The following is a 61,801-nucleotide window of genomic DNA, read 5'->3' on the forward strand; positions in this document are numbered from 1 at the left end:
TTAGTTTTTTCGGTTATTTTTTTTCCAGTTTTCTCAGTTTAATTGTTTTTTCAATTTTTTTCTCACCTCTAATTTTGAGTTTGGACTTTAAAAAAAAAAAATTAATATTGGTGTCCAAGTTAGTTTATGCGCACCTCAACTAATTTCATGAGCCCTAAAGTTAACAACCATATAAACCTCTAGTGGCCTTGAGGTTTGTGAAATTTAAACTGGTGATCTTTGAATAACAAATCTAGAATCTGACCAATTGATCTACACCGATTAATTTCGATTCTTTTTACTTACTCAAAGATTAGTGTCTCTCTCTCTCTCTCATACACTTGTTATATAAAAAGATGCAATCTTTTCTTAACTCCCTGGCTGGGTTTTGATTTTTTTCTTTGTTGTGTTTGTTTACTTTGTTGAACTTTTGAAGATGGATTGAGGAAGTGGAAGAAGCTGAAATGCTTTTCAAATCCTTTTGTCTGAAATGCAGCACATTTGACTGTCAAGTTATTGCTTGGGTAATAAATTTTGTTTCTTTTAGTGATCTTGAACTGATAAATTTGGGACCTTGGTCAAGTTATGGAGGCACTAGTTCAACCAAATTGGTCTCACAGTTCCTTGATTGAACAATTTTTCTTGGAGACCAGGATGGAAAGAAAACCATGAAGACATTGTCTGGCCAGGAGGTGCCTTCTCTGTATCCATTTTATGGTTGCTCCATTTCGCCTCTTCCTTGTTGAGAGATTTTTCTGACCATCTAGTTTTCTTGTTGAAGATAGGACTCGAATCGACCACTCGGGCCTCCTCCATTTGCTACGCACAATCTTGTTGGAGACCATATTCTTAATTAAGGATCGCTTGTTCTGTGTTTCAAGAATATTTATCTTCTTGATTGGCATCCTAGTCTAATTAAGTACTTATTTTTCCCTATCCTCACACTGCTAAATCTCCCTCCCTTGATCTCCATGAGCTCAAGTAGTCTGAATAATGTTGCAAGCAATAAGTATGCTATGCGAGTGTGAGGCATTGTTTTGATTCTTCTATGCTTTTGGGTTTTGACATCTCAATTTCTGATAGGTTCATGACGGCAAGCGCCTCTGGCGAACAAGTTCATTCAAACAGAAATTATAGGTGTTTGCTAGCTGAAACTTTTGATGGACAAGAAATAGCAGATGATGAACTATCTGATAATTTGGATGGAAATGATGACATAATTCAGCAATCTATTCAAGACTTTCCACTTAGCTTGGAGCCATTTGAACCATTTATCGGGATGGAGTTTGAATCAGCAGAGGATGCTGGAGAATTTTATGAGTTGTACGGCGGGCGAATGGGCTTTACCATATGCAGCAACCGTGCTCGTCTGTCAATTGAAGATAACTCAATAATTGTTTGCTCAAAGGAAGGCTTTCGTGGAGGAAGATGTCCAAAGGGAGAAGGAAGTTTTTCAATCACGGCGAATCACTATTGAGGGATGCATTGCAATGTTGAGAATAACTGCTAAGGATGGAGGAAAATGGATTATATATGGTTTCATAAATTAAGAACATAATCATGGCCTATAATTCCTAGCAAAATACCACCTCGCCACTCACACAGGATTGCATTTAATGAGGCATGTTTCCGGATTAATTTTGCATGGTATGGTTATTACATTTGCATTTCAATCTTAGAGCTTCATTAACGGAACTGTTTTTGTCATCTCTTGCAAAAGCTTGTATTTGATGATATGAACTTTCATCAGGATGGGAGGGATCTCAAAATCCGAGAGTTATCCTCAGAGCTGCATCGTGAGAAAAAGAAATCCGATGCTTGGAAGATGTAGTTGATGATATGAACTCACAATACAATTTATTCTTGGAATACAATAAGATTAAAAAAAAATATTTGAGAAAAACTCACAATACTGATAGCCCTGTTTTCTGTCAAAACAACTAGTTTCTACATAACCAATTTTCGATCCAACCGTCCAGAATAAAGAATAATATGTCTAGAAACTGATGTTAAAATCTCAGCTTCATCCAACAGTAAACGAGCTGGGAATCGAAGAAATGAGACATGCTGCTCTACTGCCTCTTCTTCCTTTTTTTTCTCCCTTTTTCTCTTCTCCTCTCTTCTGTTTTTCACTAATGTGTATACAGTAGCCGAACCATTTAATTTAAAAAGAGCCAGCTGCCTCTCTTCTTAATTAATTAATGTGATGGTCCATCATCTCATGGTACGGGATCACACATAACAGAATCTTCATCGGATTTTCTTTAAAATCCGATGAGTTATCCTCAGAGCTGCATCGTGAGAAAAAGAAATCCGATGCTTATGAACAGCATCTACAGATGGTTTTAACATGTATCGAGGAGAACACAACGTTTATATATCCCTTAAGGCTACAGCTGTGGCTAACAAGGTGAAAGAACTTGAGTCTAATGAGCCAGAAGATTCAGATTCTGATTGGGATTATTGCTGACAATTTCTGTTAGCATCTGAAGCCAACTGGTTCTGGTTCTGCTTGAAAAATTACAGATGGATAACCTCATTTTAGAACTTTGCTTTCGCGAAGATAACTGTTGCTAGCTACATACAAGATTGTTCATGCCATCCAAGCCTCTAGACCCAATTGTAATGTAAATTTGCTCTATTAATCTCTTCGACAGCAAGGTTCGATTGGATTCGTAAGAAAAGGCTGGTTTTCGAACTGCTGTACACTGAGATTACTAGCTGAAAGCATGACAAACTTTTAATAGCTGATAATGATTTAGGAAAACCATGCTTCTGGATTTTAAGCAGATCACTGATCGACAAATCAAGATTTAATTCTGGGCTACGAGTTTCCACTGAAATGAATTCCTCCCATTTAAAGTGCAGAAGGTGAAAGGGGAAACTAGGATATCGTTATACCTGAGCTTCTCGAACCCAGAGTCAACTAAACTTTCGACATTTGGCTTAGGATAGTTATCTTGGTTTCAAAAATTTTCTTAAATACACTACTTGTGCATGGAAGGTTTTATTTAAGGTATATTTGGAATTGTGATAGTGATGGTGGTTTAAAGTATTTTTTAAAAAATTATTTTTAATATCAGTATATCAAAATAATTTGGAAATATAAACAAAAATTAAATAAATTTTTTTTTTAATTTTTAGATACGCGGTGAAAGACTCCCTTAATACCTAAGACTATCTTGAATATCATTAGTTAGAATCGTGGGATGCCACGTGCTATTTTTTAAAAAACATATTTAGATATTATAAGCATGTTTTAAAGAAAAAAAAATAACCTGGATAGCAAATGAAATAAGCAAAATGAAAAAAGAAATATATATATATATATATATATACAGAAGATACGGATTCAAAAACAAGACCAGAAGATTAAATGTCCTCGGCTGGCTAGCTAACCAACTTCATTGAGTACAGCTGGGAATGTTCAACAGCACAGAGTACAGATTCATCAAAACTAAAAGGTTGAACTCACAGATTTAGAATCCAAGTCCATAATACAATAAGATTTGAAAAGAAAAAGAAAAGTGTTGAAGGTTCACCTTTCACCATAAAGCAATTCGCTAAGATCAGGTTGCGAGCAAGATTACTTTTCATTAGATACTTTGTATACTGATCCGAATGAACCGCTTCCAATAAGACCACCCTTTTCCCAATTTGTAATTGCAAGTCTTCGTCTACTAATCTGCCAAACATTTGGCAGAATCGTTATGCTTTTCACTTTGTCCATACCAATCCACAAGTGAACTGCAAATTCAGTGCATATCTGCTAATAAAAAAATGGAATAGAAAAACTAGACCAACAGCCGGTTACCTTCTGTGTAAGAGAACAAACATTGCTCATTGTCGTTTCCTGTAAACGCTGTAAAGGAGCTTCCTGAACTCTTGGATTGCTGAAAACATTATCTCCTTCTTGAATTGGATTGCTGGAAACATCAGCACCGTTTTGAACCCTTGGTTTACTGAAAAAATCATCACCTTCTCGACTTGGATTGCTGGAAACGTCAGCACCTTTTTGAACCCTTGGATTGCTGAAAAAATCATCACCTTCTTGACTTGGATTGCTGGAAACGTCAGCAACTTGTTGAAGAACCCTCGGATTGCTGTTAACATCAGCATCCTCTTGACTTGGATTGCCGCCAACATCATCACCTTGTTGAACCCTGGATTGTTATGAAGACATTAGACATGATATGAAATCAGCTCCAGAAATGAGTTCATTATAGTTAATTCAATGCAGTTGCATGTTATGTACTTATGCTATAGGTTTTCTATTGACATTTTCACTATTATTTTTTGTTTTGAGAAATTATCAGTATCTAATTTCATGTATCAAACCAATAAAATCGTTAACGCATCATTAAATTTGTCCACATTATCTTTAGATTGATGTATTTCTTATTATTTCATTCCATAATCATCATTAAGATATGAAATATGAAAGGATGTAACATCATTTTGTGATCGGTGTATTTTTTTTATTATTTCATTCTATAATTATAATTATGCTATTGAATCCTAAACATGAAGAGATTCGCATTCAAAACGTGACTCGTTAAATTGAAGATATGGACAAATCTAACGATTTGTAAATGTTTTATTAATCGTTTGCACGATCTTATGATAAACTAAATTCACCTAATAATTTGCCATTCATCTTTCAAACACTTCTTAATACACATTATATGAAATTAATATTGCAGCGTACATATGAGAAAAATAAGGATAAAACTGAATGTAAGATTACCCAATTTTCAGTCCAACATGTCCAGCAAAACGGGCGATCTTGACACCATAAGGCCCTCTCTTTTCGCGTACATGTGATGGACGACAGCCAGGCGAAAAAAAAAAATTCCTTCGACTTGGGAATCCTGGGAATGGGATGCTCTTCGAAGCACGATGTAGAGTCTGCAAAATTCGGTGAACTTACATTGCTAGCAGAACTAGAGTTTAAAAAGTCATCGAGTGACCATCTAGAAGAACCGGTAGCTTGTCTTCTCCGATAAGTCATTGGAGAAGACAAGGCAGGAGGACAAGAAGATCAAAAGAGAGAGAATAGGGAAGAGGAGAAAGGGTCAACTGAGGTGTGTCATGGGTGGGGGTTGAAAAGTGGTGGAGGTGGCAGGAAAGACGAGTGGAGTTTTCTTGAGGAGGAAGAAGAGATCAAGACAGCCATTTTCCGTTCTCAAGTCCAGTCTTCGTAGACTCTAAAGCAGGTTTTCGCATTTGTTTAAGTTGGTCCAAAAGTTATTAAATCTTGGGCTTAGTTCATTTTTTATTTTGTGAAAATATTCTTATTTGGTCCCTATGAAAAGAGATTTGGTGAATTAAATCCTATCTTCCCTAATTTAGTTCAATTAGATCCGATAGATAACTGCCATCCAATATCCGGGCATCATCGATGATGTTACGGTGGCGTTTTCTACGCCAATTCGAGACCCACCAAGGTCAGGTTCTATAATTATACTAAGTTTCTGTTAATTATCATTACTTTTGACAATAATTCAATTCATCTCTTTACAGCATTAACATTATTGCATAATAATGATTTCATTTACCACATCTGTTAGAAGTCCAAAGACTTAGACGCCACATGAATCACTTCCAATAAATATCTTTTAAAGGACAAAATTCGCTATGAATTTCGGATTATCAGATAGAACAATATTCTTTAAGGATCTATCATACAAGGGTATGGACACATATTATCACTAGTGTTGTCTATAAAAACACTAGTCATGTGGCACTACCTAAACTCCTTGTTTAGGAGGCTATGACGATGTTGTTATCCCTCATCAAAACAAGGGTTTTAGTCATTTATATATATAATGCAAGGATCACATCTCTTTCTAAGATATGCATTTTAAATGATAAAACTCACTAATGGCTAAATGGTTTTGGCTCGTCAGCTATAGTAATATATTTTGAGAGGCCTATCATGTGCGAGTATGGACACTGATCGCCAACTATGAAACCATCAACCATGTTGTGCTACTCGAGCCCCTTGTTTAGAGAGATATGATGATGTTATTATCGCACATCAACTAGGAAATGAGGGTCTTTGTTGGCAAAATGGTCACCTTTCTCTCCAAAAGATGTTTTTCTAAGGACAACCTCCTTATGTGGCTATGTGGTTCTAGCCCATTAGCTAGGATAATAACTCTTGGGGAGCCTATCATGCGCAGCTAAGAGACAAGGGTCTTGATCGTTTATATAGCACAAGGTTCACCTCTTTTTCTAAAAGGCTTTTTTGAAAGACAAAACTCACCATGTGACTAGGTGTTCTCGGCCTGTCAATTCAAACAATCTCTCTTGAGAGACCTAATTCTGTATGGGTTCAATATCAATACTTAGAAAAAAAATTAAATTTTGACGAGTTTGAATGTTGTCTATCCTTAGCAGGTGGGACTCACCTCCTGCTTGGAACCGAAGGGTAAATCTAGATTGCAACGAAGGGTAAATCTAGATTGCAAGTATACACATATTTAGGAAATATTGTCCCTTTATTTGATCTATCAACGAGAGTATCCTTATCAAATTTGTGATATATTCTTAGGCATTGCTAGGAGTATATACCAGTTTAGGACTACACTCAAGAATAGAGGATCCGGGATCAATTTTTAATAAGTTAGTGAAATATACTAAAGTATCACCTAGAAAATATGTCAGTTCAAAATTGTATCAGAGAGTGGAAATAAATATATAAGATAACATATATTTCTAAAAAAAAATAACATTCTTATCTGTGATGTGTTTTGTGATGTATTTTGAGATGATTTGAGTGAGGGAGATTTTTTAACAACAGCTATGCATGATTCTCCAAGATCTCAAGGAACATGAAGAATTCATGTCTATAAGAGTTGAAGAAATAGTTAACACTTTGAAAGAAATTGAACTTGGTGATTTGTAGTTTGTGTAACACAGATAAATTGCAATTTTTCAGTGGATGCCAAACTAGAACATCGAGCTCACTCTTTTCTGGATTTCCTCTCGATCGAGGCTGACCATCTATATAATTGACATAAAACTTTTTTTCTGGAGAACACTGAAATAGAATGAATACAAGTCATGAACTTTTTTGGTGTATATACAATGCTTTTAGCTCATAGTCAAGTGGAGGAAGATGGCCATATCCTGTTCATTTTGGAAATTCCATCTGAGTTTTTCTCTGATCTGAACATCTCAACAGCTGGTGGACTTGCAAGGGAACCAAATGCTTCATTTCTCTCCCCTGCTCAGATTTTGTTTCAACCCTGCAAAATGCCTTCTGTTTCCGGTTGTAGCCGTTTGGGCACACAGTTGTAATCCCATCGTAGTGGTTGGGTTTTCTTTGGATTTTTTGTAGCTTCTTCTTCCTCATTTTACAGAAGTCAATGTTCAGTTGGTTTCTTCTTATAGTGGCAAATTTAGGTTAGCATTTTAGGGTTTGAATTGAACTGTTATTCAAGGCCCTGACTCTTGACTTGGACGAACTTTAATCTTCAGATGTACCAAATTGGAAGCAATCCAACAGCTCATTTTACTGCATCTCAACCTCAAGATGAGCAAACCCACTACTCCTTTTTATCTGTGTAGGACATTTCACTGCAAATTGAAGTTATTTTGCAAAAATCATGGATGTTCAGAAGAGCTCTTCATGAAAACTATATTCTAGTTTGCAAGAGACAGAGCAGTAGTGAAATAGCAGCATGCTACAAAAAATCACATAACATGAAAACAATGATAAATAATGGAGGATTTAGCCAAGAAGAACAACGAAACCACCCACCAAGCCAATCAAAAAGATTTCAAAAAACTAGTGAAACCCCAATACAAATTGCCTACTCTAGAGTTCCAAACCCCGTCAGGCTCAACTTTGATGGCTTTGATTCGCCTCATGCCAGCAAGTGTGATCAATGATCGACTGCTGTAGCCGTGTGCTATTGATTCGCAGCAGAAACGCTTTGTAAAGCTGATCCTGTTTGATGATCATCACTCTTTCTATCTTGATTTCCAAACTATTTACATCCATAATAAAGATTAGTGAAATATGAGCATATGATTAGCCCAAAGCACTAAATCCACCACCCTTCATCATCTTCTTAAACTCCTTGTAATCAACCATTCCGTCACCATCAACATCCACCTTCATTATCATCCTCTTACAGTCCTCTAAAGCCCTGCCTTGTTTAAGCCCAAGTGATTGCAAAACAGACCTGAGCTCATCAACGGTGATGAAACCATCCCCATTTTGATCAAAAACTTTAAAAGCCTCCCTCATATCTTCCTCCTCATCTTTCTCATCCATGAGTGATTGATACAATTCACCAAACTCATCAATATCCACACAACCATCACCATTGACATCAATCGTTTCAATCATCTGAGTCAACTCTTTATCAGGGATAAAGATGCCGAGATTCTCTAAAGAATCATTCAGCTCCTTCTTGGTGATCTTCCCATCTCCATTCCTATCAAACATTTGAAAAACTCTCTTTAACTCAGCTTGGTCCATTCTTGTCAAAACAAGAGATGGAGATGGCAGCAAAGAAGAGGGTTTCTTGGTATTTGTATTGGCTTGGTGGGGGTGGCACCAAGAAGTGTTGGTGTTGGCTTGGTGGTGGTGGTACCAAGAAGTTGGGAGGAGGAACCTAAGTTTCTTGGGGACCAAAGAGAGGAGGAAAGAGTTAAGCAGGTTGTAAAGAAGGAAAATCCTAAGCAAAATAGTTGGCATTGGAAAGCAGGAGTGCAGAGAAAATGTGAGTTGGGAGATGTTTTGCCTTGGTGTTTTTGCTGTGGTTTTGACAAGATTTCCAAGGCTAAATTTCGGTCCTTATATAAAGGAAATTAGGGCACAAATTGTTGGATTCATGATAGTATTTTTTTTATTAAAAAAAAAAAAAAAAAAAGTTGGTCACTTTAGAGCTGGCCTCATCTTCATCTTGTTCTACGCGTATAAACTATCTATAAGAATTAACCTTTTTGTCAAAGACGCGTTGCTATTCTTGTCGTTGTTGTTGGGTTTGTGTCACATGGTAGATTACTAACCTTACTTTCTTGTTTATTGCTATTTTAGTTGTGATATCGAAATTGGAGACTAGCTCAAAAAAATATCTCAATTATTGAGTCATTGGAGTTAAATCATAGGTTTAATTTATTTTTATTAAAATAATACTATTTTTTTTCTTCTTTTTCTATGTTAATTCAGCCAAATTTAATATATCTATTAAGTTTTACCGAGTTAATATCTTGTTCAATTTAATTAGAAATTTAGCATAAATTAGTGTTTAATCTTGGATTTTTCAAGTTAAGCTGTTGATTATACTGAGTGTAAGTTTATTTCATTAATTTATTAAGTTTTATATCATGTAATTTTATCTGCATGAATTATATAAAAATATTCATTCTGAAAATTATCTAAAAAAATCTACAAGATTAGATTTATATAAAGAATGGCTGAATTTTCTTTTTTTCTGTAAAGTATTTATTCATGTGATCAATCATAACACTAGATTTTTAATGCATTGAATTGTCCTATTTTATTGGAGGGTTAATTTGTACTTATTCACTTTATTTAAAAGTTCGTTGGAAAACATGACCGTTGATAACGGATCTAAAGATTAAAGAGAAGGCAAGGCTATAAAGACAGAGAGAGATTTAGGAAGGGAACGCGCCAACGGAAAAACTAGATGTGATAGTGACCCTTAGATTCTGTAGCAAATAAACGGCTATTAACGAGTGATTGGTGGGGGTGACACCTGGCAACTTTAAGGGACAAGCCCGGTTTGCCCCCATCTTTCTAGATTGCGTATGGCCTTGGTTTTTGGACTCTAACGGCTTTAAAAGAGACCATTAATCTCCTTGTGAAAATTATTTGCTGGAATCATAAAATTAAGACTAGAATGAAGACTTAACAAGTGATGTGAAATGGATTCGTTGTTCTTAATGAAAAATATTAGGAAAAAAAGAATATCCAGAACTATTAATCTCAATGTAAAATGTTAATCTTGAAATTTTTTCATCTAAATTTTTATATAACTCAAATTTAAAATTAAATTATATTTAAATTGTTCTAATATAATTAAGTCAATTTGATCGGTTTAAAGATAATCCGGTCAATTAGTAAATTAAAAAAGAAATTGATGAAATGACACACGAATTTTTATTCATTTTAAATTTAAAATTAAATGATATAAAAATTATCGATCAAATCAACTTAAATATATCTTGTATGAAAAATCGTATTATATGCAAGATTGTTCTTAAGCAGAGGAGGCGTTTTCTCTCTAAAAACAATATCACTGCATGCAACAATCTTAAATTTCTTCTAAACTCTTACTATTTTTATATTTACTTATAGTTTTTTATTTTTATTATTTACTTACTATTTTCATATTTTTATTCTTATTATTTATTTATAGTTGCTAATTTAAATACTGAGAAAAGAACAGAAATCATGATTCATTTATTTGTCTAATTCTTTCAAATATCTTTAATTTTCCTAACAAAGCATTACTCATAGATTAGGTATGCCATTAGTCATTTTGGGTAATAATAACTAGTAAAAATCCTAGCAGATTAGTCTTTTTTTTTTCCATGATTTGGTTACTAAACACCTATCAATCGTCACCTAATACAAGATTAGGTATGGCATTAAATGTCACGGAAAATAGCAGATCATTTTCGGGATAATTCTTTGCGAAATTCTCCTTGAGGGACAAGATCGAGCCGACGCGTTTGGACAGCTTCATCAGAAAGCATGGGCATCATTGCTGCGCAAGTTCTCTGCAATATAGAATTGAAAGCAAAGCATAATGATGGCCATTTCCTTGAAAATGCAGGATTTTAATGAACTTGCTTCTTTTAGAAGTTAGTTTTCGTCTAATTAAGATTCGAATATCATGGACAGCATGAATTTCTTTTTTAGCTTTGAGCTTTTTCTTTGATATTTCCTTTACATTCAACTGAGTCTTTTCAATCTTACATTTAATCTGTTTTTAGGTTAGCTGCACGAGTTGCTGTTTTTTTTTTTTTGAATTTTGAATTTTGCCATTGGATTAGTGTTTTTTTTTAATTTGTTCTATCATTTTTACTATATATTCTATTTGATATCTCGTCCATTTTTTTTAAATTATGAAACATGTCAAAAATATGTGTGATGATTGATAAGATCATTATTTGAGAAATAATAAAAAATATATATAGAAAATAAGAATATAAAGATAAAACATGTCATTAACCCTATCTTTTATAAATTGTTATCATAATGACCTAGGGTTTGATTTGTTCATTAGATTGTTGGGTCAACCCAAATCAAATATTTTTTTTCCAAGAAAATATCATTTTAGTTTTTTTAAAAAAAAATCTTGAGTTAACTTTGTCGGGGTCACCGGTTAATTCACTAAGCCATCTAAATTTGGTTGAGTCAATGTGTTTAAAGTGTAACCCAGTTTGGGTCAAGTTTCAAGTCATTATGTTGATTTACCATGTTAGGCTAGGTTTAATATGTATAATTATTATGGTGGTTGGGCCCTTATCTTATAATACATTTACTTATTTTAATAATTATTCAATTTAACTCAATTTGGTAGGTTGATGAGGAAAATACATGAATGAAAGCTAAGTCGAGTCTAGTTTTAATCCAAACTAAAAAAATGTTGATTCGATCAAATTCAATTAATTTGATCAGATCAACGCTAAGAAACACTTTTTTAAAAAGATAAACAAATTTATTTTGATAAAAAAAAAAAAAAACATTGACCCAATAATCCCTGAATTAACCCAATAACTTAATAACTAGAATCCTTTTTGGAATCAGACCTATATACGGCCATGTCTGTTAAAAAACAAAACCTTGCATCGACAAGATCTCCCAAGTCGTGTAAGAAAAGCATTCTATCGAGCAGTTTTAGGATAAGCATCGCTTATTTAATGTTTTATGCAAACAATAACTGGAAACATGGATCTAATTTACTCCATATGCTAAAGTAGAATTAAATTTCCCATACTCATCGTTTTCAAGATCTGAAAGGTGAAGAGTAGCAAAAGGGTTTACTTGTTTAGTTCACTGGATTAACTATAGATAATGTTAATTAGGAGTGGTTTGTCATGTGTACAGCCTGTAATTTATAATCTAAATATTTTTTTAGCACATAGTTGACTAAGCTACTAAGATGCTCCAGACAGAAGGGACAACATTAGCCATTGTAGGAATTTTAATTGCTAGCAGCCGAGGACATAGGAGACATGTCTGTCTCAGTCTCTTAATGAGCTGGCCGACTTCTCTGTCTCCCAATTGCATTGACGAAATCATAAGATGCTGTTGCTCTTCTTCAATCATGCTCCCACGCATCAAAGAAAAAAGAAGAGAGAAAAATGTCAACCTCCAGCTTTCATGTTTTCTGCCTGGTAAGGTTGCTAGGCACGTCCACACAACTGGAAAGGTATAGTTTCCTGCATAGTTTCAACTAGTTTGAGAGTGTTTGACAGTGTGGTAGTAGTTGTTTTTCAAATAATTTTTCGTACTAAAATTCATGTCAATAATATATTTTTTATTTTTTAAAAATTATTTTTAACATCAGCATATCAAAACGATCCAAAAAGTAAAAACCGTATTAAATTTTAGCAAAAAAAAAAAAACTTTTGAATTTTTTTAGGAACAACCGCGTTCCCAAACGCTACCTTTAATAACACCTTTCAACTGAGTCACCCAATTTTTGTAGGGATCATTACCTCGATTCCATATGTCTAGAGAAAAAGAGTCTCACTTATAAAGGTTTTTTGCGTTGTTCCATAGGCCTATAAGATCTTGTCCAGAAGTTCGACACATTTTTTCTTAGCCTTGTTAAAGAAACATTTTAATTTAAAAGCTTAAGCTGTTAGGTGAGGTCCCAAAATATGATTTATATTATTTTTGAACACATCCTCTTAAGTGAAAGCCCATTGAACTTGAAACTTGCATAGATTCATATTACCTTGTGCTTAATTTTTATCAAATAAATAGGGATGGTGAGATTCGAACTCGTGATCGCTTGGTTATCAAGACTCTAATACCATGTAAAAAACCATCTCACCTTAAAAATTTAAAATGTTAGGTAAGGTCTCAAAATATAATTTATATTATTTTTTAACAATTCCTTTTTATCTTCTTTTAGCCTGTTCAATAACAAATTATCGTTGAGCTTTGCTTATATGTTTGGATGTACTCTCTAGGATCATAAAAATCATTATAATTGTCCAGATTCATTTTTATAACGATAAAGTCTTCGGGGAGGTGTGTGTTTAGCACATTTTGGCATAATGGAGAGTCTCTGATATGCCATAGGTGATATTTCTGTCACTTATATCCTCTTCCCCGCATGCTATTTTAGGCTCCGGGCTACTAGAATAAGATTCTGATGGAGAACGAGATTGTTGTCGAGAGGTATGACCAGTAGCCTTGCCTATTGATCGGCGGCGGTCTTGATCTGGTGACCCTGTATAGGAGTAGTCCTCATGATAACGAGATCTGCTTTTAGAAACAGTGGGAGTGCTCTTCCATTTTGTTTTTCCCAGTTTCTTACGTGAAATGGAGCTGCTGGTGCACGGGAGGTGTTAGAGGAACATGCATGTTGTCGAAGAACTGGTGGTGGATGGATAGGAAAAGCTTTGATTTGTTGGGTAGCCAAAATAGCTTCTGTAAGTGCTCTGATTTGCTGAGCGAGTTGCTGAAAGTCGATTGGAGTTGATGGTGGTGGAATGGTGGAAGGTTTGTAACTCTTCCACCTGACATTTTCGTTGCCTGTAGCCAAAATAAAAAAAAATAAGAATATGGTGATGCTTATGCTTTTTTTTTTTATTATTTTTTTTGACACGAAAAATTATTTAAAAAACAATCACAATTGCCAAACAAGTTTTTTATCAAAAATGAAAAATTAGGACAAGAAACTAACCAAAACTTTTATTTACCTACCCAGTCGTCAGCTTTTTCTAGGGATCCTTTTTTATTAAGAGTTTTTTTTTTTGGAAAAAAAAAAAAAAAAAAAAAAAACCTTGTTACATAAAGAGGTAACCATTAGCGCAGAACAACTATTCATAACCCGTAATGTGGAAAGATTTTTGTAAAATAATAATAGATGAGTTTTATTAGTTTAAAAAACAATATTTAATTGGTCTAAGTTGTCAAATAAAATCACTTAAATTGAATTTATTGAATTGTATAATGAATTATGTGTCGGAGTAACGGACAATAATTTTATATAGTTGTGAAAATGTTAGCTGCAGTTGTGCTCGCCTGAGCCTGATCCAGGTGAGCAGCTTGTGGGCCAACAATAGGCTAAGAATTTGGCTCCTTGTTAACAAGATCATAAGATGTCTCCCATTGGCTAGTAAGATGTGATAGGCTATTGAATATTGATTGTCTGCTACTGAAAAAAAAAAAAAAACAATTAAAAATTGTCTTTTTCTTCTTTTATTTTTTTTCTCCTTGAGAAAACCATTATTTTCGAATTAATAGTACTTAAAGTTGGAAAAAACAACATTACTGAAATATATCAATTTTCTTTTAAGTTACTCCAATTTTATTTTAAAAAAGTATTTTTATTTGAAAATATATTAAAATAAATTTTTTTAATTTCTTTTTTAATTTTTAAAATCAGTACATCAAAATTATTGAAAAATATTAAATTAAAAAAAATTAATATTTTTCAAGAAAAATATATTTTTTAAAAAAAAATTTTAAAATAAAAATTATCTTACATCAACAGTACTTAATTGAAGATTAATTTTGACTCTTATCAAAATGCTAATAACTATTAAAGAATTAGATTGTATTCATATTAAATTTGATGCTAATTATCATTGCAAGATAAATCCACATTTATCATAAATCATGCAAGTCATGACTTAATGATGTATATTTGGAGAAACTAAATATGAAAAGATAAGTTTGTTAAGGAATATGGTTGCGGTTGTTTTTAAAAGTATTTTTCACTTAAAAATACATTAAAATAATATTTTTTTTATTTTTAAAAAATTATTTTTGATATCAACATATCAAAATGATATGAAAATACCTAAAAATATTAATTTGAAGTAAAAAAAAAAAAAATAAAATTTAAATTTTTCAAAAACACAAAAACATATAATATGGAACCATCTTATTAGAATATTTAAACCAAGTTAATTCATTTTTGTTCCTCTATCACATTTTTCTTAGTTAAGATTAGTATAATTAAGATCTTAATCAACACTTACAATCAAGATCCTACCTTGTGTAATTGAAATTGAAATCATGATTAAAATCATTTGTTTTTCACTTGTAATCATTAATGTTATATATAGCCCTGTTAACAAACAAACATGGTATAAAAATTACAAATATACCCTTAAAAGTACTAGTCATAATTTTTTTTGTGGTATAATTATGAAGAACAAAATTTTAGTTTAAAATTAAGCAATAATATTTGGATAGATAAAACACAAAAGTTTTTACTTATTTATTAAAAAAATGTCAAAATCCAAACTGCTAATTAGGGCATGAACAAGATCAAGAAATCCCATTAATGTCCAACAAAATAAGAAGTAAACAGCTTAAATAAGGGTTCTAAAAAGTATGCAAATAAAGCTCCATCACCATAGCTTTGTTCATCAACCAATCAACAATAAAATTTGATTTCTTATAGTCTAAAGCTGGCAGGTTACGGGTAGATTTTGTCAAACACGTGGAAGAATGTAACTTGCCAATTCATCCCTTAACATTCTGAGCAACGACCAATGGACGGGGGCGGAGCCAAGATTCAAAAATAAAGGGAGTAAAGTAAAGCTTTTCAAGAAAAGTGGGGGCAAACATCTAAGAAGTAGAGGATGAATTTGAAATGATAAAATTAAAGAGGACTAAAATGAAAGTATTGAAAATTTAAGGGGGTAAATGCATTTGTTCTTCTCCGTGGATGATGTAGCTCCGCCCATGCCAATAAAAGCGCGTTTATTTTCCTCTAACTTTCACGTTAGCGATGAAACATACATGATAATAAATTTGTAATAAATCAAGTTGTGTTTTATATTGTGGGATTCATTAAAAAATTGAGTTTGAAAACAAAGGTTTTATGAAGCAGTTTTTATATTTTTTTTAACTGAATTTCATGATTATGAGTGTTTGAGAGTGTGGTTGTAATTGGTTTTTTAAGTGCTTTTCACTTATAAATGTATTAAAATAATATATATTTTTTTATTTTTTAAAATCATTTTTGACATCACCATATCAAAATAATCTAAAAAATAAAAAAATATTAATTTGAAGCAAAAAAATTAATTATTTTTTTTTTTCAAAAACTCTTTTTAAACGCAAAAACAAATAGAGAAAACATTTTATTAAAATTTTTTATACATGTTTTTTTACTACACATAAACTTCAATACAGTTTTTATCAAACATGTATCTAAATCCAACTAACTACAACTAAAAGTATTTTTTCTAAACTTATTTTTTTCAAACTATAATTACAATAGCTACTTCAAAAAGAAACACCCACCAACACTAACTTCCGGCAATATTTTTATTATTATTTTAAAATGATATTTTTATAGATTTATTTTCAAATTATAATGTAAAATTCATAGAGAGATATGTAACATATAAAGGAATGTTGATGGGCCATGATTAATTTTTTTTTTTTTGTATGCTAATTGATAGTATGGACTATGGAGTACTAGTTAATAGATTAATTGTTAAGGCATCTCCATCCTGTTGAGAAGTCAAATTGAAAAATATATCATTCTATAGGCTCATCATGCACTCTAATATAATAGCCATATAAAATGCCATAATCTCATTTCTCCTAAAAAATAAAATAATTCCTACATATGTTGAAAAAAAGCCGAAACCCAACTGACCAAAAAAAAAAAAAAACAGAGCACAATATATTAAAATAACAGTATTTTCTTCTTCTTTTAGTACATTAAATGATAGTGTATATAAATAAATAAAAAATTATATTTACAATATTTAAAAATCTAGATTATCAAATTGACTTTTCTAAATAGCATTTTTTATGATTGGTAATTTATGAGTAAATAAAATATTTGAAATTGAAAATTCTCATAAAAAATAAACAAAAATGAATCAGAGAAGGAGACCCTCTAATTTGCTATAATAATTCCAGATATAAAATATTATTCTAAAAATATAGTAAGAGTTTTCAGGCATTATTTAGTTTATTTGTTCGTTTAATTTTCATCTTAAATATATCAATTTAAATATTAATTAAGTTTAATTTTTTAATGTAATTTAATTGTCCAGAGATATTTCAAATAGTATAATTAAATTTAATTTTGCAATTTAATAAGTTTATTTTAAACATAAAAATTATAATAAGTTATTAATTAAATTAAATTTTATATATGATTTGGTTGGAATAAACTCTCCATTATATTCCATTTATTCTCCCATCATTTCTTTTTTATATATATAATTTTAAAACTATCAGATACTTTAAGATCATGTGAGGAGGAGAATTTTTTATACACGAAAAGAGAAATTACATGAGTTACAAATGATAACTTAATAATTCTGTCAACCAAAACTATCAAAAGGATCCAATTAAAAACTTATTAATACATTAAGAATCTAATTGAAAAATAAAAAATGTGGGGACTGTCCTGAGATTTTCCAAAAAGTTAATATCCTCAATTTATTTATTTTTATTGAGAAGAAAAGGCAAGATTTTGAAAGATGAAACCCATAAAAACACGGCATTTGCCGACTCTCATCAGTCTTCTCTGCTAAGTAAACGCGAAGAATTTTCTCGCATTTTCCTGCACTTTCTCGCCATCTTTCCCGGAAAATATCCGATCAGGTACGCTAAACACCCAAACACTCTCCTTAGAGACTTGAGCTTGCACTGTATTCTCTTCATTTTCTTTTTGAATTAAAATTTCTGCACTTTAGCTCCTTAATTATGTCTTAATTTTTGCTAATTAATTGCTAATTGCAGATGCTAAATAAAGAGAGCGAGGACGGAAAGGAGTATTTTCGCAAACTTTCGAGAAAAGAACTTCAAAGTTTGTGTAAGCAATGTAGTTTGCCTGCTAGAAAATCAACTTCCGAAATGGTCGAATCGCTTGCGTTTTACTTTATGGTAATTATTTTATGAGGAATCTCAATTTCTGTTCTTAATTTGCTAAATTTGTAGTGTTGAGGACGTAAATTGGAAAATTAGGCAATTTTTTTATAAGTTTTTTGACTTAATTTTTGTTAATAGTTTTCCAAATTTGTAGTTTTGTTAATATTGTTTGGAATTATCTGTGTGTTTTATGAATATATGGTATGTAATTGATATGAGTTGTTTAGGAAGAAAGTTTTTGAAGTAAATGCTAGTTTTGGTTGGCATGGAAGCGTGTTTTGTTCAATAATGAGTCGCAGAATCGAGTTGGTTGAGCGCGGTTTTTTCCCGAAGAAGTATGATTTGGTTTCTTTAGTATGTTGTAGAAAATGTTTTTCGAGGTTTTTGAACTTATCGGCATGCTTTATATGCCAAATTCGTAGTTTTTGTTTTATTTGAAACCATCCGCGTGTTTTATGGATAGTTGATATGTTAATTTGCTATGAGCTTTTTGAGTAGAAACTTTGAAGTACTTACTAGCTTTTGTTAAATAATGAATTTTGGATATTCGATTGAGTGCAGTTCATTCTTGAAGAAGTTACCATTTTGTTTTTTAATATGTTTTAGAAATTGCTTTTTTGTTATTTTTGAACTTATTCATGAGTTTAATATGTATTTGAGGAGGTTGTTGTGAAAATTAGGCAAGTTTTAGTATTGTTTTGCATGGTATGCTAATGGCATGAGGGTTTGAAATTTTGTTCTTTTTTCCACGCGCAGACAGATTTTGAGTTCTGCATTTGTTTTGATATCAGTTAAAATGTTTTTGCTTGTTAGCAAGTACACTGAAACACTGATGCCTTGACATATTTGCAGAGGAAGGGTTTGAGTTTGGTATCATCTAGCACAACCATAGGTGGGGGTCAAAATGCTTTACTTCATACGTCTTCGATGCCACCATTGCAGCCTGCATTAAATTCTATACAAGGTTTGTGCCTTTGCAAACCACCAAACTCTGTGATTCTAATTTCATTGAATTTAGTATTATATTTCTGATTGTAAATTGAGTTTCTATCAAATTGATATAGATTTTTATGAAAACTGATCATTATTTCTGTTTCAGATGGTTTTGAACTCGGATCTTGTCCTGGAGAGGAGATTAACAAAGGGAATAGAAATTTCAAATACAATAAATTGGAAAGTTTTATTGGGCCTGGAGCTTATAATAAGGTTTGTTTATTTTTTTCTTTTTTTTTTTCTGGGTGAAAGTGTTTATTAAGATTTGAATGATTGAAATGCTTCCATATAGACCGTGCATGATGCATATTCCTCCTTTTTGATTGACTCAAGATGGGTCTTAAATTCCGCATGTGTTAATCAACATGGGAGATGTTAGAGGCCGGTATCAAAGGAATCTCTTGATTTTGAATACTTTTTATCTGCATTATAAGTGCTGCAAAATCTGATCTCCTGCTGATATCCACAGGAAATCTTTGGTGGCTTAATTAATGATTTTCGAGAGGTATCTCCATCTCAGTTTTTTTCTCAATATGCTGGGAGTCATGTCAACCATGATAAGCCCCAATTAAGCCTTGGTGGCAGGGTAGAAGATTCGCCCCCATTTCATGGTGCAGATGTAAATACTATAGCCAGTTCTGAAGAGAATGCCCAGCCTTCTATGATAACTACTGCAAATGTCCCAGCATCTTTTGAATTTCATGTCAGTTCGGAAGAGGGAATTAAGCTTTGTGTTGATCTGAATTCAAGCCCATCAGAGTGGATTAAGAAATATAAAAATCAAGTTTCTTTGTGCGACAATGTGGTTAATACCAAGTCTCGGAGTCTTTATCAAGAGCTTGGGTGTATTGGAGAGAGTAATAAGAAAATGAAAAGTTCTGTTCTTCAGAATATGGATTCTGACCAAATCGGGGATGACTCTGTGCAAACTGATCCTTCTCCAAGTTCAGTTGCAGGAAAAAATACTAGTGTGAGTAATGGTCATCCAGTTGGAGGTAATAATTCCCTAATCTCATCACCCATAATACCTTGTGGTGTAGTTGTAGATGTTACGCAATCCTTGGAGGCGGATCCAGGACTTGCCTCAGCTGAACCCAGTTCTGATGGGCAGAACCAGAAAACTTCGAACACTGAATCCTGTAGTAAAAAGGAGAGCATCGCTGCCCCTGATTCAGATATCACTGACACTACATTAGAAAAGACAGCCTGCAATTTTGCTGTAAACTCCATCTCCAACGGTTCTGTAGATTGTATTGCATTGGTGCATCAGAGTTCAAAGCGTGATGATGAAGTTTGTGAGAATTCAACCCAGCAGAACAGTTGTAATCTTGAGAATGCTAGTGCTGTGTTCCCTGGATGCTTTATGGAGATGCAGTTATCAGAAACTGGAAATTATCCTAAAGATGCATCATGTTTACCTCATAAAAATGGCAAATTCTTGGATCCATATAATTCAAAGCACAATAGAGGATCTGAGCAGGATGGATTAGCCAACTCAAGTGAGAACAATCATTGCGATAACCAGGTGCCCGCATGCTCCGAAGAGCAGGTTATACCTTTTCTTGTCTACTTTGGGTGAACATACTATGTTGCATTTTCATGGTTTTTCTTGATATCTACTATATCTAGATTTGAAAGTGTGGCATCTGGCTATGTCCTGTGTCCTAGATGTCTGGCCACTTTCTTCATATTAGAACTTGGAGATCAAGATAAATCACGAGGCAATGCTATGAAGCTTGAGCTATTTCAAATTATCAAATAGTTATGGATGGGAGTTTCATCTGCCTCACTGTCAAATATAAAATTATATTGTCACTGTAGAGACCCTTTGTTTCCTTTTGTTTTCCCTGCAGTAAGGTTAGTTCTTAGGAGAATTTGGAAGTGTGGGTGGATAGCAAAATGGTTTTCCAGCCTCTTTATCTACCAAAAGAAAAGAACATGGTTTTGCAATATCTCATCCTGTGGTTTTGATGATTGTAGATGATCCTTGGGTAAAGTTCTGACTAATTCAAATGTCAGTGAATTTTCCAATACTATTCTGTAAAATAGCTTTAGTTCTGACTATTGCTTGTGAGTTGTCCACATCCACTATTTTGTTGGACATTTCATTCATTGTAATCCTAATTGTGAGGTGCTCAATAGCAGCTAAATATTTTAAAGATTCCATGCTTCAGATGATATTATTGCTTGTCTCACTTAATTTTGCTGTAATCTTTTTTTCTGTTTGTTGCTGAAAGAAATGAGTTAAGAGTAGTTTTATGTGTTCTGCAATTAAAATTTCCCTCATTTGCTGACAGAACTGTAAAAGTTTTTGAACTGTCAGTTAGCAAATATTCTCTGATTTATATTGTAAGATTTACAAATTTAATCAGAAGACAGTTTTGTATATTGACTTCTCTAACTCTCTCATAGCTGGTCTCTTTTTGTAAATTGATTACTTGGGAAGAATCTTCTTGGCCCTATTATGCATTCCTCTTATGTGCTGGAGCAGCATGCAAAGCTGACTACTATTATGGAACCTTGTTGAAACAATATTTATTTATTAAAACGGAAAATTTTACTTCTTATCTGTAAGATATCTACATCTATTTTTGGTTTCTGCCAAGTATACCCAGTAAAGCTAATGAGTTAAAACCACATTCCACCTTTGCAGGAATGGAGCAATGCTATCAGTGGCAGGGAGAGTTCAGTGTAATTTATTTTTCCTGTAAAAGTCTCCTTTTCTACTGTTTTTTATTTATGCTGTTATCTGATTGTGTGCAAATCTGCCTCGTTCAGATGCTCGCAGGTTGATGACTCATTTGGTAAGACTTCTTTGAAGTCTGAAATTCTCATATCAAGTGAAGAACTCCTTAGAAAGAGGTCACATGTAGACAGGGCGAGTCAAAATGGCTGTGGTAAGCATGACACAATAATTTTAAGAAGCACAAGGCGCTCTGCTGGAAAGGTCCTTCCTAGAAGATCCATGAGGCTAGTCTCTAAGGTTCTCTCTTGATGCATTACTTTGGTCATACTACGAATTACCGCAAATGGACACCTCGTTTAAGTGGATAACTAATCATGACCTAGGCCATACATCTACCCAGTAGACCATGACCTATATTGGCATCAGAGCTGCTAGTTTTCATGTCTTATGTTCTAGGCTTCTAACTTTTTGCCATTGTATTTATCTTGAAATGTTAGTGATTCCCTGCTATTCTTGCTTTCTTTTGGTTCCAGTGAGTTCGGGTTCTACATGCTGCCTGCATCGCAACAATTGGATTGATATTATTATTTGGCTGTTTCCAAATTTAGGGTACAGTTTATGGTAAGCACAGCACTCATTTTACTCTTTACTTTCCTTGGATGTGAAACAAGCCAAATCTTCTCTATTGCGAAGCAGTCTGTATATAGAACATCTCGTTTAGAGTTGTTGAAAGGGAATCATGTTATTCTGTAACTACAGTAGATACGGTCTGCTCTTTAAACGGATCGGTTTCCGGAATCATGCATGCATTCATTTATTAATGTGCTTGCTCGCATACGTTCATTTTTAGTTAAACTGATTAATCTTCCAACTGAGGAAGTTCCACCTAAAATAACATAACACATGCTTAGACCTCCTGACACAGATAAAGGCCCACAAGTTTAAGAACAGAACACTCATCCATTTCACATACACATGGCTTAAATCGAGATTGCTGCTCTCTTACCACGAAGTGAATTATATATATGTGATGATGATGATGATTGGCGTCATTCATTCATTCAATACATATGTACATGCCGGCCATGCATGCAGATACATGTATATGTATGCATGGCGATAATTGACTTTAGATTTGTATTAATGGCCCATCTTACTTTCATTAAGTTGCAGATTCAACATTTTTTGGAGATCAGTTCACACAGGAAAGAAAACTACAGTCTTCAAGGTGGTTAAAGCCTTGTAATTTTTCTGCTGCCACAAGAGCAGTCACAAAAGCAATCTGAATACTGAAGTACAAGGTAAATATCAAATTGTTGTCTTTTTTGTAATAATTATCTGTACTGTATTTTTTTTCTCTTGTACCGATTGCCAGATTTGTATATCATCCGGATTTTGTAACCTCCGATTCTTTTATGAATTCGTAAAACAAGATTTCCTGGAGTTTTATTGATCTTTGCCTTGATTTTTCAAAATCTTATGGTATGTTTTATCAAGTGGAGAGAGGATAAAATGGAAGGACGTAGAAGGAAAAAGGATTAAAAATTACATGCCAAGAAGCATTAGAGAGGGGTTTCTCCTCTTTTTTGTTTTTGTTGGGCTTTTATCCTTCTAGTTGGTGAAGGCAGAAGAAAATATGAAGCTCAAAATCCAATGGGCTTTGCTATGGACAAAATATGAAGCTCAACATAGGTAAGGTTTGAGATTTTCCAAGTTGAAAGTTAGCTCCTTCAGCACTCGACTTTATCTCATTTAAACTTACTGTTTTGTTAGAGTCAGTTCCACCAGTGTTTTTAGATGCTCATTAAGTGTTGACAAAGATATATTAATCATAGTTTATTAAGAGAAAAAAAAAAGTATTCCATTTGGACTGCCTAAGGATCCAAACCCCCAAAAAATCATAGCTTATTAAAATATGATGTTTAAGGAGAATAAAAAAGAGAGGTGTGGGGCGAGACCAATAAGGTGTGTTTGAAAAGCTATGTTTTTCAAAAAAAATTTGGATTTTTTTATTATTTAAAATTAATTATTTTTTTACTATATTTTCATATTGTTTTGATGTAAAAAATAAAAAATATATTATTTTTATTTATGCCTGAATAAAAAATACTTTGAAATTATCTCATTTTTCAAAAACATTATAATCAGGTTTCAAATGGCTACCTAGTGAGGGACCTAATTAAATAAAATTTGAGTTTGAAGATCTAATTGAGGGTTGGAGGATACATTATGGGCTAATGTTTAGTTTCATCAACGTCTGAGTCTGTAGGAGATTCCTCGTCAATAAATTTCAGCATCTGCTCAGTCAGTTCACTTAAATATTTATTTATACATGGAGTTTATACCTTTCTAATTCCTTGCATATGAAATACACGTAAAACGGACATCTTATAATTGAAAATTTGAAAAAAATCACAACTCGTGAAGACTACCAGGGAGTGTTTGCACTGTATTTTAAAAAAAAAATTGATTTTCTTTTTTTTTATTTAAAATAAAATAAAAATTATATTTCACATCTTTTGTTGTTAAAATAATTTTTAAAATAAAAAATTTTATTTTAATATATTTATAAAAATATTTTAAATCGTTATAATTTCTATAATTTCAAAGAGACTCTACTCTAAATATAGATTAATGACCTTGAAGTTTCTACTAACTGCAACATAAAAAATCATAAATATTATAACAAATAATTAAAATTAATAAGAAAAAAAAACGTATAGCTTCCAAAACAAGTGAAGGCATAGTACCTAACATGATTATATCTCGGGCGCGCTGGATCAAAAATTAATCAAAACATTATTATTTTAACTTTTTAAATTTAAAATTATGGTATGTTTTTTTTTTAAAAAAAACCTGGGTTTTAACTAAATCAATTAATACAAGTTAATTAATTGATTAATTGAATCAATAAAGTTAAAATGGATCAATTCTCTAGCTAGATCCCAAAATGATCAGGTCTCTAATAGACTCGCAGCTGGGTTTAATAACAATGAAATCTATTTTAAAATTATAACCCTTGTGTTGTTTTCTGTTCCTTACTCTTTTCTTCTTCTTGGACGGTCGACTTTTTAATTTATATAGCTAACTGTGTGGCTCAAGGTTGGTCAATGTAACCGATTATTCAATTTAAAACTCTTCAATTTTTTACATTTTCATTCTAAGCACACGAATCTACTGGACTTTGTTTAGTGAGGTCATCGTGTAAACCGTGTTTTTAAAAAATTTAAAATTTATTTTATTAAAATTTAATATAATTTATATGTTTTAAATCGTTTTGATGTGTTGATGTTAAAAATAATTTTTTAAAAAATAAAAAAAAATATTATTAACATACATTTTGATATAAAATATTATTTAAAAAATAATTGCTATTACATTATAAACATACTCTAATTGTGGCCGCTTCAAAAGGCAGTTCTCTCACTTATTTACGCAGTCCAAATCTTTTTCTATGAAAAGATTTTTCCTCTAATGATTTACTAGATGTGTACCCTTGTGTGTAGCTCATAACATGGGCTCCAAAAAGCTTACTAGGTTTCTTTTGAATAATATTGATTTGATTTAGTGGTAATTATGGGTATTTCAAGTCGATTTATATGTTAATTAAGTTTAAATATATCTTTTTTAATCACATTGATATGATATATTTTTATGAATCTAACACATTATTATATTGGATGCTTATCTCAAAATTCATTGAATTTATTTTGCATTGTACCTTATAATAGGTTGCTGCGTTCTTGGCATCCATTCTTCTGTGGGGTGGTCAAGGAGAGATTTCTAGGTATCCTAGCCAGCTAGGGTTTGCTTGAAGCCTGCTAACCTTTCAGATTATGGTATTTGATCCTCCCAACAAGATTAAATATTCTATTAGAAGTAATATAAAATAATAGCCGTTTGAGAAAAATATCAAGGCACACAGAACTAGAGGAAGCAAGTAGACAAAATAAAACTATAGAAAAGTCTGCAGCTTAACCTTTATTTTTTGGACATTTACTTATTTGTTTGTTTTGTAAGCTATAAAACTTGGTTTGATCTGCTTTATTACCTGACTCTGAAGTTTGAGTAATAAGTTAAATGAATCAATTTAAATTGATTTAAGTCGATTTAAAACAATATTATTTCAAGTTTTTTTTTAATAAATAAATTAAAACCATATAGTATCAATTAAATTTTGATTAGATTGACCAAGTTTGAATATGACAACTTTTATTCTACTTAACATGATATTTAGTTTAGATCAAGTCATGAAGTGAAAATATTTTGGCTTGTCTAAATTGGATTGAGATTTTAAATACGAGGGTTAACTTCTTCTTCTTCTTCTTCTTTTAATAGAAATTGGCTCTTGTTTTTAATTAAACTGTGAATCTTCCTTGCGAACCAAACTCAAAATCAAGCTTAAACCCACCAAAACAAGACAAAAAATAGAACAAAGATATGAATTAATAAATGTTCATTGGCTAGCCCCTTTCCTTAATTCGATGGTATCATGCAAAATCCCCATCTTACGCTGTATGCATATCCCTTGAAATGGGGACTTATTTGTGCTCTTGTCATATCACATGACCCTATGAATTTCTTTTATATACTACTAATAATAATAATAATAATAATAATAATAATAATAATAATAATAATGGTGGTGGTGGTGGTGGTGGTGTTAATACTAGTGTTCTCTAATTAATTTTTTGCAATTTCAATTAAATTTCTTTAAATACATAAATGTGTTTTTGAAATAATTGAGGAAAAAAATCTCAATTAATACATAAACTAATTTGAAAATACTTCTATCATTTAAAAAAAAAAAAACAATTTGCATACAATAATATTAAAATTATCCTTAATCCAATCAAGATATATATAGATCATAATCCTTACCCTTATGTCTAGGACGAGGAGTACAGCCCATTAATTCTTTTAAAGACTAAACAAAGGTACAAGTACTATCCAACCACCTAAATTTAATTTTTAACCTAACCTTCCTAATTTTAGGCAACAAAGGGAGGTCCCTGGCTAACCCTAAGACATCTTCAATTTTTTAATAAAAAATGAATTTCTTTTATTGTTTTATGTTTAATTTTGTTAATTTAATTAAATAAAAAAAATAAGATTTAAAGTCTAATTATTTAATCATTTAAGCTATCACACTGAAAAATACCTAATTATTAAATTTATATTATTTTCTAACAACAAATTATATATTTCAGTGCACCTCAATTTTGATTTCAGCCCATTGCTAAATGGAATTAACAGAAACAATTTTTTTTTTACCTATATTTTCACGAACATTTTGGATTTTTTAGAAGTAGAGTTTTCATTAAATTGGGTTGTTTTAAAATATTTTTAAAAAATTTAAAACTAAATCATTTAAGTTTTTAAAATCAAATCAAACTTTGATTTAGTAAATTGAGTTGCTGGTTAGCATTCTTGGTAGATTAATTACATGCCACATTAAATTTTATCTAGTTTGATTTGAAATTCAATCCGAGTAAAGAGTTGAATAGGGAAATTATCAGATTAGTTTATCAGATCGTGTTAATACAATAACTTTTATTTCTAAGTACGTTACCCATATATAAAATTTAAATTTGAAACTTAGATGAGAATTATCAACTTAAACAATTGACTAGTCATTAACAAAAAACTATTAATAGCAAGCAGGATTTCTTGAATTTTTTTTTTGGACAATAATAACATCTTTATGACGGTTAGTATAATTATGATGATAATCATTGAAAAATCTTTTGGAGGATGCTAATTGTAGTGAATTCTTATACATAAAATTCGTAACTCTGCACAGTATATTCATTGGAGGCCAAAGCCATGCATGAGATGAGAACCTATCAAAGAAGAAGAAGGTGGTTTTTACACTTTGACTCAAGAAGCGAAAGAGTTAAAAAGAAGAGGTTTGACAAAAGCTATAGAGTGCAGTAAACAAGGCATGAAAAACATCATATAGCATTAACTTCCTCATTTATTGTCTTCACCTACACCTGCCTGTATTGAGAAGATGCAGTTTTATGGACATTTATTACTCTCTCTCTCTCTCTCTCGCCTCAAACCACAATGCTCCTGTAACCATCATCAACAAACTCATCCCACCTCAAGGTTTTTTTTTCTTTCTTTCTTGAAGCAGTGTTGGCATTCTTCAGGAGCCCACATGCATAAGAGAGAAGCCCTTTTTACTAAAAATGAGGTGGGGTTGAAGATATACTTGAAAGAAGCTGAGGTTTGGCTCTAAATGTGATCTAATGCAAGTTTCTGGATCCAAAACTTGCAGAAGAATTCTATCTTTCAGTTAAAGGGTAAGTTCTTTTTTTAAAGCAGGGAGGTATAGAGATAAAAACCTGGACAAGTTCTTGGATTTTCAGCTTAAGGTGTTGTGTTTGTAGAGGTTCTTGTGTTAAGATAGCCAGTTCTTTTATTCTGGATATTGGTTTTTTTTTGGTTGACCATCAGTAGCTTCAAGTATATTTGTGTTGTTCATCACATTTTCTTCTCCATTGTTGCTTATGCTTGAGGGTAGTGTGTTGTGGTCTTTGGGTGCAAAAACAGGAGTATGGCTTGGTGTTTAGGTGTTGCTCTTAATGGATTTTTGCATTTCTTTGCTGGTTTATGTTGTGGAACAATGATAGACATCAGAATTTTACATCTTGGTTTAAGAGGCTAGCTAACATGCAAGTCCTCCTCAATGAAGTCCCTGTCTACATGTAGTGTTGGTGGTTAACCATAAAAAAAACATCAGGTTGGTGGCATTTCATATCTATGTATCTTGGGGTTTGGCTGGTGTGATGGGGAATTGGAACCATTCTGTTAGAGATTTCCTTATTAGGGTCTTGATGACTAGCAAACGGAATTGTGGATTTGTGGTTCAATTTGTTGTTCTATCAGATTTATGGTGGCTAGTCTCAGGTTTAGGCTCCATGTCTTCCATTGCCATTTCTTATGGTGAGAAAGGTCCTGCCTTTTGTGGCATAAAATCAGATGGGTCTCATCTTGTGAATTGTTATGGATCAAATTCAGCTATAATCCATGAAACTCCAGCTTATTTTCCTTTCATTGGTCTAACTGCTGGAGATGGCTTTGTTTGTGGGCTTCTGTTGGAATCTAACCGACCGTATTGTTGGGGAAGTAGTGGCTATCTTCGACCAGGTGTGCCTCAGCCTATGATGGAAGAGGCTGAGTATGTTGAAATCAGTGCTGGTGATTACCATTTATGTGGTTTGAGAAAGCCTTTAACAGGCAGGCGTAGAAACCTTTCTCTTGTTGACTGTTGGGGTTACAACATGACAAGGAACCATGTGTTTGATGGGCAGATTCAATCAATCTCAGCTGGTTCTGACTTTAATTGTGGATTGTTTTCCGAGAACAGGACTGTTTTCTGCTGGGGTGATCAGGCTAGTAGCCGTGTAATCAGCTTGATTCCTCAAGAAATGAGATTTCAAAAGATTGCAGCTGGTGGATATCATGTTTGTGGGATTCTAGAGGGGGTGGATTCAAGAGCCTTCTGTTGGGGAAGGAGCTTGGACCTTCAAGAAGAGATTTCTGTGATATCAGCAGCATATTTGAATCAAGGAAATGTTGATTTGCCTCCGAGTGATCCTCTGCTGTCTGTCGTAGGAGGAAAGTTCCATGCTTGTGGAATCAAGAGTTCCGACCGCGAGGTGATTTGTTGGGGCTATATTGTAAAGCCAAGCACTCCGACTCCTGCTGGCATTAAGGTCTACGAAATAGCTGCTGGAAACTACTTCACTTGTGGAATTCTTGCCGAGAAATCTCTCCAACCTGTTTGCTGGGGTCTTGGGTTCCCTAGCTCTCTTCCCCTAGCTGTTTCACCTGGACTCTGCAAAACTACTCCTTGCCCTCCCGGTTCCTTTGAATTTGTTGGTGCCAGCACACCGTGCACATCTCCAGGCTCCCGTGCTTGCTTGTCTTGCAGTAATGGTTGTCCTGCTGAAATGTACCAGAAAACCAAATGCAATTCGAAATCAGATCGTCAGTGTGATTATAATTGTTCCAGTTGTTATTCATCAGAATGCTTCTCAAACTGTTCTTCTTTGTATTCCAATAATGCTAAAGAAAAGAACAGGTTTTGGTCATTGCAATTGCCAGTCATTATTGCGGAGATTGGCTTTGCTATGTTCTTGGTGGTGATTGTGACAACAACTGCTATTTTGTATGTTCGCTATAGGTTGAGGAACTGTCAATGCTCGGCAAAACAATCAAAGACCAAGAAAAACAGTGGTAGCGGTTCTTCAGTTTCTAAAGATAACGGAAGAATCCGCCCCTACATGGATGAGATCAAGTTAAGGAGGGCACAGATGTTCACTTATGAGGAACTTGAGAAGGCCACCAGCGGATTCAAGGAAGAATCCCTAGTGGGAAAAGGAAGTTTCTCATGTGTTTATAAGGGGGTTTTAAGGAATGGGACACTTGTTGCAGTGAAGAAGGCAATAGTGTGTTCAGATAAGCAGAAAAACTCGAAAGAATTCCACACCGAGCTTGATCTGCTATCAAGACTAAACCATGCTCATTTGCTCAACTTGCTTGGCTATTGTGAAGAAGGTGGAGAAAGGCTTCTGGTTTACGAATTCATGGCTCATGGATCCTTGCACCAGCATCTTCATGGAAAGAACCCTGCCTTGAAAGAGCAATTGAATTGGGTTCGAAGGGTTACCATTGCAGTACAAGCAGCTAGGGGAATTGAGTACTTGCATGGTTACGCTTGCCCACCCGTAATTCATCGAGACATCAAATCTTCAAACATTCTCATTGATGAAGAACACAACGCCAGAGTGTCTGATTTTGGCCTTTCTTTGTTAGGGCCAGCTAATAGTAGCTCGCCGTTGGCTGAGCTACCTGCAGGAACTCTTGGCTACCTTGATCCTGAGTACTATAGGCTTCACTACCTCACAACCAAATCCGACGTTTATAGCTTTGGCGTGTTACTCCTGGAAATCCTCAGTGGCCGAAAGGCCATAGATATGCAATACGAAGAAGGAAATATAGTCGAATGGGCAGTTCCCCTGATCAAAGCAGGAGATATATCAGCCATATTGGACCCAGTTTTGAAGCCTCCCTCCGATCCTGAAGCTTTGAAAAGGATTGCAAATGTGGCTTGCAAGTGTGTCAGAATGAGGGGGAAGGAAAGGCCATCCATGGATAAAGTAACAACAGCTTTGGAACGTGCCCTTGCACAACTGATGGGCAGTCCAAGTCATGACCAACCAATATTGCCAACCGAAGTTGTTCTTGGAAGCAGTAGATTGCACAAGAAATCCTCTCAAAGATCTTCAAACCGATCAGCGGTCTCAGAAACTGATGTTGTAGAAGGAGAAGACCAAAGGATCGAGTTCCGAGCGCCGTCGTGGATAACTTTTCCTAGTGTTACTTCCTCCCAAGGGAGAAAGTCTTCAGCCTCCGATGCAGATGTCGATGGTAAAACCTCAACAAGAAATTTAGGCTATGTTGCAAACGCCGGGGATGGGTTGAGGAGTTTGGAGGAAGAGATTGGACCTGCTTCACCTCAAGAAAGATTGTTCTTGCAGCATAACTTCTGAAATGAGTGCCTGAAGCATTTTGATTTCCTGGTTGTGGTTTGTTGGGTTTGCATTTGGTTTCTTGTAGAATAAATTTTTTATATATAAAAAAAGGGTAATTTTCTGGAACACCAAGTGATTCTACCTCTACCATCAGCATGACAATCACTTTGTTATCTTGTAACTTTCAGCTGGCAATTTATGTATTCAATTCTTACAATCAGATGGTTCTTCATTCCGACACTTTCAGAAGGTACATGTTTTTGCTTATGCTCTATCCACATGCTGGCTTGCAGCTTGGAGTGTATTTAGTATTGCGGTAGCTGTTATGGTTATGGTTTGAAAAAAAAATTATTTTATAAAAAGTACTTTTAGTTGAGGTTGATTTGAAAAAATAGGTGTTTGGTTAAAACTGTGGTTGAAATTGAGGTTGAAACAAAATTAATTTAATGTGTTTGGTCAAAAATACTTATAAAATTAAGATTATAAAATAATTTTAAAAAATATATATTAATATTGATGATTTTTAATTTAAATATTGTGGATTTAACTATTGTTATTACATCATAAAATAAATCATACTTTATATAAAATATTTTTTTATTATTCCATGAAACCATCTACAATTCCATTACGTACGAAATACATCTGACAAGAACTACAGTTTCCATAATTTTTTTAGCGTATAATAAAATTAGATAAAATATTATCAGGTATAAAATTCTCTCTAAACTAGTTTTTTAAAAAAAAATGTTAAAAAAAAATACAATTCACGTAATGCAAGTGAATTGCATTATTCACTATTTTTTAAGTGAATAGTGCAAGAGAACAGTGTATCAATGTACACTATTTATGTTAATTGCACTATTGAACAGTGCAAGAAAATCAATGAATCCTCACTTTTCTTTATTCAACGCAAATAAAAAGAGGAATCCATAAACAATATATTATTTTTTTTTCATTACCAAACGGCTGCAAATTGCATTGTAATTAAAACATAGCCGCAACTGCATAAGCAAATGTGCTCTCATCCTTCATGAACAGTTCCCTTCCCCTCCTGGAGACTAATATGATGAAATACCAAACAAGACTCAGTCCTCCTGTTTTACAAGAGCATCCCTTAGCTTAATCCCTGTTAGTCAACTTCAGCAAGGTTGAGAGTGGCTTCATTTTGAAATATCAAAGCAAGTGCTGCCTTTTGACCCATGCATTCATGCAGTTTGATGCCTAGATAGCTCGACATGCAGTCAAACATAGATAACAGGAAATACAGTTACAACTAAATGGGTTATGAAAATCATACATGAACAAAACTCTCACGGTCTGAATTGGTATCATAAACGTGTGTATCTATAAAAATAAATGTTTACATATTTTGAGGTGGTAAGAAGTGTCATAACATATTATTTAATTATTATATCTTTCATTAGTGCATGACCAAAGATTGCCCCTATAGCTCAGTGGTAGAGCGTCAGTCTTGTAAACTGAAGGTCCGTAGTTCGATCCTGCGTGGGGGCATTTTATTTAGCTGTCGTTTTGCGTACTTTTACATCGTAGTGCACGACTATCCCGTAGAGGCGTAGACGTTCATATGTGGGGTTTTCAATTTTCATTATATCTATATTTCATTTATTATTTAACAATAAAGACTTTAAATATTCATACTTTATTTATTATACATGTAATTCAATATCATGAGATACACATAAAATACATTCAATATCATTATAAAAAACATCATATTATATCGGATTAGCCAGCCAAACTTAACTTCAATTTTTATATATTAAACAGAAATAAAGATCTCAATAACTGTTGAATGACAAAAAAAAATCGTAACAAGCCCCATAACTGCTTGTAATAAAAAACAAGGTAAGCATAATCTATGGTGACAAACTAAATGTGCTACTGTGAAAAAAATATGATAGAACAAGTAATTGGTGAAATTGTTTTCCAAAAAATAAAAATATATATGTTAGATGCTTGAACCTTCTTCAAAGATTTTTTTGTTGGTATTGATCATTTAGAGCATTCCAAAAACTTATTTGATGCAATATTATTCTATGATCTTTTATCTTTATTTTTTTTTTAAATTTGACATAGGTTACCGGCTATATTTTGATTTGAATCTCCACCTTTTCCTTTCTTTGACTCTTTTTTTTTTTTTTTTCATTGGCTTTAAATAAAAAAGTATGAAATATATAATTTTAAGGTACAATTAAATCTATGAAACATTAGTTTATACTTTACTTTTAGCATCAACTTTATGGGTGTTGTCTTTTCAGTTTATTAGTAACAAAGTATTGTTGGGTTTGGTTTGACCATGAGACCCAACATTATTGATTGGGGCTCGCAATTAGACTCAAAATTATTGGGTCCGGCTTACCCAACATTAATACTTTTTTAATATTTTTGTATTATTTTGATGTGATGACAAACTCAAGACTATTAAATCTGGTTCGGTCATAAACCTAATAACATTGAGTCTAGCAACGAAGCCAGGTAGAAGACAATTAAAATTATGTTTTATATTTTTACATATATTTAAAATAAAATTATTATTAATTTATTGTCAAACACTGATGAATACACTAGTTAATGTTAACATGTGTAATCTTGCAACAGACCTAGCTATTCCTAGTCATCCTTCTATTGTGATTCATGTTGTTGTTGTTGTCGCATTCATGTTTATGTTTGAAAATGAGGTATATTTTTAAAATTAATTTTTAATTAAAATATATTAAAATAATATTTTTTTATATATTAACACATCAAAATTATTAAAAATTATTTAAAAACATTGATTTAATATTTTTTTAAAAAATAAAAATAATTTAAAAAACAAAATCAACCGAGATACCAAGCACACGAGGACCAACATCAACCGCCCGAAACATCCTTGTCTGCAACTCCAATGATGCCCTCCGTCTCATGGTGAAGTTTCATTACTGCACAAGTTTGGCTTTATCATAGTTTTGAAACCTGGTCTGGTGGGTCTATTTGGGATCTGGCCATCCTAGATCCCAGCTGACTCAGGGTTGGAACCGGGCTGGGTTGAAGAAAAAATAACAGAAAAAAAAAACCAGGTGTGACCCGGCGATCCGGTCGCAAATCTGTTAACTTTTATTTATTTTTGTTTTTTTATTAAAACAAAATTGTTTTGATTTTTTTAAAAAAACATTGACCTGACTAACTCAATCAAGACCCAATAACCCAATTAAAAACAAAAAACCGGACCTTAAACCGAGCCAGCCACCGAACGGGCGGGTTTTGTTGTTATAAATATTAAATAAGGATCTTTTGTCCAGAGATCGTCTACGTGTCACACCGCTAGGGAGATTCGATGGGCATCTTGTATATTAGGCCTTCATAGTTTCTTGATTTTTCTCCTTTCCTTCGCCCCACAAAAAATAATAATAATAATAATAATAATAAATCATTGACTTGAGCTACCTGATTTATCCCGTGTGCCAGATTATAGCTATAATAAAAAATAATATCATTAATCTTTTACTCATAGTTATAAATTTAATTTCATCAATTCTAAATTAACCTGAAGATTAATCTAGTCCTTCAACAACTTAAGCACTAGCACAAGCTAAATTTCTTTTTTGAATTAGATTTTTTTATTTAATAAAAATATAGTTTGGGTATTTTTATTAAAAAAATCATAATGATATTTGTTTTATTAAAAAAAAATATATATTATCTTTGTTCCCTACCTTCTTGTGAACTTGCTCAGCCTACAACCCTGATTTTGGGTTGAGCAGAGCTCGATCTTTAACAAAATAATCAAGGCTCGGAAGGCCCAAATTAAAAAACCTGGGCCTACTTCCCTGATTCGGGGCTCTCTTTTTTATTTTTCCAATTGATTTCTCACTCTCGTAAAAGATTAACTCCCTTTCAAAATTTTCTCACCTTCATTAGTTCTGTTTCAATTTGATCGTTCGATCCAGGTATGGCCATTCCAAATTTAGGGTTTTTGTTTGTTTTCTGAGAAAGTCGCTGAAAGCGAAGAAAAATTTCAACTTTTTTACTGTTATTTTAAAAATAATTTTATGTAATTTAATGTACTGCTGATAGTTATGAACTCATTGATAGCTTAAAGCTATGAAATTCCAAATCACTTTGATAAAATTTGTGTTGATAACTGTGAAGTTTTGAACAAGGGAATTTGTTTATGAATTCAGTTGATTTGATTCTATGTTGTATTTAAAATTCCAAATAGCAAATACATGGTGGGTGGATTCTGGTCGTATAGTTTTGAGGCTGTGTAGAAGGGATTTGCTAATATCTTTTTGGATATGGTTTTTTTTCATTTGCTAGTAATGAGTTGTGGTTACTATGTTGTTGATATGCTGTACTGTTCTCTTCATATTTTTCTCATGTGGGTTTGGGAGGTGCATAAGTGATTCGCTTTAAAATGAGGTGTTACAGTCACTTCAGCCTTAGCATTCCACATTATTCATTCTGTTGATACAACGTTGGTGGGTTGTTTTTGTGTTGATTCCCAATAGCAAAATTCATGGTGGGTGGGTTTTGGTCAAGATAGGTTCTACTATTTTCCTTCTAGATATGGTTACTATGCTGTTGATACGCCGTACTATTCTTTCGTTCTTGTGTGGTTATATCTATGAATATAGCACGTGTCTCGATTTCTTGGAGAGTACAGCAATGAAACTGAATTTTATGTTGGACTGATAAATCAAGTTGTAGGTTTGGATAATGGGAAGATAGTCTCCAGTTATGTGGCTATGGTTTGGGTCTATTTTTGTTGATGATGTGAATAATAAACTGTATGGAATGACATTTAGAGCAATCAAGGAGGATAGGAGCATGTGGCAACATCATTATATCAGTCTTTCAAAACTTTGGAAGCTTTATTGTGGAAAAAGTTCATCTGATTTTTAATTTCTGATATTTATGTATTATTTGATTTATGAATTTGATGTTATTGGTATGACTTTAGTTGTAAAGGCTAATTATGATGGAATGTGTTTTTGGACTGAAAAACTGGGAATGTCTAACTTGTTTAGGTTTTGGATGTATTGTTATAGGTTGAGTGTACCATCCTATATGGATTCTACTTCCACAGCTGTAGCAGACTATGCTGCGTTTCTGGAGAAGGTGAAACGTACTGTTTACGTTGACAACCTTTCTCCACAAGTGACTGAATCTGTCATAAGAACAGCTCTAGGTCAGTTTGGGACTGTGAAGAATGTGCAGTTTATCCCGAACTACACAGGACCCAAAAATATCCCATGCTGTGCCTTAGTGGAAATGGAGTGTCTTAGACAAGCCGAAGCTGTTGTTTCAGAGATCACCCAGTTCCCCTTCATGATGTCTGGGATGCCTCGGCCTGCTAGAGCATTTCGTGCAGAAGTGGAGATGTTTGATGATCGCCCAATCAAGCCTGGTAGAAGGATACAGTGCCGTTGGGTGGACAGAAAAGACCCTGATTTTGAAGTGGCAAGTAAAATTAAGCGTCTTGTCAGAAAGCATGCTGCTGAAGATTTATTTTTGCTCCAGGTAAGTTCATGTGACAGCATCCATTGAATTTCAGTTTACTTGCTTGATGCTTGCATGTTTTTCGTGTAGAGTAGATTTTTATTATGTTTTGGCTGTTTATGTTCTTTTAAATTGCGATTCTCATTTGCAGCAACAGCTGGCCCAAGAAGAGAAGCTTGCAAAGCAGCAAGAGGAAACCCTCAAAGCAAATTATAAGAAATTCAGCATAATAGATAATGTCGTGTCTGACGGAACTGCTCCTGGTTTGGCAAAGTTTTACAACATGAAGGCTTTCGATTCTTGATTAGTTCTGAATCAGTAGAGATCCTACAAAACATAAGACATACATTAGTCTAATTAGCTCGGTGCGGACCACATGAAGATAAGATTTTTGTATACCAGGATGCATTACCTGCTTTGTAATCCTGCTCGGGTCCATCTTTTAGACATCAGAAGTGTAAATCCAATTAGCTTGGTCATTCTGGATTAATGTAGTTAAATATTTGAGGAAGGGTAACTGATACAGATGGAGCTTTATGAACTTCATCTTTTAACTGTGCTTTTGCGTTTCATATGTAGTAAGATCATCATCCACTTATCAAAACTGCTTGGTCGGGATCATGAGGTTAAGTTCTTCTCTATAGTTGCTATTTTTTCCTTTAAGACTGCTCTTAAGTGGTATTTGTTGCTCTTAACTGAAATTGCTTTCTATCCCTCTTTTTGGCTGTTACAAGTTGAGTGAGAGCCCTTGTTTGGGCTGTGGGGACAATTTGTAAGAGACCTTAAGGAAAGTTACTGGGAATGGATTAATCATGCCCCTGGAAAGCAGTGGCATGATCATTTTCTAACTAATCAGGGATTGGCTCCTCCTTAATGTGATCTCAAATGTTAGTTTTCAGCAATGCATTCACAAATTGAAATGAGTAAATGAAATCCATCAACTGAAGCCAAACTTTTCTCTGTTCTGCAATTTCTGAAGGAAAGTTTAGTCAAATATTTCCCGATGCCTTCACCATGTGTTAGCACAACGTGCTTGTTGAAGGCGAAGGCCGGAATGGCACTTTGATTTTTGTTTTTGTTTTCTTGTCCTTTGTTTTATGGTCGCAAACATAGTTTCCCATCTTTACTTGTGAATAGGAGAGGGGAGATGGGGGGATCTAGCCTCACCCGCATCTACCCAATCAAAATCCACCTCTGTATTGCACTTGATGACATCTTCTTTCTTCACAAATTCCTCATCTCTCACCACAAATCCAACCCACACTCCATCAAAGCCATCACATCCCTCCTTGCTACTTTCATCACCTTGACGATTCCACAGCTTTCAGACCCTTTTCTTTCTATCTCCAATGGCTACCAGCTCTTTACGGTCCCTCAAGTTCCATCCATCCCTCCTCGAGTTCCATCCCTCAGACACCACCCCTCCCTCCTCACTCTTCCTCAAGCCTACCACCTCCATCGCCATCGACACCGACACTTCTCTCTCCCTCTCTATCTCCTCCCCAACAACCACCACCGCTTACTCCATCTCCCCCACGACCTCTACTACTCCCTCCACTTCCAAAACCGACTCCCTTGACCTACTCCAGCAACATCTCTCGAACCAAAACTTCCGCGAGGCCGATGAAGAAACCCGCCGACTTCTCATTGTTCTAGCTGGTGAAGCAGCACAAACGCGTGGCTATGTCTTCTTCTCCGAGGTCCAGTTTATCTCAGAGGAAGACCTTAAAGTCATCGACGAACTATGGAAAAATCACAGCAACAACAAGTTTGGATACAGTGTTCAGAAAAGAATATGGCAACTGAAAGCTAACAAAGACTTCACCAAGTTCTTCATCAAAGTTGGGTGGATGAAGAAGCTTGACACCGAGGTTGAGCAATACAACTACAGGGCTTTTCCTAACGAGTTCATTTGGGATCTTAATGAAGGTACTCCTGAAGGTCACTTGCCTTTGACAAATGCACTCAGAGGGACACAGTTGCTCAAAAACATCCTTAATCATCCTGCTTTTGAGGTAGATATTGAAGAAGGGGAGGGAGATAAAGTTGAAGGTACTGAAAATGGTGGGCTAAAGGGATTAAGGGATAGCTCAAAGCTTCCATTAAGCAAGAGAGTATTGAAGACAGATTACAGCTTTTGACTAAGAAATTCGAAGCAAATGATCAGTAAACAACAGAGATGGGATTTGGATTTTTTTTTCTTCTATGTACATGTAAAGAAAGTTGTTGACTGATTGCATCTTTTTTATTTAAATATATTTCCATGCTTCTGTCTATGTAGAGGGCAAATATTAAATATATAATTGAGAATATGCCCTGTTGTTTTTACATTTGGTGCAGCAAGGAGCCTGCCCTTTTTGAGGGTGTTTGGAAGTGTGGTAGCTGTTGCTTTTCAAATAGCTTTTCGTGCCGAAAAGCATGCCAATAATGTTTTTTTATTTTTTAAAAATTATTTTTGATATCAGCACATCAAAACGATCCAGAAAGTACAAACCGAACTCAATTTTAGCAAAAAAAAAAAAGTTTGAATTTTTTCAAAAACAGGTCACACCTCAATCCCAAACGACCTCTTTGTATCTTTGCCTGTCTTTTTCCTATGAAATCATATATCCTCAAGTGGGAAGGAGGTTTTGTGACCTTTTATATGTTGCCATTGATGAGTACCAAGAAATTGCTTATTTACTTGTGATCAAGTACTTGAGCCCCACTCCATCAAAAAAAAATAAAAAATAAAAAAATTAATTTTATTTTTAACATAGTTGTATTTACTTTTTAAAATATTTTTTATTTGGAAATATATCAAAATAATATTTTTTATTTTAAAAAAATTATTTTTAGACACCAACATATCAAAATAATTTAAAAATATAAAAAAAATATTAATTTGAAGTAAAGAAAAAAGATATAAAAAATTTAAATTTTGTTAAAAGTGCTTTTGAGAGTTTTAAAATTCAGTTAGAAAAATAAAATGAAAGAAAGAATTGAAAAAATTATGCATTTTTTAGTTGCAACAAAGTTTTTTTAATATCATAAAATATATATCTATTCAGTATAATCTAATATAACTTGTGAATTTTTTTAAACAGAAATAAAAGATTCTCATGCAGGTGCAAACTAGCTATTTAAAAATAATGGCTGAAATAAATACCTGGAGTCGGGTCATTGGCTGGGCCGAACCTCGTAACTATATTTAATACCCGCTGAGAAACAATTTTGTCAGGATATAGGGCCGGTAATAAAGCCCATTAATACTTTTATATTATCATGAATTAGCCCAAACCCAAACCCGCTTCTAAACTACCCAAGTCCAACAACCTCAGCACCTTCCTCTTTTCCAATCTCTGTCTGAAAATAAAAATAAAATAAAAAAGCAAAAATGGCAGGAAATCAGCAACATCTCCTTCGGCTAGTCCTGTCCTGCCGGAAAATAACAGCACAGGTAACAAATCCGACGACTTCCACAATAATCGCCATGGCTTCCTCCGCTGAGCAAGAATCCTTCCTCTCTCACTACCGCAACTCCACTCTCTCTCGCTTCCCTCGCCAATCCTGGGACTCAAAAGCGGCGTCGCGCGTCGGGGAGAAATTAGGTCTTAGATTAAAGGGAATTGGTGTTAGTAACATCTATATTGATTTAAACGAAGAGTTGTCAAGGCCGATTCATTATAGAAAGCGTGTGTTACCGTTGTTTGATTCGGTGAAACGCGTTGGCATTGTAGTTGATGGAGCTGAGAAGCTGGGAGAGATCGGTCATGTTTGATGGACGGTCAGGATTTGATTGGCGAGCATGCATTTTTTGATAAGGAGAGGTTCCTTTCTTCTACTTCTCCTCCTCTCTCTCTCTCTCTCTCTCTCTCTCTCTTCTCTCTCTCTCTTTTCCTCTTTAATTTGAATCGATTTGATTTAAGAATTGTAGATTATGATGGAATAATTATCACATGAGAATGCTTTTTTTTTTTTTTTTTTTTTTACAATTTTATTACTATTTTGTCTATATTTTTTTTACCCAATTATTAATATGTAAAGCTATACAAACAAATGAATTATCCACCTTTAGATTAAAAGTTACTCAAATTGTTAAGCTTGTCATTTAATTTGCAATTGTTTTTTAGCATGATCTAAACCAGTAACATTATATATTAGTTCGGTATTAATCCCGAATTTATCATTTCATGACCATAGATAAAAAAAAACATTATGTGTGTTTTGGAGAATAGATGTTAAGACAAGGGTATGCTTAGTGTCGATTGGTATCCGGGGTCGAGGGCAATTAGGAGTGTTTAATTGGGTTGTTTTGATATGGGTAAGAAAATAGGTAGGCTTTGGATTTATCTGAATAATGTAAGTGTAGTTTTGGTTGTTAGATTACTAGCAACATTTGTATTTTGGTGATGCTTGAATTGTTTGCATGTTTGAAATCATTCCCATGGTAAATGCTGGATTGCCATTTTTCTATGATACAATTTTGATCACGATTGGGGTTTTGGGATCCTGAGCTTGTTTGGTGGGCATGGAGGAGTGGGTTGGTGTTATGTAAATTGAGTAATGCTAGGTGTGTAGACATGATATATTTTGGAAGTAAACTTCAAGTCTTGTTGACCTTTTCATTACTTTCCAAGCTCATGATTCTGTAGTTGCCATATTGTCTTTGATTATCATCATTGGGGAACTCCTCTATTGAGCTGAAATTAAACCTTAATGGCGTTGTTTTGCTTACTACTTTTGCATTTTGAGTGTTAAAATTTATCTTAGTAACATTCCTCGATGATCCTTTGCCAGAAGATTTGAGTCTGTTGCCAGGTGATACTACTAACGTTTCTTGTCTCTACTTGGATCCTTTATTAGTTATGCTTTGCCATCCTTATAACAGATGAAAAGGTGCATGGGTTGCTGAAATAAATGGGAAAAGGACTAGAGGAGAGCAAGGAGCAAGGAGCAAGGAGCAAGGAGCAAGGATTATAGAAATTAGTGTAAAGAAAGATGTGGACTTGGAGAAAAAATAAGAATACCATTGCTTCATTTGTTACACTCTTATTATTTCTCTTACTTTGAGAAAAGATTATCTTATATTACTAACAAGCTAAGTATAGATGGAATGGACATCATCTTCGTGGTATGATTTTCATGGCTCTCAATCTCCCCACCCACATTTGAATACTCTTATGTGTATCAGCATACCCTAGAAACCCAAATTCTCTACTCATAATCATGCTACAGACATGTTTACTTTTCAAATTCTCTACTCATAACCTGAAATTCAAAACCACATTAAGTGCTTTGAAACAAGTGATATCCTCCATCTTAGTCTATAACAGCTCATACTTCTCAACAATCTCATCCCACAGTTTGCCTTTACCCTTCATCATCCCCAGCCAATCAAACTTCTCATCATTCTCTTCATAGGCCACAAATCCAACATCAAAGACCTCACACAAGACTTTCCATAAACTCTTCCCCGTAAAAACATCACCATTTGTGCAATTGAAGGCTTGATTCTTAGCTCCATCAGTCACCGCTGCCCATATTTGTTGCTCAGCTAGCACCCTTGCATCAGACATGTCACAGAAGTGCTCCCATGTGTATTTGTTCCCAGGGTATCGAAATGGTAACCCTTGGTATTGACAGATAGTGGCATAGACAGATAGAGTTAGCAATATGATGCCCACTCTTCTTGAAGAAGCACCTATTATGATCAACCAGCGATGAACTGGGTGTGTAATAGAAGGAAAATCTGATGCAACCAAGTCTTCTAAGGCACAATAGAAATTGGGGTGGGGGAGTCTATCTAGGTCCTCTTTGAAAGGTGGCACCTGGTGGACAAGTTTGCCTTCAAGTGAAGGATCCAATATCAGACCCAAGTATTGTTCGGTGCATGTTTGCAAAGTAATATGTTTGAGTCGTGAAAGAGTAGCTGATTTGAGTGCATTAAGCACATTGGCTAGCATGGTGGAGTTCATGGAGATGTTTACAGTTTTGTCAGGTTAAGCTACGACTTGTAGCACAGTAAACTAGTTTTTCCTAAAACGAGATTATATGATTTGCCTAGTGGTATGCTCATAGTCATAACATTAAAAAGATAAGTTAGATCTATAAATAACTTAATTTCTCCTCCTAACAACTCTCTCTTGCATGCTTTATGCTTACAACTACTCTCTCTTGCATATTTTGTTTTGCTTAGAAAATAAAAATGAATCCGATATGTGTCCTGGGATTCTTTTTAGATTGGGTAATGAGCAAATTGGGCTCCATCTGAATTTGAACCAACCCTTAACATTAGCTTAAATATTGGGTCAAATTCGTTAAATTTAGTCTTTTTTCTTTTTCTTAGAATAGTTAAACATAGTCAAATATGTGCTATAATGTGCCTTTTACTTTCCATGTGGTGGACATCTAAACCAGGTCAACAACTTGAGCTATAAAATATTTCTCGTTATTACTGCAGTTCTTAGGCTATAGAATTAGATTGGGTTTGAGGCCTAATTGTGTTATGATTTATGCATATACAGAGTTGTCACACTCAGCCTAGATATTATTGGAAAAAATGGGTTAAGTTAATCTGTGAGTTATTGGGTTAAGTTAATCTGTGATTTATGTCTATTATTTTTAATTAAAATGACATTGTTTCATTTTCTTTTAAAAAGAAAATTACTCTAAACATCCTAAACAAACAACTACACTTTACATGGTAGGTCACCACCAACTTTAAAAATTTATAACACCAACGAATACTTATTTTCAGCTGAGTTTATTCTGTTTATTATTCTGGGAAGAATTAAGTTGTTCATCTGGTAAAATAGAGCGCCACTTATAATTCTGTTTTACAATTTTCTTGTTTCCATATCATTAATGGGCAGGAGGTGTTCTGTAGTAAGTTGGCATGGTTTCAGGTAAGAATGCTGCTTTAATTCCTTCTGCCTTAAGTACAGGGAAGATGATGCCTAAGGCAACCTAAAGATGACACAAAATAAAATTATAAACTCTCTCTCTCTGTCTCTTATTTATTTTTTATTTTTTTTGGACTAGACCTTATAAGAAAAAAGGTATGCGCAAAGAAAGATAATTTTAATGCTATTTTGTTTTTTTCTTTCTAATGTAGCGATCTCTTTAATATATAAGATAGAAAAATTAGAATCCTAAACTGAATAGAAAAACAACATAAAATTTAAAATTAAACTAGAAATCAAAAGAAAATAACGAAATTGACTAGGATAGCGCGCATTTCATGAAAAACCATTGCATCATTAGTTACACACTTTTGTATTATTTTTCTTACATTGAGAAGAAACAAGCTAAGCATTGATTGGAGGGGAAATAATCTTCACGGTATGATCTTCATGTCCCTCAGTCTCCCCACCCACATTGGAATACTCTTTAGCGTATCAGCAAACCCTAGAAACCCAGATTCTCTACTCTTATTCATGCTACAGACATGTTGAAACCCAAAATGCAAAACCACATTAAGTGCTTCTAAACAAGTAATATCTTCCATCTTAGTCTCAAACAGCCCGAATTTCTCAACAATCTCAGCCCACACTTTGCCTTTACCCTTCATCATCCCCAGCCAATCAAACTTCTCATCATTCTCTTCAAAGGCCACAAACTCGACATCAAAGACCTCACACAAGACTCCCCATAAACTCTTCCACGTACAAACATCACCATTTGTGCAATTGAAGGCTTGGTTCTTAGCTCCCTCAGTCACCGCTGCCCATATTTGTTGCTCAGCTAGCACCCTTGCATCAGACATGTCGCAGAAGTGCTCCCATGTGTATTTTGTTCCCAGGGTATCGAAATGGTAACCCCTGGTATCGACAAATAGTAGCATAAATAGATAGAGTAAGCAGTGCGTTATTCGTGCTTCGTGAAGATGCACCTATTATTATTGATGAGCGATGAACTGAGTGTGTAATTGAAGGCAAATAGGAGGCAACCAAGTCTTCCAAGGCATGATAGAAATTGGGGTAGGGAAGTCTGCCTAGGTCCTCCTTGAAAGGTGGCTCCTGATGGACAAGCTCGCCTCTAAGTGAAGGGTCAAATATTGGACCCATGTAGTGTTTGGTTCCGGTTAGCAATGTGACATGTCTGAGCCTTGAAGGGGCAGTGGATTTGAGTGCATTAAGCACGTTGGCTAGCATGGTGGAGTTCACGGAGATGTTTACTTCTTCATTTCCATGGTGTTGCATGGAAACCCAGAAGACGTGGGTGATCTCATGGGCCACAGGTGAGAGTTTGTTTGCTGTATCGGCACAGTCTAAGGCATCAAGAGATATGAAACCGTCGACCAAGAAAGCGGGAAACCATCTCGGCAAGGGACGCCTCGCTATGCCATACACCTTCCACGGCCTGCCTGGAGTTGTTGGCTTCTTTAGAGCCTCCGCCAAGCTAAATCCGGCCAAGCCAGTTATACCCACAATCAGGGCAACTGATGCATCTGAAGAGTTTTCTTTCTCCATAAAGAATGCCCAATTATGTTTCTTTTTGGCCCTTGCACTGAGATATCATTAAAGATAAGAAATCCTCCCCATCTTGTTTGTTTGTTTGTTTTGTAATTTCTGACCATACATCCTCAGAAATTGACCATACATCCTTGGAATAAACAACGGGAATTCTGTGGCTATGGAATGCTATGCTGTCTACAACAAGAATGGTTAAAGCTTTTTTCTAGATATACTGAGCATGCTCTTGAAAGTATCCTGTTTGTTTACAAAGTATGATAAAAGATTGTTTTAAAAAACATTTTTTTTTATTTTAAAACATATTAAAAATATAAAAAAAATAATTAAAAACTTAAAAAAAACTCAAAAATATTTTAGCATACAACGCCAAAATATAATGATTGATCTCTTCACAACGTGGATATGATGAAATGCAGCCAAACCCACTTGAAATGAATTGCCTGAAATCGAGATTGAATTGTAAAAATGCCCTATAATGATTTAATCCAACAACATATAAACCAAATCAAAATGTAACAACAGCCCCGTAAATTAAATTTGATGGGGATAGTCTTCTCTTTCATGCTCAATTTTCTATTTTTTTCATTTTTCTTTTTTCATTAAAAAAAAAACAAAACGGTACTATCTTTTGAATCTCAAGCTCTTTAAGTTTTTTATATACTCAAAGATATATTATGTAATACTAGGGTAGTGCTTTTAAAATTTTATTTTTATTTAATTATATGACAATTAAAATAGATATTATGATTAAAATTCTGGAGAAAAAAATTTATTTTTTATCTAAAATTATCTTTTCTCACTCATGTAATTTGTTTTTTTTTTTTTTGACAATAACATGCTCTTCTTTTTGCTAGCAACATGATTTATTGAGTAAAAAATGAATTGAATTAAAGAGGAAATAATATATTTTTTAATGAAAAATCATCTTTCCTTATCTGTGTATTTCTTTCCCTTTTTGTTTTTTACAAAAACATGTTTTTTTTTTTAATTAGAATCATTGTTTTTTAAAAAAAAAAAATATTATGATTGTAGCAGCAAGTTTCAATAAAAAATAAAAAAAAACCATGAATTAATAATTTCATGTGTATCTATGAATAAATATAAAATAATAAATATGAGAAAATATATAAAAAAAGTTTACAATAAGAAAATAACAAGATAGATATTATATTTTTATTGAATATTAATGAGAAATTTTTAAAAAAACTTCTTATTTTAATACATAATTAATCATAAAATAATTGTTAATATTGTCATAAAGCTATAATCTTCTGAAATTCCATGACATAATTAGATGATTTATTAACTATTATTATTTTAATAAATTTATTTTTTAAGAGAATTTTTATTTTAAATTCAATAAAAAAATAAAATAAAAATTTAAAGGCTATTTAAGAAAAGAAAGGCACACTTGAGTATGGGAGGAAAGGTTTGCGCGCTTGGCGTCACAGGAAACCCGAGGCATGCATGAGATCGGAAGGGCACATCCATGTGCCCTGGTAAACACTGGTATATCAGTGCTAAAAAAGGTAATTTTTGTTAAGAGAAATGATAATTAAAAAGAAAAATTTGCTATATATGGGGATGGAAAGTGGAAACCTTTAGAAATTTAACTTAAATTTCATACGAAATAAAATAATAAAAATTAATGAAATATTAATCCAATAATAAATCATGTAAATTCTAGATAAAGTAATTATCTCAATAATTTTTTTATAAATTGGGGAGGAAAACAATGATACAATAGTATTAATAAAGTATAATTCTAAGAAAAATAATGCATGACTTTACATGCAAAAAACATTGATTTTTGATATAAGCTAGCCTTATATACAATTACGTTATTTTGACCTAAATGGTAGCTATGGATGAGAGTTATTAATGAATTAGTTTACAAATCATGATGATATATAAATAAATAAAATAATATATAAAAATTTGAATTTTTAACATAAAATTATGATCTAATAGATATCTAGTTTATAATATCAATCATATCTATTGTTAGATTTACAAGTTAATTAGAAAAATTGAAAAATGAATGAAAATGAACATTTGAGCAAATGAGAAAGGTAAAAGATTAAGCAGTGGCCAAGAACATTGTAATAAACAAAATGATTGCATTTAAATGTGCTAAAGGCTTCTCCTGGAAGCTATATATCTTCTTCAATCAAACCAGAAAAAGGATATTAGAGTATTAATTAAGAAGAGAGAGAGAGAGAGAGCTTCTTGCCTTTATTTTTCTCAAAACCTAACAAAATAAATGAGTTTAGGAAGATGATGTGAGCTTGAAGAACCGAGGGAAAGCTTGATGGGTTTAGCTTGAGGGAATGAGTTTAGGAAGAAAAATTATAAGATAGAAAAATTAGAATCCTAAACCGAATAGAAAAACAACATAAAATTTATAATTTAACTAGAAATCAATAGAGAAAAAAATAGCATTTAATGAAAAACATTGCATCATTAGTTACACTCTTGTATTATTTTTCTTAATTTGAGAAGAAACAAGCTAAGCATGGATTGGAGTGGACATCATCTTCATGGTATGATTTTCATGTCCCTCAGTCTCCCCACCCACATTGGAATACTCTTTAGTGTATCAGCAAACCCTAGAAACCCAGATTCTCTACTCTTGTTCATGCTACAGACTTGTCGAAACCCAAAATGCAAAACCACGTTAAGTGCTTCAAAACAAGTAATATCTTCCATCTTAGTCTCAAACAACCCGTATTTCTCAACAATCTCATCCCACACTTTGCCTTTACCCTTCATCATCGCTAAGCAATCAAACTTGTCAAAAAACCATCTTAACCCAAAAGCTTAAGCTATTAGGTAAGGTCCCAGGATATGATTTATATTATTCTCTAACACATTCTCTCAAGCGAAAGCTTTTTGGGTTTGAAACTTGTACATACTCACATTACCTTGTACATAATTTTTATCAAATAAATAGGGATGGTGAGATTTGAACTCGTAACCGCTTGGTCATTAAGGTTCTGATACCATGTTAAAAAACCATTTCAACCTAAAAGCTTAAGCTATTAAGTGAGATCCCATAATATGATTTATATTATTTTTTAATTAAACTTCTCATCATTCTCTTCAAAGGCCACAAACTCAACATCAAAGACCTCACACAGGACTCCCCGTAAACTCTTCCAAGTAAAAACATCACCATTTGTGCAATTGAAGGCTTGATTCTTAGCTCCCTCAGTCACCGCTGCCCATATTTGTTGCTCAGCTAGCACCCTTGCATCAGACATGTCACAGAAGTGCTCCCATGTGTATTTGTTCCCAGGGTATCGAAATGGTAATCCCTGGTATCGACAAATCGTAGCATAAACAGATAGAGTAAGCAGTGTGTTATGCAGACTTCGTGAAGATGCACCTATTATTATTGATGAGCGATGAACTGAGTGTGTAATTGAAGGCAAATAGGATGCAACCAAGTCTTCCAAGGCATAATAGAAATTGGGGTAGGGAAGTCTGCCTAGGTCCTCCTTGAATGGTGGCTCCTGATGGACAAGCTCGCCTCTAAGTGAAGGGTCAAATATTGGACCCATGTAGTGTTTGGTTCCGTTTAGCAAAGTGACATGTCTGAGCCTTGAACGGGCAGCGGGTTTGAGTGCATTAAGCACGTTGGCTAGCATGGTGGAGTTCATGGAGATGTTTACTTCTTCACTTTTGCGAAGTTTTCTGGAAATCCAGAAGACATGGGTGATTTCATGGGCTACAGGAAAGAGTTTGTTTTTAGCATCTTCATGGTCTAAGGCGTCGGGAGATGGGAAACAGTCGATCAAGCAAGAGGGAAACCAACTTGGCAAGGGACGCCTTGCTACGCCATACACTTTCCACGGGCTGCCTGGAGTTGTTGGCTGCTTTAGAGCCTCTGCTAAGCTAAATCCTGCCATGCCAGTGACGCCCACAATCAAGGCAGCTAATGTATCTGGAGATTTTTCTTTCTCCATAGAGCATGCACAGAGATACAAGCTTTTTTGTTATGTTCTAGCTAGCATGCACTGAAGAACTCAAAATGAGAGAGAGCCAATTTATGCATGGACACTAATCTCTGCAGCAAGCCATTCCAAAAGAAATTGTGCTTTTAAATATTGTTGTTATAGTAAAAACAAATTCCTCCACCATAAAATGTAAGATTGTCCTTCAAATATTAAACTAATTAACCCAGATCCTCAGTGGAAAAGACAAATACTGCATTGTTGTAATGTCTGGCCTAGCTATATTCCTCTTCTAAAATGTTAAAGGCTTGAATATATCCTGTAGAAAGACAATGGTCTCTGCAGAATGCAATCTTTCATTCGTATTATTCTTCTCTGCCAAGGAGGAAATATATATATATATATATATATATATAGACATTGTTACAATTAAAATAGGCAACAATCTCCTCCTAAGAGACGGAATATATTCTTTCCTATATTAATATACAAGATTGATTTGTTTCCTATATGTAATTGGATTCCTATTATGAAACAACTACTATATTCGTAATAGACTTCTCATGCCAACACTCCCCCTCAAGTTGGGGCATAAATATCGATCATGCCCAACTTGTCAATTATTCCATGAAATGCTTTTCCTGAAACTGCTTTTGTAAGTATATTGGCTAACTGATGTTCTGATCGAACAAATGGAAATTTGATGAGGTTCTGATCTAACTTTTCCTTGATGAAGTGACGATCAATTTCAACATGTTTTGTGCGATCATGTTGGACAGGATTTTGTGCAATTGCGATAGTTGCTTTATTATCACAATGTAGACTCATAGGATATGTGTATTGTGCCCCCAAATCTGTTAGAACACGTTTGATCCATAATAATTCGCATACACCATGAGCTATGCCTCGAAATTCAGCTTCTGCACTTGATCTTGCAACAACTTTTTGCTTCTTACTTCGCCAGGTAACAAGGTTACCCTCCACGAAGGTGAAATACCCAGACGTAGATTTTCGAGTTGTTTGATCTCCTGCCCAATCAGCATCTGTATATCCCATAATGCTAGAAACACTGGTTTTTGAGAATAATAATCCTTTTCCTGGAGCACCCTTCAAATATCATAAGATGCGGTTCACCGCATCCATATGTTCTTCACTAGGAGCATGCATAAATTGACTTACAACGCTGACAACATAAGCGATATCTGGTCTTGTATGTGTTAAATAAATTAACCTGCCAACTAATCGTTGATAGCGACCAATATCTGTTGGAACTTGATGGGGAAAAAATCCGAGCTTGTGATTAGTTTCCATAGGTGTTGATGCTGGTTTGCAAGCAAGCATTCCAGTTTCTGTCAATAGATCTATCACATATTTTCGTTGTGACAATGAAATTCCTTGAGCTGATCTTGCTACTTCAATTCCTAAAAAATACTTAAGTTGTCCAAGGCTCTTCATTTCGAATTCAGTAGCTAAATATTCCTGTAACAGCTGCATTTCACCGGGATCGTCACCTATCAATACTATATCATCAACATACACAATTAAAACTGTCACCTTCCCTCCTTTGTGTTTTATAAACAAAGTATGATCAACACCACTTTGCTTATAACTGAATGTCCGCATTGCAGAGGAGAACCTCCCAAACCAGGCTCTAAGAGATTGTTTCAGGCTGTATAACGATTTCTTTAATTTACACACTTTGTCTTGATTTAAAACACTGCACTTTACACCTGGTGGTAAATCCATGTACACTTCTTCCTCTAAGTCTCCGTTGAGGAACGCATTCTTCACGTCAAACTGTTTCAATGGCCACTCCCGATTTGCTGCTAAGGATAGAAGAATGCGTATTGTGTTAAGCTTAGCCACGGGTGCAAAAGTCTCTTGGTAATCCACCCCATATTTCTGTGTATACCCCTTCGCAACCAACCGTGCTTTATATCTGTCAATGCTGCCATTTGCTTTGAGTTTCACAGTGAATACCCATTGACAACCAATTGTTCTCTTTCCTTCAGGTAGTGAGACAAGTTCCCACGTAGAATTCCTTTGCAAAGCTTTCATCTCTTCATTTATAGCCGTGGCCCAATTAGGTTATGTCAAAGCTTCCTGTATGCTACTAGGAATGGAGACATTGGATAATTGATTCAGGGTAAGTGCATATGATTCAGATAGTCTATGGGTAGAGACATAATTATTGATTGGATATTTAACAGTGACGCTAGGATCAGGATCATATTGTTTCTTTGGGATACCTTTATTTGCCTTTTGTGAATATCTTAGAACTAAACTTTCAAGAGGGACAAGAGTTTTATCGAAAATAATAGTGGACTCATTAGATATGGGATTTAAGAGTACCTGAGGTTCAACATTCTGAGTGAATTCATCAGGTAATGGTGTTAACAGAGGCAACTCAATATTTATCTGTGACTCCTCACGAGTGTAACTTCTTCCAAGCATTTCAGTTACTGCTTCTAGTTCTGAAACATCATCTGTCCCCCCTGGTAACTCCTCATGTGTACTACTATTGCTAAGCCTCTCAGTGATTTCTTCTAGTTCTAAGAACTCGTTATTGCCTGCATCATTGCCACCCTCTGGCAACACATTTTCCTGACTAAACTTCTCCCCTTAAAGAGTAGTGGTTGGAAGTCTTTTAGAGTAATATGGTTCAGATTCATGGAAGGATACATCCATGGTTACATGTAGCTTTTTGTTTCTCGGATCATAACATCTGCAACCTTTCTGTAAATCTGAATAGCCAACAAACACACACCGTTTGGCACATGGATCAAGTTTAGTTTGCAAAACTTTTGGAATGTGGACATAAGCTGTGCAACCAAAAAATCTGGGTTAAAGATTTGGGAGATGTGGAATGGACAGTAAGGAGTGCAGTCGTTGTAGAGGTGTCTGAAAATCTATCACTATAGAGGGTGTCCTATTGAGTAGATAAATTGCTGATTTCACAGCTTCTCCCCAATAGAACTGGGGCATGTGCATACCAAAGAGAGAAGCCCGAACCACCTCTAGTATTTGTCTATTATTTCTTTCTGCCAATCCATTCTGCTGTGGAGTATAAGTGTAAGAAGTTTGATGGCGAATGCCATAGTGGTGTAGATACTTTTGAACAGAAGTATCTAGAAATTCCATGGCATTATCAGTTTTCCAACTACGAATCTGTTTCTGATACTGAGTTCCCACCATGCTATGAAATTCCTGAAAAGCTATAAAAACATCACTCTTTCTCTGCAGTAACGATATCCAAGTCATTCCCGTACATTCGTCTATAAACGTGACAAAGTAACTAGATTTAGAAATGGAAAGGATTTTTGCAGGGCCCCATACATCAGAATGTACAACAGCAAAAGGTTCTAAACTTTTATTCAAACTTGGTAAATATGAAATATGGTGGCTTTTGGCCATTTCACAAACATTGCAATCAAATTCTGAATCATTGACTACTTTAAAAAGATGTGGCTGTAATTTTCTAAGATATCCAAAAGATAGATGTCCTAATTGGCGATGCCATAACCATATAGTTTCGCGATCTGTATCCAAAGTCCTAGCCTGATATGCATGATTGAATTTATGTCCTCTAGTCTCTGTAAGTTCCAAGTAATAGAGTTTGCCTCTTTTAACACTATAACCAAGAATCTTCCGGGTTAGAATGTCCTGAAAAACACAAAATGAAGGCCAAAAAGTTACAGTACAATTAACTGCAGAAGTAATTTGGTCGACTGACAAAAGGTTATATTCAAGAGAGGGGACAACAAGGACTGATTTTAATGTAAGAGTTTTAGAAAGGATGACAGATCCTTCTCCAACAATAGGAGAGGTACTGCCATTAGCTGTAGAGATAAATGAGTGTGTAGACGAATTAAGGGATTGTAACTGATTGGTGTCTCTAACCATATGATCTGATGCACCTGTATCAATAATCCAAGTATTATCCTTAGAAGTAGCAGAGAATACATTTGCCTTACCACCTATACCTGGGTGAGCTACATTAGCTATAGGTTGCGATTTGTCTTCAACCGTAGGTTGAACTTCATTGGTAGTTGTTGTCACCATAGCTTTCCCTGCAAACTTCTTTCTTGGTTTTTTTGAAAAATCCCACCACTCCGAATAACCAATGATCTCGTAACATCTTTGTTTTGAATGGCCTGATTCACCACAATGTCAACATATAAAATTTGTATACCTTCCAGCGGTTTGATTATTGCGATTCTTTCCAGATGACAGCCCTTGTCGAGTTTGATTAGCTATCATGGCAGAGTGCTCAGGAATTGAGTGAGAACTCCCCATAGTCTGTCTTTGTTGAAGTTCTCTCCTCACATATGCGTATGAACTTTCCAAGTCCAACTTTGGGTCTTTTCGCAACATTTCTCCATGAACTTGGTCAAAATCAGAATCAAGTCCACTTAGAAATATATGAACTCGCAATCGAGTTATTGCTGAATGTAGTTGGACTACTCCTTCAACTGTTCCTTCTTGAGAAGCAGTTCTGTGATCAATTTCTTGAAAGAGAGCAATAAGGTCATTGTAGTATGCTGACAATGATCTACCATCTTGCTTGATAGAGAAGGACTTTTGATTTAATTCAAAGAGGCGGGTCTCATATGATCCATCATAAAAGGTTTTCGATACAGCCTTCCATATTTCCTTGGTTGTGGGGAGACGAATAAATCATTGCATGAGTAAAGGACTCATTGAATCAATAATCCAGCTTTTCACTTTCTGATTTTCAGTGATCCATGTTGTAAACGTGGGATCTTTGTGGTTGGGTTTCTTCATTTCGCCAATAAGATATCTGGTTTTGTTACGAGCGCCAATGTGCATCTCCATAAGTTAAGACCATAATGGATAATTAGTTTCATTCAAGATGATACCTGTAGGGAATGCAGAGTTGTCTTGGTGGATGATAATTAGTGTGTTATTTGGTGGAACTGGAATAATACTGGTGGGATTAGCCATGTATTATTTTATGAGTATTTAGCTTTTAACGAATAACAAAGAGAAAAACTAACAGAGTATGAGATTCGTGTTTTGAGCAATTATGCAATTCTACAATTTTCACTCTGATACCATGTAGAAAGACAATGGTCTTTGCAGAATGCAATCTTTCATTCGTATTATTCTTCTCTGCCAAGGAGAAAATATATATATATATATAGGCACTGTTACAATTAAAATAGGCAACAATCTCTTCCTAAGAGACGGAATATATTCTTTCCTATATTAATATACAAGATTGATTTGTTTCCTATATGTAATTGGATTCCTATTATGAAACATCTATTATATTCGTAATAGACTTCTCATGCCAACATATCCAATAATATTACGCAACAAGTCTTTTATCTTACCATCTATATCTCCCTCGGCTGCTTAGCTACAATCCAACAACACAATGACACTGGTAATCAAACAAGAAATAAACCAAACCCACTTAAGATATTAAACAATAATTTTATTTTTTTTAATGTGGGATAAGGGATCCACTGCTGCCTAAGCTGCCAAATGGGTAAGAAGAAAATAACGTATAATCAAGAGATGGAGAACATTATTCTATATTTAAAAAGGTGTGAAAAAAACAATGTGTATATATCATAGACAAGAACTTAGATCACACTATAAATATAAATATTTATATCATAGATAATATTATAACACCAGACGTTGTCTTTTTTATTTGTCATGCCAAAAGCTGCTGAGTTTAATTCCCTTGAGCTCTGGAATTAAATTTTGGTTTTTCCAATAGTGGGCTTTGGATTTTTTTTTCTAAATAATTTTATTTAACATTAATACGATAGATAAATCCATTACTTAATTGATCTGTTTTGGTAGCCAAATATTCACTAATCAAATAAGGTGGATGTTTGAGGTTATCAACTCATATAACCTAATGCCTTCCATGGAAGAAGATGCATGGGGCAGGCCTTTCCTAAATGATCTCGTGAAATGCAAATAAGGATTTATGCAATTAACCATGTATGAGTTTTTGAAATGCCTTCCTTGTAAGTGATTTGCTGCCAATTAAAATATCATGCGGTTGTTTTTACAGTTCAGCTGTGTTTTATAAAAATTTAAATTTTTATTACTTTTTAAATTATATTTTTAATATTTTTAGATCATTTTAATATATTAATATCAAAAATATTTTTAAAAAATATATATTATTATAATATATTTTAAAACAAAAAATACTTTTAAAATAATCTCTACTGCAACACTAAACAAACAGTATTGTATTCTTTTTCCTTATTTTGTACAAGTAATATCCAAACCCTACACAAATGTATTTTGAACATGGATAGGGTGTAGCATTCAAGCCCTTTTTTCTCTCCCTACTTTTGTTAAGAGAAAGGATCCCCTCTATGCAATCAAGGATGATGAATGATGATGTGATGTGATTAAGATGAAAAAAACAATTGCAGAAAAGCTGAAAAAAAGTGACCAAAGTGTTAAAAAAGAAACAGTAGAGGGACACTTGATTCGGTCTTGGGTTCCATTTTCACGTTTCTGAATACTATATATTTAAGCATGCTACTGCTAGAGTCATGTAGGAGGAGCTAAAAGAGTACGTGCCTACTTGTTTTTATATTTTAAAAAATATTTTTTAAAAAAATTGAATTTTTTTATTTGCTTCGTATTAATATTTTTTAGTGTTTTTAGATCATTTTGATGCGCTGGTATCAAAAATAATTTTTTTAAAAATAAAAAAAATATTATTTTGATGTATTTTCGAGTGAAAAATACTTTGAAAAGTAATTATAACCACACTATCAAACACGCTAAATTCTTCTCCTCATAAATCACTTATTTATTGAAAAGAGTGCTTTTTTTTTTCCTTTTCTTTTTGATTTTTTTTCAATTAATATTTTTTTATTTAGTTATTACACTCCTATGACACGAATCTCAGGTTTGTCAGGTTAACCTGATTTGGCGATCTAATCCAGTTGACACAATTTTTTTTTTTTCAATTTCATCCTTAATATTAATTTAATTAAGAATTAAACTGTTTTTTTTTAAAAAAAAACTTTTCATTAAGTTATTCTTGTCTCATGACCCGAGAATAGTACTTAACGAGTTAACTCGAGTTGCTTAGGTTGTTTTTTTTGTCTTTTATTTAATTGATTTTTGTTTCAATTTTACCCTTTAATGTTAGATCAATTGAAAATTGAATTTCATGATCTGTTTTAATTTAATTTTTATGAAAATATCTTGATCTCACAATTAAGATCACGAGTTTTAGTATTTTAACTCTAATTAAATCAAGTTTGTTTTTTTTTATTTCTTTTAAAAGGTTATATCAATTTCATAATTTAGATGAAAGTTTCTTCAACATTAATTTTTTTTATTATTATCGTAAGGAGAAAATTCGCATTTGCTATTATCTATCCTGGTCAAGCACTTGGATCATAAGAGTGTTGCCATGCAGCCTTCTTTACAAGTAGACATTGTTAATGTCACAGAACGACTTGGACAAAGCGCAATGCAGCGAGCCACAGTTGCTAACATTGGTGCAACATCTGACTTGATGAAACATTTACGAAAATGCCTGCAAAATTCATCCAAATTTTCAAACCCCGGGGTGGCAGTGATGGATGGAATGCTGATCTTCAGTTTGCCTTGGAAAAATGCATCTCACAGCTCTCAGATAAGGTCTGCAGTTGTTCCTTAAGTTGACTTCATTTTTAATATACGGAATTTGATGGATGAACTAGTGCAATAGTGCCACAGAAACTTGGCTTTTGAAACTTTAAACCATCATTTATAATATGAGGTTATGCTATGTAAACTGTTTCAGGCTTTTCCTGATGCTCTATTCCACCAATTGCTTGTAGCAATGGCCCACCCAGACCATGAGACTAGATTTGGAGCGCACTGTGTTTTCTCTATCTTGCTCATATGCCATCCTTGTTTTCTCCTTGGTCAGACCAGGATAAGAAAACCTCTGAAGCTGTTTCTGAAATTTTGGGTGCATCAGCAACACAAAAGAGGAGTAAAGGTTTCTCCTTTCTGGGTGAAAGAAAAGATAGTGTCGATGCCGTGGATGGAAAATTGTGGGAAGAAGGCAATGCAATTTCAAATGTGGGTGAAAAACATGATTCTCATGATCATTTAAACAGCTTCACATGATTCTCATGATCATTTAAACAGCTTCAGGTTGTCAAAGAACCATTTCAATCTAAAAATCCTTTGGGCTTAAAACTTGCACAGATCCATATTATCTTATGCTTAATTTTTATCAAATAAATGAGGATGATGAGATTCAAACTCATGACCGTTTGGTTATTAAAACTTTGATACCATGTCAAAGAATTATCTCAATCTAAAAACTTAAGCTTTTAGGTGAGGTCTCATAATATAATTTATATTATTTTCTAACACAAGCATGCTGCTCTGGATGGAAAAATGGTAAGGAGCTCCAAAGATTTTGCATTTGAGATTTCATTTAGTTCTCAGCTGGGATCTCCTTTTCACATCCTTTCTAAATGGTCTCATGTAGTTGAATGTTTGCTGGCAGCTAACTTCCCTTCGATTGAGTAGCCATCAAATCAGTCTTTTGCTTTAATCATTATGGGTTAAGGCAACATCTGCAGAGAATATGCCCACAAATTTTGAGGCCATGAGCCATACTTGTAATATCGCTTTGCTTTCCACACGATCTAAGGTGAGAGGATTCATTTACTTCAATCTCCTCTCAGTTATAATAATTCTTAATTTATCAAAGTATATCCGGCAATTCCTTTTGAATCTTTTGAACTTACAATGATACTTCAAGCCAGCAACTTTTTTTTCTTTTGCAATGATACTGACATTGAATCTGAAGAAGAAAATTGCTGCGAGGGGCTTCTGCATAGCCAGAAAAAAAGTTTAATGTCTTGCCATTTCTTTCAAATCACCCAGCTTAAGATAAATGAAGAATTTTATGCTTTTTATTTGATGATTATAATTAGCCTGTATGTTGATGGATACAGGCCTCAAGTCACATGGCACTAGTTCGGTGTTTTCAGCTGGCACTCTCTCTTAGGAGCATCTCCCTGGCTCAAGAAGGTTAGTTGAATCTGTTAGTGCATGGTAAATTGGTAATATGTTTTGATTGTAGGGATTGACAACATTTGCTCTCTAATTCCTCTTTTCTCTTTGGCTAAAAGGTCCCTGATTATTGATTTCTTAATTGCCCTTGAAGTTAATTTTCTGAAATTATTGGATTGGTTATGTTGGTGCAATTTACTTCCGATACCTGTTTCCTGCATCCATATCTAAGCAGGTCTGCAACCATCTCGTAGAAGGTCACTCGTCACCTTGGCATCATTCATGCTTATTTTTGCAGCAAGGGCAGGAAATCTTTTAGAGCTAATTCCTTTTGTTAATTCCTATCTAACAGAAAAAAACAATTAGTTCACTTTTCCATTACCATTTAGAAGGAAATGTTTTGTTTTTGTTTTTCTATGACTATGACATGTTTCCCGTGGAGCTTTTGTTAATATATTTGCATCAATTTATGAATATTATGGCAGGCAAACCCTTATCTTGAATTAGTTGAAGATATCAGGCTGCAGGCTGTTTATGTAGAATCTGATGACGGGAAAATAGCATAGGGATCAGAGGAGGAGGATGTTGCTGCTTTAAAATCTCTTTCACATGTGGAAGCAGATGATAGTCATTTGAAGGAAACCCTGACATCCCAATTCATGCAAAATTTGTCAAATTATCAGAGGTGATGTTCTTATTTATATTTATCCAATTTCTTAACAAGATCACTAGTGAATCCCTCTTTCCTAGATCTGATATAGGATTAGCCACATTTGTGTCATGTAAAAATTAGAGAATATATTAGGATGAATTATCAGGCATTTATATTTGCGGTGTTTATCAAAATTCACTCATTTATTTTCATTATTTTTCCAGGATGAATTAGCAGGCATAAAACAACAACTTCTGCAGGAGTTTTCACCTGATGATGCATATCCATCAGGAACTCCCCTGTTTATGGATACACCTAGGCCATGTTCCCCTCTTGCCTGAATGGAGTTTCAGGCATTTGAGGAGGTAACATCATTAAGTTAATGTTTTCCATCTTACAGTTAGCATCCGTGGTGACAGTTCACTTTATTTATTGGGTGTCTCTCAGATCATGCCTGCAGCTGCCTTGACAGATGATGACACCTTCACAGAACTTAATGGAAGCCAGTCAGGTCGCAGAACATCAATGTCTGTCCATACACTTGACATCCTAAGCGTCAAAGAACTTCTGGAACCATTAAGGGGAGCACTTCCTGTTTCTTCATTTCTTTTTCAACACTTAACTGCTTGGTGGATGGAAATGTCATTCCTTTTCTGCATTTCTTTCCCATTTTATGCTGTTTAGATCCGTGATCCTCAGCGAGGAATGGTTGTGGAATGTATTGAAAATTGCAAATTTAGGAAAGTTCAAAAAAGTAAAGAGTTGTTCAAAATTACCTGTTCCTTACGACCAGATGAAGAGTCAGTGTGAAGCTCTTGTAATTGGGAAACAGCAGAAAATGTCAATACTGCATAGTTTTAAGCATCAAGCAGAAGCCAAGGTTTTCCCCATTGAAGAAGAAAAGAAAGACACCTCAGTCCATGATGTGGTGAGTCCGTTTACTTCACAGATACAGAGTCACAGACCATGCTTGATGAATATATTGCTTTTTCGAATTGATTCCCTTCTGTCCTGTTTTGTCCCTTTGCAAGAACACAGTTGCATCAGTCCTCAGGTTTGGTGGTAGTGACGATAAAATCGAAACTAAACTGTCACTAAAAATAGCAACACCAAGAAGAACAGTAACAGTAACGCCAATATTTGATGTTGTAGTTATCACCATCATTGTTTTCACTATTATACCTGAAGTTTTAGACATCCGGAAGTTTCCTGAAAGTTGGTGAATTTTGATCTCTTGTCCTTCACTTTGGCTTTGGATTTCGCTGTTCTGAAGGGCTCCACTATAATTTTTTGCCTGATTAGCCTCAGAGCCCTTTTACCTTCATTTAATTTCTTGGGGGCATAACCTAGATATATTGTTATCTCAGTGAATACATAATTTGATGAGAAACAATAAATGAAAAGGAATTAAAGCAGGAAAAAAAGAAATTTTTAGAGAAAAACTTTAAGAATTAAAAAAAAAAATGAGGTTGGAAAATATGACCTTATAGTATAGCCTGATTCTCCAGCTTTGTCTTGAGTTGCTTCCTTATTCATATTTGAGGAGAGAATCTGTTAATGAAGTTGAATTCTGCAATTTTTTTTATTTAATTTATAAAAAATTGTACATATAAATAATATAACCCTAAAATATTTTATTATTGGGCTCAACTCAGTAATTAAATCTGTTTAACATAAATAACTCAAATAAATAAAATAATCAATAAAATAAACCTAAATAAGCTTAGTTTTCTAATAAAAAAGTGATGGGTTAAGCCATTTTATATTGTTTCTGTCTATATGCTCTCGTTTAACTTATTGTGTGGTGTGATATCCTCACCAAAAATATTGCAAAAATATTCATTGTTTAGAAAGTGGAGTTGCCGCAATGTGATCTGAAGTTAGCTGTTAACTCCAGTACGGACATAATTCTTTCAGATTACCACCTTCAAGCCCCGACGACAAATTCTTGAAAGCATAAGTTTTCTTTTCCTCAGTCAGTTATCCTTTTCCACATCTCTTTAACATGGAAGCTTGCTTTTTTTTGTTTTTTTTTTTTTTTATTAATATAAGTGTTCGAACTATAAGTGTATAATAATTTTAAAATTTATAAAATTTAAATTAATAATTTTTAATGAATAAAGTCAAGATCTAACAAGTTAAATTTGCTTCTTTATTTGTTAGCTTTACACAAAGGTTCCCAGTCTGGTTAGATGGCTCTGCATCTCAGCCTAGTTCTACTGTGGAGAAGCGATATGGGGAAAATGGGTGGTCATCGTCTCCACTGTTTTCATATCTTTAGCAAGATTTGTTAATATCTTTTCCTTTTTTCATTAAACTTTTGGCTAACGTCCCATGAACACTGCTTGTGGACATGGAAACAGGGCTAGCTGAGAGAATTAAGAGTTTCTTACACAATTATCAATATAATCTTTCAAATTGCATGTGCTGTGCTGATTCAGATATGCCATGCTGATAGTAGACGTTATAGTGAGAAGTGTAATTTTTTTCTTTATTAATGTTTAGGATTTGCTTAGGTGTTGCTCGATTAATTCTATAGATTCTGAAGTTCATATAAGTTTTTAATATTTTTTAAAAATCTTAAATTCTTAATTATTAAAAAATAAATTTAAAATCTAAGTAATTCAACTACCTTTTATTTTTGTGTTCTATGATTGGATACTAGGAAGTGAAGAAAATGCCATTTCCATGGCTGATCTCTTGCTCGAGACAGAATACATTTCTCATGGCTAGCATAATTCATACCCTTTTAAGTTTGATGGTAGATCATTGGGCTAGTTTTTGCATCGATCTAGATTTTAAGTTTTTTTTTTTTTTTGAGTAATTTTAATGGTGCACCCTCTCTCTTAACCTAGAACATGGAGGAATTTATTATTTGATGTATTTAAAGAAATTTAATAATTTTTTTAGTTGTTTT

The 61,801-nt window shown here is 33.9% G+C and overlaps 7 protein-coding genes, 1 long non-coding RNA gene, 1 other non-coding gene and 3 pseudogenes across 17 annotated transcripts; 7 read left to right on the forward strand and 5 right to left on the reverse strand.

The window, feature by feature from the left end:
* Positions 1–3,349: 3,349 nt before the first annotated feature.
* Positions 3,350–5,174, reverse strand: LOC118038554 (uncharacterized). The gene is made up of 3 exons (XR_004685781.2): positions 4,727–5,174; positions 3,794–4,142; positions 3,350–3,664 (listed from the first exon to the last, which is right to left on the reverse strand). It is a non-coding gene; the product is annotated as an uncharacterized lncRNA (long non-coding RNA).
* Positions 5,175–7,607: 2,433 nt separating this feature from the next.
* Positions 7,608–8,778, reverse strand: LOC118038553 (calmodulin-like protein 3). Its single transcript, XM_035044940.2, has one exon. It carries the CDS (start codon positions 8,690–8,692, stop codon positions 8,021–8,023), a length of 672 nt encoding a protein of 223 aa, XP_034900831.1. The 5' UTR covers positions 8,693–8,778; the 3' UTR covers positions 7,608–8,020.
* An 8,876-nt stretch (positions 8,779–17,654) lies between these two features.
* On the forward strand, positions 17,655–23,180 carry LOC118038552 (uncharacterized). Of its 6 annotated transcripts, none has more exons than XM_035044937.2 (9): positions 17,655–17,791; positions 17,930–18,073; positions 18,911–19,022; positions 19,158–19,264; positions 19,521–20,600; positions 21,705–21,742; positions 21,830–22,034; positions 22,271–22,358; positions 22,905–23,180. In XM_035044937.2, exons 2-8 carry the CDS (start codon positions 17,930–17,932, stop codon positions 22,271–22,273), a joined length of 1,689 nt encoding a protein of 562 aa, XP_034900828.1. In that variant the 5' UTR covers positions 17,655–17,791; the 3' UTR covers positions 22,274–22,358; positions 22,905–23,180. The 6 variants fall into 6 exon arrangements, with proteins under 6 accessions (XP_034900828.1, XP_034900829.1, XP_034900824.1 ...); XM_035044938.2 differs by having other exon boundaries at positions 22,911–23,180; XM_035044933.2 differs by having other exon boundaries at positions 21,830–22,021.
* Positions 23,181–27,722: 4,542 nt separating this feature from the next.
* Positions 27,723–31,408, forward strand: LOC118038551 (serine/threonine-protein kinase-like protein ACR4). The gene has a single exon (XM_035044932.2). It carries the CDS (start codon positions 28,532–28,534, stop codon positions 31,298–31,300), a length of 2,769 nt encoding a protein of 922 aa, XP_034900823.1. The 5' UTR covers positions 27,723–28,531; the 3' UTR covers positions 31,301–31,408.
* A 1,317-nt stretch (positions 31,409–32,725) lies between these two features.
* TRNAT-UGU (transfer RNA threonine (anticodon UGU)) lies at positions 32,726–32,797 on the forward strand. Its single transcript has one exon. It is a non-coding gene; the product is annotated as a tRNA-Thr (tRNA).
* A 2,393-nt stretch (positions 32,798–35,190) lies between these two features.
* LOC118038550 (ASI1-immunoprecipitated protein 1) lies at positions 35,191–37,391 on the forward strand. 2 transcript variants are annotated; one of them, XM_073405479.1, is made up of 2 exons: positions 35,191–36,808; positions 36,945–37,391. In XM_073405479.1, exons 1-2 carry the CDS (start codon positions 36,203–36,205, stop codon positions 37,089–37,091), a joined length of 753 nt encoding a protein of 250 aa, XP_073261580.1. In that variant the 5' UTR covers positions 35,191–36,202; the 3' UTR covers positions 37,092–37,391. The 2 variants fall into 2 exon arrangements, with proteins under 2 accessions (XP_073261580.1, XP_073261579.1); XM_073405478.1 differs by having other exon boundaries at positions 35,214–36,808; positions 36,939–37,391.
* A 514-nt stretch (positions 37,392–37,905) lies between these two features.
* On the forward strand, positions 37,906–39,115 carry LOC118038549 (tetrapyrrole-binding protein, chloroplastic). The gene has a single exon (XM_035044929.2). It carries the CDS (start codon positions 38,137–38,139, stop codon positions 38,926–38,928), a length of 792 nt encoding a protein of 263 aa, XP_034900820.1. The 5' UTR covers positions 37,906–38,136; the 3' UTR covers positions 38,929–39,115.
* Positions 39,116–40,077: 962 nt separating this feature from the next.
* On the forward strand, positions 40,078–41,903 carry LOC118038548 (uncharacterized). Of its 3 annotated transcripts, none has more exons than XM_035044928.2 (2): positions 40,078–40,596; positions 41,633–41,903. In XM_035044928.2, the coding sequence occupies exon 1, from the start codon at positions 40,164–40,166 to the stop codon at positions 40,545–40,547; it is 384 nt and encodes a 127-aa protein (XP_034900819.1). In that variant the 5' UTR covers positions 40,078–40,163; the 3' UTR covers positions 40,548–40,596; positions 41,633–41,903. The 3 variants fall into 3 exon arrangements, with proteins under 3 accessions (XP_034900819.1, XP_073261609.1, XP_034900818.1); XM_073405508.1 differs by having other exon boundaries at positions 41,658–41,903; XM_035044927.2 differs by having other exon boundaries at positions 40,079–40,596; positions 41,666–41,903.
* Positions 41,890–42,751, reverse strand: LOC118038594 ((S)-8-oxocitronellyl enol synthase CYC1-like; annotated as a pseudogene).
* A 1,227-nt stretch (positions 42,752–43,978) lies between these two features.
* On the reverse strand, positions 43,979–45,358 carry LOC118038547 ((S)-8-oxocitronellyl enol synthase CYC2-like; annotated as a pseudogene).
* A 2,270-nt stretch (positions 45,359–47,628) lies between these two features.
* On the reverse strand, positions 47,629–49,381 carry LOC118038546 (3-oxo-Delta(4,5)-steroid 5-beta-reductase). Its single transcript, XM_035044925.2, has 2 exons — positions 48,331–49,381; positions 47,629–48,049 (listed from the first exon to the last, which is right to left on the reverse strand). Exons 1-2 carry the CDS (start codon positions 49,209–49,211, stop codon positions 47,782–47,784), a joined length of 1,149 nt encoding a protein of 382 aa, XP_034900816.1. The 5' UTR covers positions 49,212–49,381; the 3' UTR covers positions 47,629–47,781.
* A 7,366-nt stretch (positions 49,382–56,747) lies between these two features.
* LOC118038593 (protein SEMI-ROLLED LEAF 2-like) lies at positions 56,748–59,993 on the forward strand (annotated as a pseudogene).
* Positions 59,994–61,801: the final 1,808 nt, after the last annotated feature.

The sequence above is a fragment of the Populus alba genome, chromosome 17 (genome assembly GCF_005239225.2).
Source record: "Populus alba chromosome 17, ASM523922v2, whole genome shotgun sequence".
Lineage (NCBI taxonomy): Eukaryota > Viridiplantae > Streptophyta > Magnoliopsida > Malpighiales > Salicaceae > Populus > Populus alba.

Coding starts and splice junctions, on each gene's coding strand:
- LOC118038546 (XM_035044925.2), bottom strand. CDS start 49,211: ATGGAGAAAGAAAAATCTCCAGATACATTAGCTGCCTTGATTGTGGGC. Junction 48,050..48,330: donor TTTGAAGAGAATGATGAGAA/GTTTAATTAAAA, acceptor TTTTGGGTTAAG/ATGGTTTTTTGACAAGTTTG.
- LOC118038552 (XM_035044933.2), top strand. CDS start 17,930: ATGCTAAATAAAGAGAGCGAGGACGGAAAGGAGTATTTTCGCAAACTT. Junction 19,023..19,157: donor TGCATTAAATTCTATACAAG/GTTTGTGCCTTT, acceptor TTTCTGTTTCAG/ATGGTTTTGAACTCGGATCT. Junction 21,743..21,829: donor AGTGGCAGGGAGAGTTCAGT/GTAATTTATTTT, acceptor TGCCTCGTTCAG/ATGCTCGCAGGTTGATGACT.
- LOC118038553 (XM_035044940.2), bottom strand. CDS start 8,692: ATGCCAACTATTTTGCTTAGGATTTTCCTTCTTTACAACCTGCTTAAC.
- LOC118038550 (XM_073405478.1), top strand. CDS start 36,203: ATGTATTATTTGATTTATGAATTTGATGTTATTGGTATGACTTTAGTT. Junction 36,809..36,938: donor AAGATTTATTTTTGCTCCAG/GTAAGTTCATGT, acceptor TCTCATTTGCAG/CAACAGCTGGCCCAAGAAGA.
- LOC118038551 (XM_035044932.2), top strand. CDS start 28,532: ATGGGGAATTGGAACCATTCTGTTAGAGATTTCCTTATTAGGGTCTTG.
- LOC118038548 (XM_035044928.2), top strand. CDS start 40,164: ATGGCAGGAAATCAGCAACATCTCCTTCGGCTAGTCCTGTCCTGCCGG.
- LOC118038549 (XM_035044929.2), top strand. CDS start 38,137: ATGGCTACCAGCTCTTTACGGTCCCTCAAGTTCCATCCATCCCTCCTC.